The sequence below is a fragment of the Trachemys scripta genome, chromosome 8, assembly GCF_013100865.1.
Source record: "Trachemys scripta elegans isolate TJP31775 chromosome 8, CAS_Tse_1.0, whole genome shotgun sequence".
NCBI classification, from domain to species: Eukaryota; Metazoa; Chordata; order Testudines; family Emydidae; genus Trachemys; species Trachemys scripta.
The window spans coordinates 14,234,733-14,306,821 of NC_048305.1; the positions used below are offsets into that span (position 1 = coordinate 14,234,733).

General features: G+C 43.7%; 1 protein-coding gene across 3 annotated transcripts; it reads right to left on the reverse strand.

Moving 5' to 3' along the window:
* Positions 1-719: 719 nt before the first annotated feature.
* P4HA2 (prolyl 4-hydroxylase subunit alpha 2) lies at positions 720-57,518 on the reverse strand. 3 transcript variants are annotated; one of them, XM_034778893.1, is made up of 17 exons: positions 57,394-57,518; positions 57,079-57,135; positions 43,438-43,537; positions 40,937-41,033; positions 37,902-38,053; positions 35,725-35,862; positions 31,315-31,554; positions 27,939-28,138; positions 25,058-25,234; positions 20,728-20,798; positions 16,613-16,712; positions 14,699-14,752; positions 7,763-7,822; positions 7,628-7,693; positions 3,590-3,658; positions 2,592-2,688; positions 720-1,212 (listed from the first exon to the last, which is right to left on the reverse strand). In XM_034778893.1, exons 3-17 carry the CDS (start codon positions 43,517-43,519, stop codon positions 1,142-1,144), a joined length of 1,674 nt encoding a protein of 557 aa, XP_034634784.1. In that variant the 5' UTR covers positions 43,520-43,537; positions 57,079-57,135; positions 57,394-57,518; the 3' UTR covers positions 720-1,141. The 3 variants fall into 3 exon arrangements, with proteins under 3 accessions (XP_034634784.1, XP_034634782.1, XP_034634783.1); XM_034778891.1 differs by lacking the exon at positions 7,763-7,822; XM_034778892.1 differs by lacking the exon at positions 7,628-7,693.
* Between the last annotated feature and the right edge of the window lie 14,571 nt (positions 57,519-72,089).

Here is a 72,089-nt window from a genome sequence, read left to right on the forward strand (position 1 = left end):
CACAAGAACACATGCCCCAATCTATCCAGATGCTTAAGCACATGCTTAAACTTTGCTAGTGAGTTGTCCCGTGGACTTCAAGCTAAGCATTTGCTTAAATGCTTTATTAGATATGGGGCTTCCTGTAGCAAAAAGGCACAGTACTATGCAGTGGAAATGTCTACTTTCAGGATGAAAAAGTCACAAAAATTCAAAGGCTTCACACAAAAATAATGAAAATGTTTAAAATCGTAACTAGAGACTGTCATCAATCTACCTATGTATTTTTCAAAGATTTTAGGTCTCCCATATACAATTATTTCCTAAAGATAATGGAAGCATAGGAGTTTATTGTGTTGTACGTTTTTTTGTATTTCTTATTTTAAAAATGAAAGTGACAAGTCTATGTTAACTGGAGTAAGCTCGGGCCCAAATCCGGAGGTTCTTACTCAAGCAACGCATCCACTGACGTCAATTCAGACAAAGGCAAAATCCAGGCCAAGTCACACCACGATAAGCATGTTGTAAGATTTCAATACAGTTACGCCAATTGACACGATGGGCTCAGTCTGGTTTCACTAGGAGGTGTGGGGGCTCAGCACCTTGTGTGATCGAGTTCTGAAGTTCGAGTCCAAATCTGATCATAAACATTTCTAAATAAAGCAAATGGCCCAGACTCACAGATAAGCTATGATACAGCATTAGACATGAGCTCACAGTAGAGGACATTTTTTTTTTTTTTTGAAACAGCATTTATTTGTTAAAACTTGCAATCCATAGAAATACAATAAATTTAACATGTACACAAAACTTTGGTTCAATGAAATATTTAACATCTAAAACATCTGAGGAATGAAAGGCACAAGACCAGGCGCTCAAATGCAGTGAATCACCAAAAGTGCTGTTTGCACTGCTATGACAGAAGAAAGAAATTGGAAGGGTGTGGTGAGAAGGTGAAACTGGGGGAGGGATGGGGAAAATAACAGTTACCAAGTACTGCCAAGTCATTAGAGCCTTTTGTTTCTTTCACTTATAGATGTGACATTCTTTTTAAAAAGTGCCAGAGCTCTTTCATAATAGAAGATGGATCATTTCTTAGAAATGAACTGAAAGAGAAAGAGAAGGAAAGGGACAAAAGGAAGAGCTGGGAGCAGGCTGGATTTCAGTCAACCTCTGTTGATCCACAAGGTCTTAAGAACTCATTTCCTCTTTCGTGGAACCATTTGTTTGAAACTGTGGAACAAAGAGATAAATTAGTTAGAACTGTACATGGAGCCTGCATGGAGCCTTCAAAGTTTGGTTTCTAGGGGTGAAATTTTGTTTGGATTAACAAAATAAGGTGGTTGAACTGGATGGTGTGTTCCTCCTTCTCCCACACAAGAGCTAAAGAGACTCAGGGGAGGGGGTGCAAGGTACCTTTCCAATTCCGGGGCCAGTCTTAACTTACAGCAATGGTGGCAACATTCCCCTTTGCATTATTCTGCCAATTTGGGATCACCCCGCAGTGTGGGGTGCTCTGGTAATTCTCCCTCTGCAATGCCCTTTATGCTGGAGTGGGAGAATGGGTGGTGTAGACCTCTGTGCGGCCTGGTGTATTCCCATAAATATTCTCAGCTAATGAATCCACCTTCTATATTCTAGAACAAAGCAGCCGCATAGAGGATTGAGGATGTGGACTTTTGTTCACAGCTGTGGAGGTGAACATCTGAGGCCCAAAGGTAGAATTCACTTTCCATTGGCCTGACAATGTCAGAATCTATTTACTTCCAGAACCTATTGTAAAACTGTCTATTTTGAATAGGTGATGATGAAAAAGATATTCTAGTGCAAGGTTAGAATTAGCTGGGGGACACACACATGCCAACTGCTTTACTTAGGGTGATCTGAAAGTAACCAGTTCCTAAGTACACTGCAGAAAAAGCTCTTCTCTTTGGGTTCCATTTGATCTTCTCTTAATTGCGTTATTTCTCGTAAGTGCTCTGGAAGTGTCAGTGCAGTAGAAGTTGCTCAGATACTATTTAGTCAAAACTACATTGTCACTTTCCAGGCCACCAGTTCAGCTAACGAGTCCACCTTCTATATTCCAGGCAGAGTATGTCACCTGGGGATATGACCACAAAGGGACCTCTGTAATTACTTAGGTCCCTATCCTGCAAACGCTTATACATGTGTTTAACTTTTAAGCAGGTAAGTAGTCACACCGACCTCAGTGGGACGACTTGCACATTTAAAGTTAGGTCCATCTATATGTTTTCGTAGGATCAGTGCCTTGAACCCTAATCATCCTTGATTTTCACGGCATCTGTATCTAGAGATGTACCATATTGAATCAGCAGCCTTATAAGTGTTTTCAACATGAAAAAAAAAGGACATTCACAACATTGACCAGAGAATGCAATAACTGGGTGTCATGTGTGATTTTTATTTGATGCAACACTGGAGGAGTGATGTATATTTATGACTCAAAATGGCAAAAGTGAAAATGGCAATGCCAAAACTACAGAATCCTTTTTGAAGGAAGTTCAAATAATATTCTCTTTTCACTGAAAGGGGAATTTATTAGTCAGCTTGCAATTTTTGTTACTAAAGGCGAGTAAAGGACAATGACTTACCCCATTTGCACCCTACTAATACTGGGCAAGCTGCATGCCTTGTTCGATAATCACCCTCACCACTTCTGAAAAGATTGTACCAAAACACTGCTGTCCCCTGAAAACGGAAGTCTGGATTAAACAAAGTTCAACGCAACTATTCAGAATGTGTATATGTGAGAGTGGGTATGAGAGAGAGGAAGTAAAAACACCAAGTACCTGGCTCTTAGTAACTTCACGCTTGTGGCTCACTGCTGACAGTATATCAAAATTAAATAATTTAAACTCCAAGCATTCATTTATCTCACCTTTCTCTTTTGAGCTTCACATCTGTTAAATAAAAAGCCTCCCATTCCATCCCTGCCATAGTGCACTCTGGGTTTATGGGACTGTCTATATCTTTATTTAAATTGATCCAAGGTTTCCCTGTTTTATTCCTATGACAGGATGTCAGGAGCTACAACTCTGCATAGGAGAGCCACAGCTGCTGTGCTAATTCACTTGGGCAGCTCAAGTCTTAGCTCAAACGCATGCATATAAATTGTTTGGGACTCTTTTTCAGTCAGAAGGACAGGGACCAGGGAGTCCCGAAAGGAGAAAACCTAAGTACTGCCACGCAAAAGGGGAAGCTCAAGATGACGTTGCTTTTTGTTCTTATTTAAGATAACAAAGGAAAACCCTAAGGAACGGGCAGATGATGTGTTTAATATCTAGTATGGGTGTACTGTGTCTGGAGCAGGGAGTAATCTTACCTCCATGCAATTCCTTTCCTATTAAAAGCTGCCTTTTGTAGAAATTGTTCAGATTGTGTACAGATTGACATTCTACAGCCACCCAGAACCAGGTTTCATTGCTTTCTGTAATGGCAATATGTAGGCCCATAATCTAGTGCAGCCCTAAGTAAATCACTACTATCACTCGTACCATATAAATGTATGAAAGCAACAATGTTTTCACTAACTTTTGTGTGCATGTGGGGAAAGAGGAGAGGGAGTATATACAAATAAAGCAATTGTTACCTTTTGGGGCCAAATTGCAGCCCCAAAATCTGGGAAAACTGTAGCACCTCCAGCTTCTACATCACTCATCTGGGAAAATAAGTTAACGAAGTCACCATAAAACAAACATTTTATGATGCAATGTCAGAGCATGCAAATCACAACCACTGAACCATTATAAAAGTCCCCAAAGCACCAGTGGTAACACAAAGTTATAACTCATATACTGTATAAACAGACAATTAATGACATGGAGGATGCTGAATTTGAAGTGTGAACAGAACACACAAAACTTGTGTGACAATCAGGGTCCAGACGCCCCAAAGGGAGAAGAGGGAGTCTGAACCCCAAAGAATAAGCAGTTGTTGTATACGTTATTGTGTATAAAAATATGCCAATTAAGGCTGATGGGCATTATGAGATATGTATACAGGCTATGGTTATGAATCTATGTATTCATGTATGTACAATAACATGCTCCTGACTATGGATATGATTTTGTTACGGTAAAATTAAGCAAAATTCACAGAATAGTCTTGGTAGAAAGGACAAAGTCAGCATATGGTCACGGCAGAGCTGAAGCCAAAGTCTGGGGCTGACAGCCTGAGCCCCACCATCCGGGGCTGAAGCCGAAGCTAAAGCCACAAGTCATGGAGCTGTGTTAAAATCACAGAATCAGTGACCTCCCTGACCAAATCATATCCTTGCTCATGACTAGTACTACAATTTCATGTATACCTCCCAAGCTAGTTGTTTACACAAAACTAACTTCAAGTACCCATCCATTGTCCAGCCAGGCAAAGAGAAGGGTGGACCATTAGAGTTAATGGGAAAACACTGAAACAACTTGAAATTGAAAAGAAAACCCCCTGTCTTGCCAAACTGAAAAAGGAGGGAATTTCCCTCACCATAAATGAACACAGTCTGAGGACAGATCTACACTTAAAACGCTACAGCTTGCTCCACGGTAGCACTTTAATGAAGATACTCTATCCCAATGGGAGAGAGCTCTCCTGTCGGCGTAGTTAATCCACCTCCCCGAGAAGCGGTAGCTATGTTGGTGGGAGAGGTTCTCCAACATGGTGCCATCTACACAGGGGTTAGGTCGATATAACTACGTTGCTCAGGACTGTGGCTTTTTCACATCCCTGAGCAATGTAGTTCTCCCGGTCCCGGTATAGGTCTGTAGTGTAGACCAGATCTGAGAGAAAGAACCCCTACCCCCGCAAACCGTTAAAAGGAAAAGGGTTTGAAGTGAAAGGATCCAGAACTGAGGGACAGTCTTGAAGTCATGGGGCTGTTTGTGAACAGTGGATTCCCCCCTTAGAGGGGGGCATGCTAGGAAACTGAGCAAAGGCAATAGGCAGTTGTATTAGAAAAGGGATTTTTATCTGATGTATAAATGTAAAGACCTGAGGCTGGGTCTTTATGTTTATTTTCTGTGTAACTTGTATGTGTTTGTCTTCCTTACTATTTCATCTTTGAATCTGTGGTTTCTCTATTAAATAAACCTTTTATTTTTACCCCCCAAACAGGTTGTGCAAACTGTGTGGAGTGTGTCCCCCAAAGTTAGCTGATAACGGGGGAACAGGTTTCACTCCTTCAGGGGTGACGAACCACAGGGGAAGAGTCTTAGCCCTGGTCTATACTGGGGGAAGGAGGGGTCGACCTAAGATACGCAACTTCAGCTATGCGAATAGCTATTCGCGTAGCTGAAGTTGCGTATCTTAGGTGGACCTACCTGGCCGTGAGGACGGCAGCGAGTCGACCACTGCTGCTCCCCCGTCAACTCCGCTTCCACCTCTTGCGAGCTGGAGTTCCAGAGTTGACGGGGAGTGCGTTCGGGGATCGATTTATCCGCATCCAGACAAGATGCGATAAATCTATCCCCGATAGAGCGATCTCTACCGGCCAATCCAGTGAGTAGCGAAGACCTGCCCTTAGTGTCTGGTAGTTAAGAATTTGGAGTGGATGGATTTGGGGACTCAGAATGGGAAGGGTTGCTGAGAGTAAGTAGGCTGGTGGTAGGCAGGGTGAGACCTTTAAGCATGCTGTTGGTGTCAGGGCTTTGAGCTACAGAAGCATAGCAGTAAGACACCTGAAGTTATAAGGCAGGAAAGTGAGAGAACACCTTACTGGTCTGGGAGATCCTCAGAACGTCTCAGCTTGGTCCATTCTTTAAGGCACTCAAAGCAGCCAAAGATTTTTGTTCACTTTACATGCATATGTTATATAGAGAGATAAGGTGGGTGAGGTAGTATCTTTTATTGGACCAACTGCTGTTGGTGAGAGAGAGAAGTTTTCGAGCCACACAGAGCTCTTCCTCAGATCTGGGAAAGGTACTGTGAGCATCACAGTTAAACCCAAGGTGGAACAGATAGTTTAGCATAAGTTGAACAGCACAAGAGTGGCCTGTTAACACCTCTGCAATTATAGGACAAAAAAGGGCATTAGTGCGTTTCAGGTTGTTGTAATAAGCCATAAACTCAGTGTCTCTGTTCAGTCCATCTGTTCAGGCTCATCTTTTGAAAGGTTGTGCAGGTTTCCTTTGTGGACGAAGACTGATAGGTCAGAAATGTCTCTATGTATTTCCACTGATTTCAATGGGCTTTAGATCAGGCCCCCGGTGAAGAGGTATAAAACCGGGTTTGACTTCAAAGAGAGCAGAATCAACAGCCAAACCACTACTGCCATCAATGGGAGCAGGATTGGATCTTGTGTTTTGTAAATATTACCGCCCCAAATACCATCACACTTTCTCATTTTGATTTGATTTGGTCATTATGATTACTTTGGTGTCCAGCTTGGTACCTACAATAAAAGGGCACAGGATGCCATTGGCATTAAGGGCCAATTCCCTCTCTCCCCAATCTAGAAAGCATAGTGCATGCAGCTTGGCAAATTAAAAACCTACATTTCAGCAACAAAACAATCTTTTATAATAGGCACCTTGGACATACTGACATGCTGTACATGTCATATACTAAGGGAAATTTGCTGTTGTACATGTAGAACTGACAATGTATTTCATTATTATTATTTTTAATCTCAGTCAAGGCTGTTCAGAAAATGTGAAAAGCCCAATATGAGCTACAGCCACTGAAATTTCATCCTAACAGACCCATTTGGGACCACGGTTTCAGACAACTGTTTCATTGTTTCAGTCAAGTTGTTTCTGGTTGTTTTTATAAGCTGCACTTGACATTTGAAATACCAGCTCATTCAAAACATTTTGCAAATGGGGTGACACCTACCCTGCATCACCCACAAACTATATTATATAACAGGACTGAAGACCCAAACTATTGAGATAGTTATCAGATAACCTCTATGTCACTGTCAGAATAAAACAGCCACGAAAACATAGTCAGGGTAATATACAGCTTGGAATCTGCTTGCAGAACTCTCATTAATTTCAGTGGGGATGATTCAGGGAAATCTAGTGTATATGGCCCTTAGGTTCCATGCTGGAAATGCCCCATACTAACATTACTTTATTTTCAGTACTTGCATTTGTAGCAGAGTTTCTTAACTGAAGTAGCGTTTTGTTAGTCATGTCTCCATTTGCAAAGGTAATAACTACACTACAGTATACTAGCTTTGAGCGGAGAGTTACAAGGAGGAAACTGCCAGAAAATCCACAACATCAAGTGCTATCAGACACCGGTGAAAAAGATGGAAGTCCCCTTGACAAACATCTGATGCCTAGGATGCTGAGTGAAAGGTTATGTTTGAAATCACTCAGCCTCTTTCAAAGTTTCACTTTGAAACTTCTGAGTCAAATTCTCCTCTCGCACTCGTGCAAATCCAGTGAAGTCAATGGATTTGTTCCAGTGTAAACAAGAGAAACATTTAGTCTCTATTCAAATTATGTTTTCCACATTGGGGTTAAACGATACTGAACAGTGATAGCAACAGATGGTGTGAGAACAAGGAAATACCCATTTTCAGATGCTATAGCTTTTTAGTGAGTCTGTACTACAGCTTGTGCAACTGGTTATTTGTAAAAGTGATGCTTCGGAAAGCATCACTCGACACGTACAGGATTATCATACTTACATAGTTTAAAAAAGTGGCCACACGATTTCCAGTCCCTAAACGCTTGAAAGCATCAGGTTCATCTTTCTATAAAATTAAATGAGAATCAACTGCAAACTTCAAGAGCACAAACAACAAGGACGCAGAGGTACTTACATAGTTAAGAAACGTTGCTAGCCTATTTCCTTCCGTTTTGAGTGTGCTGTCAAAGGGTCGCTGTAATAGATAACAACTTTAACCCAAGTTCCAAACAGGCTCACACTAATGTTACATGCGTGTAACTCTCTGCAGAAACAATTCCAGTAGTTTGACACAAAATGTGGACACTTTATATGGAGTCGCATATAAAGGCATTACGTCTTGCAGCCAAACTACGTTTTGAAAAAGCATGCAATGTGCACATTGAGAAAGTATACGTAGAATTGAATCAATGAAGTTCTTCAGCAATCAGAAGCGTCTGAATGGAAATATTAGGGCATAGAGCGCAAACATTCTGCAAATAAATATTATAACCCTTATGAAATTTTCAGTGTGAATGGCAGCTGTATTGGTTTTACTGGGCCTGATCCAAAGCCTACTGAAGTCAATGGAAAGATCCCCATTCACTTCGGCAGGCTTTGTATCAGACCCCTGGTCTCCTAAATGTCTGATGTAGCAGCAACAGCACAGGTCTAACCAACTGTTCCCATATATAAGATACTCTGCTCCGGGAAAAGGAGCAGAGTATTTTTAGCTAACTGTGACAGGTTGTAACAGCAATAATGACACCAGCCAGACACTGCCAACTGTCTGGGATTAATGAACGGAACAAGAATCCCAATTTATCATTAATCCCCAGAAAATGCTTGAGGCCTCACTCATTATTGTTTAGGATCACATACTGAAGTCAGTTTAGGAGTGGCATCCATCACCTCCCATCGCACGATGCAAGTGACAATGTATTTTAACGTCTCAAGTGCCAAAAGCAATAAGGAACTTCAGCCAGGAGATGTTAAGATGCATTGTTACGAAGGAACAACAAGAAAGTCCTGAAGATTAGACAGGTAATGGAGGAAATCAGGATTAAAAAAAAAAAGCCACTCAAAAATATAAATTATTTCAAATCAATTTGGGATGCAAGAATACATGTCTGTCCTGAAATGGGTTCACAAAAGGCACTGTGATTTAAAACATACACAATCAAATTGAAACCAACAATGTTTAAAATTTGGACCATCACAGGCTTCCAGCATTTCTGCCAAACGCAGCCTATGTGAAGATTTTGGAGTTTTGGTTCCTAAAAACAGGTCTGAAAGTTTTGAGTGATTGACATTAGTGCTCAAAGTGGGACATACTTTTTTTTTAAAAAATAATAAAAATCACTGTACAAAGTTCTGTGAGGAAACAAAGAGCTGCAAACTTGCGTGGAGATTGCAAAATATGGAAATCTGCAATGCACGTAGGGCGGAGAGGACCAGTCCAAACCCATACTGAGTCTAATTGTTGCCTTGCCTTAACTTTGGCAGCAATTACTAGCTAAATTCCAAGTGCAGCTCTTTCCTAAGGCCTGGTCTACACTAGGCGTTTATGTCGAAGTTAGCGCCGTTACATCGAATTAACCCTGCACCCGTCCACACCGCGAAGGTATTTAGTTCGACATAGAGGTCTCTTTAATTCGACTTCTGTACTCCTCCCCGACGAGGGGAGTAGCGCTAAATTCGACATGGCCATGTCGAATTAGGCTAGGTGTGGATGGAAATCGACGTTAATAGCTCCGGGAGCTATCCCACAGTGCACCACTCTGTTGACGCTCTGGACAGCAGTACGAGCTCGGATGCTCTGACCAGCCACACAGGAAAAGCCCCGGGAAAATTTGAATTTGAATTCCTTTTCCTGTCTGGCCAGTTTGAATCTCATTTCCTGTCTGGACATCGTGGCGAGCTCAGCAGCACTGGCAACGATGCAGAGCTCTCCAGCACTGATGGCAGTGCAAGCTCAGAATAGAAAGAGGGCCCCAGCATGGACTGATCGGGAAGTCTTGGATCTCATCGCTGTGTGGGGCGATGAGTCCGTGCTTTCCGAGCTGCGATCCAAAAGACGGAATGCAAAGATCTATGAGAAGATCTCTAAAGACATGGCAGAGAGAGGATACAGCCGGGATGTAACGCAGTGCCGCGTGAAAATCAAGGAGCTGAGGCAAGGCTACCAGAAGACCAAAGAGGCAAACGGACGCTCCGGATCCCATCCCCAGACATCCCGTTTCTACGAGGCACTGCATTCCATCCTCGGTGCGGCCGCCACCACTACCCCACCACTGACTGTGGACTCTGAGGATGGGATAGTGTCCACGGCCGGATCCTCGGACATGTTAGCGGACGGGGAAGATGAGGAAGGAGATGAGGAGGACGAGGCAGTCGACAGCGCTCACAACGCTGATTTCCCCGACAGCCAGGATCTCTTCATCACCCTTACAGAGATCCCCTACCAACCCTCCCCAGCCGTTACCCCGGACACAGAATCTGGTGAAGGATCATCCAGTAAGTGTTGTAAACATCTAAACATTTATTTGTAACAGAACATGATTATTAACAATGTAAAAAATGGGTTTCTCATGATTACTTTGAATAACTTAACGGTTCAGTCATGGGCAGTGCAAGTATTTCAAAAAAATCTAGCAATGTCCGGTTTTGCATGATTGTCCTGCCCAAGCCGCTCTACTGTGTAGTCCCTGCTACTGCAGCTACAGTAAGATGCGGTCTATATGTCCGGGGATGGAGCAGAAATCCTCCTGGGACATCTCAAGGAAGCTCTCCTGCAGGTAATTTGAAATCCGCTGCATTAGGTTCTTGGGGAGAGCGGCCTTATTGGGTCCTCCGTAGTAGGACACGTTGCCGCGCCACGAGACTAGCAAGTACTCCGGAATCATTGCTTGGCACAGCATGGCGGCATACGGCCCTGGTCTTTGGAGGCTTTCCCGGAGCATTCTCTGTCTGTCGCTCTCAGAGATCCTCATGAGGGTGATGTCGCTCATGAAGACCTGCTTTGAATGAGGTAGGGGAATGTTATTAGTGTTGGCTGGTTTGCAGCCACGCGGTGGAGGCGGGAAAGGGTCAGCCGAAAGGGATCGTTCCCGGGGACAGCCGCGAGGGTGTGGGACAGGAGCAAACTTCCTGCTTGCCGGATTGCTGGCAGCAGGGACCGACATTGATTTCAATGTGAAATGAGGCCATTGCTAATATTAAAGTTTTAAGCTGCCACGAATCTACGGCTTACCATGTCTGCCTGCAACAGAAATTCCGTTGTCCTGACAGGGTTCTCAAAAGTGCTCTGCAAAACCACAGACAGTGAATGCGAAGGCCGAGAATTCGACCTTGTGCTGAGTGCGCATGTGATAGGTGCTGTGCATGGTCCTGTTCACAGAGAAAGACTATGTTCTTTGTTCACAACTACATTTATCTTTCTGAGGAATTCACTCCCTTTTTCCCATTCCCACAGCCCCATCTGCGACTGTCTCACAACCTAGCCTGTCATCACACTCCCAGAGGCTAGGGAGGATTAGGCATAAGAAGAAGAGGACACGGGAGGACATGTTCTCCGAGCTTATAGCCTGCTCCAGAGCACAGGCAGCACAGCAGACCCAGTGGCGGGAGAACTTGTCCCAAATGCACCAAGCCAACATGGATCGGGAGGAGAGGTGGCGTCAGGAAGACCAGCAGGCGACTCAAACCCTGCTTGGACTACTGAGGGAGCAAACGGACACGCTCCGGCGCCTTGTGGATGTTCTGCAGGAACGGAGGCAGGAGGACAGAGCCCCGCTGCAGTCCATCTCTAACCGCCCTCCCCCGCCACCAAGTCCCATACTCCCTTCACCCAAAGTGCACAGAAGGAGAGGCGGCAGAGTCCCTGCTAACTCTCACTGCACCCCTGCAGAGAGCTCGAGCAGCAGAAGGCTCTCAGTCCCCAAAGTTTGACAAGTTCTTTCCTTCCCGCCTGACACAAGCCCCCGTCCAAGTTTCACTTCCCAGTCCCCTGTGTAGTTGTTAATAAAAAATATGTTTCTGTTAACTACTGTTTCCATCATGTTCTTTTGGAGGAGGGGGGGAAAGGGGGTTGGTAATTGGACAGGACAGTCACCTTTGGCAGGGTACATAGTCGGGGGCAGGCACAGCAGCAGGGCACATACATAGTGCAGTGATGCAGTGACTACTTACCCTGGTTAGTCTGGGAGGTTCTTTTCATGTTATGTGGTGGGAGGTGGGTTGCTCTGTGACTTTGTGGCACGGGAGGGCAGTTAGAGATCTGAAGCGGCGGTCCTTAGGCAGGATCACAGAGCCACACAGCAGGGGATCTGTAAGCGTCCCCCCCCGCCACAAAGTCACATAGTACCCCCATACACACAGTCCCTATCAGGAGGGGTGACAGGCTCCGTTGAAAGAACCATCCCACCGCACCGGAGCCTGTCAGTCCTTCAGTTTAGAAGCTGCATTCGCGCGACTACACTACACCCGCTCCGCACCACAGTCTGCGTCCCAGTTTTAAAAAATTCCCGCGAAAACAGTATTACAGAAAACGGTGTGCTTTAACAAAGTAGAACTATTTTTATTTTGAAACGTGTGTTGGAAGTGGGGTGAAGGCTTCTCTGTACACAAAATTAGAAAGTCACAGGTTACCCTGCTCACTCAGGAACTTTGCTTTCAAAGCCTCCCGGATGCACAGCGCTTCCCGCTGGTCTCTTCTAATCGCCCGGCTGTCTGGCTGTGAGTAATCAGCAGCCAGGCTAATTTCCTCAACCTCCCACCCCGCCATAAAGGTCTCCCCCTTGCTCTCACAGAGATTGTGGAGCACACAGCAAGCTGCTATAACAATGGGGATATTGGTTTCGCTGAGATCACAGCGAGTCATCAAGCTTCTCCATCTCCCCTTGAGACGTCCAAAAGCACACTCCACCACCATTCTGCACTTGCTCAGCCGGTAGTTGAAGAGTTCTTTTTCAGTGTCCAGGGCACCTGTATAGGGCTTCATGAGCCAGGGCATTAGCGGGTAGGCTGGGTCCCCGAGGATGACTATAGGCATCTGCACATCCCCAACAGTTATTTTGTGGTCCGGGAAGTAAATACCTTGCTGCAGCCGTCTAAACAGACCAGAGTTCCTGAAAACACGAGCGTCATGAACCTTGCCCGGCCATCCCACGTAGATGTTGGTAAAACGTCCCCTGTGGTCCACCAGTGCTTGCAGCACCATGGAAAAGTAGCCCTTTCTGTTAATGTACTGGCTGGCCTGGTGGTCCGGTGCCAGGATAGGGATGTGAGTTCCATCTATGGCCCCACCGCAGTTTGGGAATCCCATCGCTGCGAAGCCATCTATGATCGCCTCCACGTTTCCCAGGGTCACTACCTTTGGCAGCAGTACATCAACGATTGCCTTGGCTACTTGCATCACAACAACCCCCACGGTAGATTTGCCCACCCCAAACTGGCTCGCGACTGACCGGTAGCTGTCAGGCGTTGCAAGCTTCCAGAGGGCTATGGCCACTCGCTTATGGACAGTCAGGGCTGGTCGCATCCGGGTGTCATTGCGCTTCAGGGCAGGGGACAGCAACTCACAAAGTTCAAGGAAAGTTCCCTTCCGCATGCGGAAGTTTCGCAGCCACTGTGATTCATCCCAGACCTGCAGCACTATGCGGTCCCACCACTCAGTGCTTGTTTCCCGTGCCCAGAATCGCCGTTCCACGGCATCAACATGACCCATTGCCACCGTGATGTCCTCGGCGCTGGGTCCCCTGCTTTCTGAGAGGTCTGTGCTACTCTCACACTTCAGGCCATCACCGCGTTGACGTAGCCTCCTCGCCTGACTTTTCTGCATCTGCCTCAGGGCAACCTGTATGATAAGCTGCGAGGCGTTGAGAGCGGCCACAACTGCAGCGATGGTTGCAGCGGGCTCCATGCTCACAGTGCTGTGGCGTCCGCGCTGTCAATGACTTGAAAAGTGCGCGAAATGATTTCCCGCCGGCGCTTTCAGGGAGGGAGGGAGGGCGGGAGTGAGTGATGGATGGATGACGACAGTTACCCAAAAGCACCCTCGACACATTTTTTTACCCAGAAGGCATTGGTGGCTCGACCCAGAATTCCAATGGGCAGCGGGGACTGCGGGAACTGTGGGATAGCTGCCCACAGTGCACCGCTTCCAATGTCGACGCTTTCCCCGTTAGTGTGGACTCACAAAGTCGAATTACTGTCCTTAGTGTGGACACACACGTTCGACTTTGCAATATCGATTCCAAATATTCGATTTAAGTAAAATCGAACTACTCTCGTAGTGTAGACAAGGCCTTAGTGCCTAATCCAAGAGTAAAGATTATGCTGGCCAATTTGATGGATAATTTGCGTTCTTTATTGAGATTCTATCAACCTCCTTTAGTTCAAAGTCTTTGAAGAGAATATAAATGTATTTATTTGCATCAAGAGATTACACAGACTCCAAGTTAACAGGAAAGTGATGTTCAGTAAAGCTAACAAGCCAAAACTTGTTTATGAGCAGTAAAAGTTTGGTAATGAACATGAGCCGTCAGTGTTAAAGTTTTGTTTTAATGCTGACGAACGCCCCGATCCTGTATTCAGAAACATTACTGTGGAACTATGTGCTCATAAAATCAGTGGGATTCTGATGGGTGCAGGGAGTCCATGCTAGTGGGTCCAAATACAGGACCAAAATCTGAATTCGGATTTAACCGTAACACACTAACAAAACATTGGTTTAAACCAAGCAGTTATAAATGGAATACATCCAAAAAGGACAGTGACCCATAGCTCCCCAGTAGGGTTGGCATGGTCATTGACTGTGTTTAGGTGGCACTCGTGGACTCCTACTGTCTCTTTCTGCCTGGTACTCAGAGACCCAATCCTGCAAGTTTCCAAATACCTCCTGCAAGCTGTTAAATACCCAAGCGAACAGGAGCAGAGGTCACTGGCCACCTTGCATGGTCAGGCCCTAGGTTAATATTAAAATCATTTTTCATGAAAACAAACATTATATCATCTCTCAAAATGAACCTTATTTTAAAGTACTATTTGCATTTAGCATTAATGTAGAATGAATTTGACACTGTGATCTTACCCTTGAGAAATCAAAATGTGGTTCATACTGTCCTCCCATTCCATAATTAGCAACCTAGGTTGTGGGGGGAAACAAACACATTTAATTGCAAATTAGATAGTTGGGAGGACAAATATTTTCTTCTTGAAGGCAAAGATCCAAACCATATCCACATGTAGAGGACGTGGCTCTTGACAGGACTGCATTGCACTCTGATGTTGTCACATGTTATGTTTAATCCACCCTTTTTCTATCCCAAAATAAACACATGAATACATAAATAAATACAAAGTGTAAGAGGGAAAAATGTTTATTACATTGAAGGGATATCTAATTAATTGAATGTGGTCACTATAACCGTCTTCTCTTGCTGGATAATTCAGAAACTATTTTAAAATATTAAGCAGAAACTATTTAAAAAAAATAATAAAGCTGGAAGTGCTGGTCCTGTGGCAATGTTCTGTTAGAATGTTTGACTATTATAGCAAGAGGCTAACAAATGAAAGAATAGAAACAATGATTTTTCACATGCTTGTCCACCACCTCTTTCCACTTCAATATAACACATATACTGGCCAGGGTGTATTACGTGCTCCTCTATGTGCCTGATCCACAGAGGTTGAGAGTCTGTTAAAGCTCCATCTAGAGAGCCTGGCTTTAGAAGGTGCATGGCCAGTTTCATTCATGGACCTGTAGAGGGACAGGGAGTACCAAAGGTGGATTTAAACCGCCCTTTGCCTCCTGACATGATTTAGTGCAGCCTCAGGGCTGTTCTATACTCTACCCAGCTGCCACAGCCACTAAGCGGCTATCTGGCACCTGAGAATAGCCAGAGAGCAGCAGTGCTCCAGCCATGTTCTGACACTCCTCCAAAACTGCAGTCTACAAGGGGGAGGTAGAGCTGTTCTGGCAGCTCTGTGCCACTTATGGAACCCCTTACTGCAGGGCCATTCCCTAGGCACAAGATGCAGACAATTCACATTCCCTCTGTATCATCAGAATAGTACAAAAGGGCTGGAGCAGGGCTCACAGTCTTCATAGCCTTCTCTAGAGGGTCCTAAAGGCAACAGCAATAAGGACGTTATTTTCCTCCCAACCAGGAATCTTCACTTAAAGACTTTTTATTTTGGCCAAATCTTGGATCCCTGCCCAAAGCCCAAGTACAGAGAACTCTTTAAATCAGTGGTTTCCAAACTAGGGGAGCAGCTTGTTCAGGGTAAGCCCCTGGCAGGCCGTGCCAGTTTGTTTACCTGCCGCATCCGCAGGTTCGGCTGATCGCTGCTCCCAGTGGCTGTGGTTTGCCGTTCTCGGCCAGTGGGAGCTGCAGGAAGCGGTGCGAGCCGAGGCGGGTCTGGAGCGGCGAACCGCGGCCACTGGGAGCTGCGATTGGCCGAACTTGCGGACACGGCAGGTAAGCAAACCGGCCCGGCCCGCCAGGGCCTTACTCTGAACAAGCTGCGCCCCTAGTTTGGGAACCACTGCTTTCAATGGACCTACATCGCTGCTGAACTAAGAAAAAGAATCCTCCCCTTGGGGTGGGGCTGCTGCACCTCCCTCTAAATGGCAGTACTGGCTAATGGATTACCAGTGATGCAGATTCTCTGGCTCCACGTCTTATTCCTTGGCTGCCCTCTGTCCTTCCACGTTTGCTATCCACAGGGAGAACAAACTGCCCCATTGCACGGCTCTGTAGCAGGAAGTGGAATGCCTACACTGACACTCTCATGGGGTCCCTGCCCACCTACACCATGGGAATGTGCTCTGAATTGCTTAGGCCTTCTGATAGCTGTTGAGTGAGATGGTTGGGAAAATATCCCCTTCCTATACTCACTTCCATGTAAGGCCAAATCCTGACCCACCCGACTGGCTGGCGCGCGTGGAAGCTGCTTACAGAACATTGCGATGTTAACCCAGGTAAGAAATATCAGAACCAACCTGCAATAGTTCAGCTGTTTTTACTGTTAATCCCGTGATATGCTGCATTCGGTGATTCACTCTGGCAACAACAGGGTCATCGTGTTCCTCCAACCATGAACTGGGTACGGAGGCGAGGGGAAAAGAGCAAAAAATAAATGAGAAATCCAATGTTAGACTCACAACAGCCCTACTTCATTATTTTACCTCACCCACCTTGTCTTTCTAATATCCTGGGACCAACGCGGCTCCCACTACACTGCATACTCCTTCACTCTGCCAGACACAGCTTTACCACATGTGACTCTATACCAGAACCTTTGGTGGTTTCTGCAAGGTTTTGCCACCTGCGAAGTACTTCAAATTTAGTTTCGTTCACAGACAGCAGAAGCAGGTGTGAAAGCTTTGGTTTTGGTTTTTGCACAGATATAGTAAAAATTTTACTAATAAAAACTGCAAAAAGTGGGTGCTCTTTCTCGAAACTAGAAGGTGAGAATACAGTAAAGAGCTTCCACGCCTAACAAAGGGCCATCAACATTCTTATTCACACACGTAAGCCAAAACTTTCTCATTTTCTCTGAGGTTAGTTCCCCAATTTGAGACATTTTAGGCTTCATTGTCTGAGGTGCTGGCCACTTGCTGACACTATTTATTTGTTGAAAAGTGTGACAGAGCATATATGCAAAGAACAGTCAAAGGCAGTAACTTCTGAAAAGCTGGAGCAACGCCAGCTTATGTGGCTTAAGCAAATCAGTGGCAAAAGTGCTCCCTATATAAAATCTTGATAGGTGAAAAAGCTGAGCGATTTGCAGCTTTTCAAGAGCTAGAGTGATTTCAAAGATTCTGATCGGTTTTTATGGTGCATCCAGAACCACCGTGGCAGTTATGGAGTTAGCTGTAATGAGGAACCAGCTACAGATCTTGTGATCATCTAAAAAAAACAACAACCCACAAACTTGGGAGAATGCAGTTTTGCAGGCTTGTGATGCTGACGAAGTTGGTTTGTTTTGAAAAATGTTACTCTCATATACACTGAAGAGACTGCAACCATAGGGTACAGACGGTAAAGACAAGCACATGTATTTTTTGGGCCAGTGCAACCCATCACCATCAGCTGAAGCTGTACTGACCTGGCTGCTATGCAAACCTTTGTTGTGTTAAGCACATAAACATGTCTGCTGTTCCTGAAATGTGCAGTTATTCTGCCAACCTCTAGATAACAGGAACCCATTCTACTCAATAGTTTAAAAAAAAAAAAAAAAAGTGCCTTCTGTTAAAACCTGTCCTGCAACCACAGACTGCCCTGTCCATCAGATATCCCTGCCCAAGATAACACAAGATGGAGACATCACCGTGATTCCCTCCTCCCCTTATCAAATCACTATATTCTGTTTTTAGCACGACTCAGTTTGTGATCTCGGCCTTTAAGCAAAACTTCCAGGGAACATTTCCACCTTGAGATTTAGCACTGGAAATCTAGGTGCATGTTTCTGGTTGTCTAGGTGCAAAATCTGATTGATTTTTGGATTTCAAAAAAGACTTTCCCTCAGAAGATGCTGTGTGACAGTGTTGCAGGATGCTGGATACTCTCTATATAGGTCTGATTTTCCTGAACAAGAAAAATGAAAACACAGCCAGCAAAGGAGGTGGAAAACATCATGCAAGGAAGTAGGGTAGAGGTAATAATCAGAAGACTAGGAGGTTGAAAATGTGCATGCTGCAGTTGAAACGTAGCACAACCAGCCTTTAAGCCTGAGGAAACCCACAGTCCTGGCCCTCCTGATATTGGGGGAAGGGAACGGGAAATAACAAACGTCCTTTTCCTTGAGAAGATGAACTTAACATGTGAACTGATGCAATAGAGAGAAGCAACTGGACTCGCTGGACCTGACATAAAGCCCACTGAAGTCAATGGAAATCTTGCCTTGAAATGCTGGAAGATTTTCCTGCCCTTCCCCATCACGTTTACAATCTACTGGCTTACTCCGGCAGCAACCAGCCTTAGTGTAGCACAGATTAGTGCCTAATACTCATCCAGAAACTGAGCAAATGCTCTGCAGGAACTTGACGAGGGAGGAACAGGACTGATTAACCTTAAAAAGGAAATATAATATGCATAGGTGTGCACACAGGGTGTGCCCAGGCCGGAGCGCCGGGCCGAGCACAGCAAGTTGTCGGCCTCTCCCGCTCCCCTGGAGCCATGCCGCCGCGCGCAGCACTCTAGGTGCTGGGGCTGCGTGCTCCCGCGGGGCAGTGTTTGGCTCTGCGCGGAGGCAGATACGCTCCCCACTCATCCGGAGCCATGCCGCCACGCGTGCAGCATTCTGAGGGGCGGGGCAGCCCACTCCCACTGGGCAGCATGTCTGGCTCTGCGCAGAGCCAAACATGTTGCTAGAAGCCTCATGTTAAGGGGGCTGGGGGGGGGGGTTGGATAAGGGGTGGGGGCAGTCAGGGAACAGGGAGGATTGGATAGGGGAGTGGGATCCCGGGGGGGAAGGGTTAAGGACGGGGGGGTCTCTGGAGGGGGCAGTCAGGGAGCAGGGGGGGTTGGATGGGGCATGGGAATCCTGGGGTCTGTCAGGGGGCAGGAGGTGGATAGGGGTCAGGGCAGTCAGGGGACAGGGAGCAAGGAGGGTCCTGGGGGAGCAGCTAGGGTGGGGGGTCTCTGGAGGGGGTGGTCAGGGGACAAGGAGCTGGGGGGCAGGGTTGGATGAGTCAGGAGTTCTGGGCGGGGGGCCTGTCAGGAGGCACGGGTGTGGAGAGGGGGCCCAAAAATCGTGACTGTCCCTATAAAATCAGGACATCTGGTCACCCTAAGTGTAGACCCTCAAACTTGATACAGGAGAGTGAAGGCAATGGAGGGATTTAAAAGGGTGTTGACGTGGTTACATTGTATAGTCTCCAAACCTCTCTATTCACCATTAGAAGTTTTTCTAAAAAGATATGCTCTCGTTCAGGGGTTCTCAAACTTCATTGCACCGCGACCCCCTTCTGACAATAAAAATTACTACACGACCCCAGAAGTGGGGACTGAAGCCTGAGCCTGCCCAAGCCCCTCTGCCCTAGGTGGGGGGCAAAGCCAAAGCCCCAGTGCCTTTGGCGGGAAGGGGGGTTAAAGCCCAAGCGCTTCAGCCCCAGGCAGGGGACCTATAAGTTGAGCCCTGCCATCCACGTTTGAAGTCCTTGGGCTTTGGCTTCAGCCCTGGGCGGTGGAGCTCGGGCTTTGCCTTCGGCTTCGGCCCTGGGCCCCAGCAAGTCTAAGCCAGCCCTGGTGACCCCATTAAAATGGGGTCACCATCCACAGTTTGAGAACCGCTGCTCTAGTTCAACTACAGGTATTGGACTTAAAGAAGTAATTAATTCAGGGAAGTTCTATAGCCTGGCTTATGCAAAAGATCAGATCAGATGACCACATGGACCCTTTTGATCTTAAAAATATATTAATCTATGAAAGTTTAACCTTTCTAGAGGCATAACTGTTATAACAATTTTCAATGTCAGCAAGGTGTTGTGAGACTTTATGTGCAAAGTATTATAATACGGCTCGATATTCCAAACTGTATATTTTGAGTTTTGTTTGAAAACCATTTGGTACAGGTCTTCTTGTCGCCAAAAGGAAAGGGACAAAAATATTTGTGTTTTTAGATCAGTAAAGCTGGACAGATGCTCCACACACAAAAATCCTGCATATTAAATTTCTATTATATTATTCTAAATTGTACATTAACATAAGGATTCATAAATCCTTAAGTTCAGAATTAAAGTAAAGTATCTTTAGAGTTAATATTAGTGTTATTGCTATTTAAAGTAACAGAGACTCTTGTCTATATGAGTCTCGTAAAGCACCAGAATTTGCACACATTCAACCTCCAGAATACAAAAACAAAAAGCATTAATTAAAGGCCATAAAACTCACTGCCTAATCTTAGATGTAGTATAAAACACAGTACATGCAATTAAAGCGATCTAATCAGATAGATAGCATTCTTCATTCTACATTGTCAATTAAAGCAGGCAGACAAGGGAAGAATGTTAAGAAGAGCATATGGACTAGTGACAGCTACAGAACTGCCTTCAGGGTGAGTGGAGTTCGAAGACAAAACAGTAGGATGCAAGCTCTTTCACAGTCATCTTACCTTTTTGATACCCTGTAGTTGGCCACTGTGAGGACACCTGTTTTGGGGTCACGTACTGTGGCTCGTGCCAACTGTGTCAAAAGAAATGCCAGGGACAAAATGATCAAAGAATAAATAGTTAAAAAAAAAAAAACTGTTTCAAAATTCTACCAATTGTCTATTTCCCTCCCCAACTGCCAGACTCCGAATTCCTGGATTAGATATATTTCTGGGTGAAATTCTTAGCTCCAATCTGGAGCTTATTCTGATTTCACACTAGAACAGTCTATGATGCAAAGTGTCTGGGATAGAGCGGTCATCCTCCTGATTAGAATCTGGCTAAGGGGCTGCATAAACCATGGTATCCATTAAAGCTATAATTTGACGTTGCTTGACGAATAGGTTTGGAAAGTCCTGTTGTCTGGAGTATGGCTTGGGTCAATATCAGCAAGAAGAAAGAACAGAAAATTAATGACCCATGAAGTTTGCATCCTTACTGACAGAGAAGAAAGAAAGTTAACTCTTGGATAGTCTATGGATTCAGCCGGACTATTGGAAAGGTGGGCTGGGATAGATCCCAAGAATTGCATTCAGTATTCTCAAGGAGCAGGTGAGAAAAACAATGACTTTGTTATGAAGTAGGTTAGGCATTACAGTGCAGGCAGCTGAGGAATTCACAAGATCCGGCTCACTGACATCACAAGGGAGCATGCTCATCAGAGCAAGGAAGTCCTCAACCTGTGTCCTTGATGGATATTGCCTCGCTGGAAGTGCACAGGCTCATTTCCAGCTCTTATTTCGCTTAGTGTTGGGTTTACTAGGCACAAGTGCTGGGAACAAGAGTTCCCAGCTGGGGATGTATCTGCTGTTGGATCAGGTGAGAATGTTCCGCACTGTGGCCTAGCAGAATGAACACTGAACTCCTGAGTTCTAATCACAGCTCTAACATGGTCTTATTGTGTGACCTTGGGCAAGTCACTTCACTTCACTGTGCCTCAGTTTCTCCATCTGTAAGATGCATCATTTTTGCCTACACTACAGGGATGCTGTTGGGATGAACAAGTTACATCATTTTGAAGATGAAGAGTGCCAAACCCACTTACTTACATGTCACCCCCCCATTCAATCACAATCTTTCTACACGTTTGTATCTTTTTCCAATCCATAATCACATTTTCCTTCATATTTCCCCAAATGCGTCATTCTCCTGTTTCCCTTCCAATCTGCTTGTTAGGTTTCTTGTCTCTACCCGCAGTTCTTGGCACAATTTTCCCCATAATTCTGACTAATTTGGTATTTTGTTCCAGAATCCTGCTCCATAATTCACAGCAGGGAAGTCAGGCTGACAATGTTTTTCTTTATTTGGACAATGAAGTGTTGCTTTCTGTAATATAATTTAGCTTGCCAAACTCCTCATTACCCTCCATTTCCTTTGGGTTCCCCATATGGTTTCTTTCTATGGTCACCAGTTGACCTGAACAAGAAGAGAAGCCTGGCTACAAACTTATTAATTGGTATCTCATTTGTGTGGTGCTAGAATACTCCATTTCTCTGTAAAAGCTTGTCTTCTTGACTTTAAACTGTTTATTCAGCTCACAGTAGACCTGACAACAACATATAATTAATAATAGCGGATTAAAAACAAAACAAAAACACCCCAGATTTCATTCCTAAACCAATACACAAACAATGTGTGCAATATATGATTTCTGGGCTTTAAAGAATCTTTATTAAAATTCTGCTCTACTATAAATTTCATTCTTTCCTACTTAACAGCACAACAGCTTTTCTTTTCAAGCAGAAGTCTCAGTTCACTTTCAGTTTTCTCTCTCTCCAGCCCCACCACAGGCTGCTTCTTCAGTATTTCAACGGCACAGCTTTTCCTAGAACCCAGCCTGACTGTGCATTATAAATCTGAGTTCAGTAAGGCTCTATACATTCCTCTCTATGATGCACCTTTGTCTAATCTGATACATCTGTATTATGAAGAAGCCCTTATGAAAATTTAAGATTACATTCTATATGCTTCCATGCTACACCTGTCCCAGTGCAATCCTGGCCTGTACAATTAACAGTTTTATTGATGCTTCCAGTGGTTCACAGCTGAGCGTTAGGAACAGATTCATTTAGTTTAGAAGGCAATTTTAACATTTGACTAAAAAATGACTGTATTTTGCAAATTGAGCGTGAAAAACACCTCGTCACTCTGAACAGCTATCCCGTCTCAAACACGCATGTTGCTTTTCTTCAAAGACAAAGTCTTGGAACATTTAAACCTGCAGATAATGTTTGGAACTGGGAGGAGAGATTTCTTGAGGAGATATTCTAGAATATTAGGGATAGGGATAACATGGGAGCTCCCAACCTTTCCAAATCCAAGACAGTAACACACTACCTCACAGAGCTCTGCCTGTAAAACTTTAATGATTACTGAATAAAGTTTCCTGGCTGAAATTACAATAATTTTATTTAGGAATTATCCCATCATAATGTTATATTTTCCACCCTACTGGGCATAACACCATGGGTTTCAAAGTAAGTCCAGCAGTTAGGTTTGAGACAAATATTGAAAAATTAAGTTTGTGAACAACTATGCGGGAATATTTATAAACTCATCTAATATGATTACATTTACGTACACACACTGGGCCTGATCCTGATCTCACATATACTGGTGAGGAATGGGGAGTAGTTTCACTGAAGTTAATGGAGCTACACTGATGTAAAATTGGTGAGAGAGACCTAGAAGTGATTTCATAAATGAAATCCTGAACAGCGCAAACACTAAGTTAAGTCAATTGTTAATTATTGTCTTATTATATTTATAGCCCATTTGCTTTGCCAGACTAGAAAAAACTTCCAGTGGTAGAGGCTAGTTTGAATTTTCGTTTTATCTGAAGCTTTTGAAGTCTCAAGGACAGTTTTACAGCATGTCGTCATGGTGAAGCATCAGGAAAAAGATTTAAGTTAATGGAGGTGCGAGTCTTCAAAGAGAAATAACATTTTCTGCCATGGCACTTGGCTGATACACACAGAAATCTAGCTTCAGAAACTTACTAAATATAATTCATGTTCCTAAAAGGTATCGATTTCTCACTCCATTTCCAATTATATCTTAAAATATTTCATTCAGAAATACATGCAGAAAGGTTATCCTGACTGGTATTTTAATTGCATAGTTTACAGCAATAGCTAGAAGAAACGATTAACATGAATAATTCATTATATAACAATCAATATAAATGCTTTTAATTTTAGTGTCTTGCCAGACTTTGCAAAGCAGAATGAATCAAGCTTAACATCTATAATTGGTCTTGAACTGCCATTATTTTCCCTTTTGCAGTTTAGCAAGTAAAGGAAGACAATTGCAGCACCGGAAGGCTAAAGAAACGTTAGGTTCATATTAGCTGTACAACACAGTATATCATCGTTTATGATATATGGTGTCACTACAACTTAAAAGTGTCTGGATAAAAAGGCACCACACCAAGACTTGAGCCCATAATCAACGCTGGCACTGCATTTGATATGCACCTAAGGGCAGAGAAGGGGGTGCTGAAGAACCAAGCCCTCTTCTTCCCAGCTGTCCAAGTAGAAGTTAGAGATCCTAAAGCACCTTTGGAAATGAAGGAGGTCAAGCCCTCACCTTGACCAATACTCCTCTTTCATAACAGGTTCCAGCATTCAGGACTGTAAGCTGTTGTTGAGCACACAAAAGCATGCTCTATTTGTTATATTTTATGCAATGCAATAATTCTGTACCAATAACTTCAGAAGAACACTGCAGCTCCATTCATCAATGGAAACAGCCTAGATCAGACTGAGATCCTGGTTAACATACTTTGTTTTAGGGTGGAAAACATTGCTTTTACAACCAAAAAACAAACAAACCATCAAATAAACCCAATAAAAATATACCTCCAAAGAAACAAAAGAGGAAGCGTTTAACAACCGAAGCAACGTTATCATATATGTTTGATATGCCCTAGAGTAAAATCTTCAAAAGCATCATATTCAAAAAGTGATTTAGGGGCCTAAGTCTCCATTGAAAATTAATGGGACTTAAGGCTCTTTATGAGTCCCTTTTGAAAACGAAACTTAGGCCCCCGCAACACTGAGCAAAGCAACGCCTAAAAACCTTTACAAATCTGGGCCTTAGGCTCCTAAATCACTTAGGTTGCTTTTGAAAGTTTTACCCTTAAGTTCATCGCACATAGTTTAGCTGCACTGTATAGTCCAGGATGTGAAATTAGACATTTTGAATCCACTTGCTCAGTTTTCCTTGTTAGAGATAAAGGGCTGAAACAGCAAACACTGGTGAGATGGAAACAGTAGAAGAGGGGACACCTACTTTTGGTTTAGCCAGCTCCTTAATTTTCTCTATTTCTTCATCAGACATGACATCATAGTATCGGACAATATGGGGGCTGTCCCATTCATCTTCTTCCTTAAAGGGAGCTATGAGCAGATGGGGATTTCTGTTTCCATTGTGGTACCTGCAGAACAGCCTCTTCTGTCGCCGAGGTGTCTGAAATATAAGTCCCCAAACACACACACACATATTTGTTTTCTTTAAATGTTTAAGACCAAAACCAAAGTGTCCTCTATACTGTGTAACCGAAGATATTGGGAAACTGAAGGTCCACACTATCTGGCTTAGAAAATGTAAAGGCCCAGATTGTTATTTTACAATCTTCTGTGAGTAAAGAGTAGCGAATAGTCTTTTCTCCCCTATGTTACCAAGTAACAGCTGTGACATTCTACCCTCTATAAATCATAATAAATTACTGGTTATGGAAACCAAATGACAAAGCAAGTAGCCAACTGGCTAGAATTCTGTATTTTATATGTAAGGCTTTGCAGCAAGACTGCTGAAACAAAGAAAAGAAAGGTTTCAGAGTAGCAGCCGTGTTAGTCTGTATCCGCAAAAAGAACAGGAGTACTTGTGGCACCTTAGAGACTAACAAATTTATTTGAGCATAAGCTTTCGTGGGCTACAGCCCACTTCATCGGATGCATAGAATGGAACATACAGTAGGAGATATATATACATACAGAGAACATGAAAAGGTGGGAGTTACCTTACCAAATCTAAGAGGCTAATTAAATAAGATGAGTTGTTATCAGCAGGAGAAAAAAAACTTTTGTAGTGATAATCAAGATAGCCCATTTCAGACTGTTTGACAAGAAGGTGGGAGGATACTTAACTTGGGAAAACAGATTCAATGTGTGTAATGGCTCAGCCATTCCCAGTCTCTATTTAAGCCTAAGTTGATGGTATCTAGTTTGCATATTAATTCAAGTTCAGCAGTTTCCCGTTGAAGTCTGTTTTTGAAGCTTTTCTGTTGCAAAATTGCCACCTTTAAGTCTGTTACTGAGTGACCAGAGAGGTTGAAGTGTTCTCCTACTGGTCTTCGAATGTTATGATTCCTGATGTCAGATTTGTGTCCATTTATTCTTTTGCGTTAGAGACTGTCCGGTTTGGCCAATGTACATGGCAGAGGGGCATTGCTGGCACATGATGGCATATATCACATTGGTAGATGTGTGGGTGAATGAACCCCTGATGGCGTGGCTGATGTGATTAGGTCCTATGATGGTGTCACTTGAATAGATATGTGGATAGAATTGGCATCGGGTTTTGTTGCAAGGATAGGTTCCTGGGTTTGTGTTTTTGTTCTGTGGTGTGTGGTTGCTGGTGAGTATTTGCTTCAGGTTGGGGGGTTGTCTGTAAGCAAGGACAGGTCTGTTTCCCAAGGTTTGTGAGAGTGAGGGATCATCTTTCAGGATAGGTTGTAGATCTTTGATGATGCGCTGGAGAGATTTAGTTGGGGGCTGAAGGTGACAGCTAGTGGTGTTCTGTTATTAACTTCTCCAGCGCATCATCAAAAGCCCACGAAAGCTTATGCTCAAATAAATTTGTTAGTCTCTAAGGTGCCACAAGTACTCCTGTTCTTTTTAAAGAAAAGAAAAGTCTAGAAGACCCCAAAGCAGTGTCCAACCTAGGAATTACAGCCACGTTGGAAGACAGGTATCAGAGACTACTCCTCTTCTGCCCTCTATAATGGCGATTAAAATGCTTGCCCCATAGAAACAACTGATTTCAACAATAGTTAAAGCATGATAGACTCTTGATAGAAAAAAAGCTTCTAGCACACCCAGCTACAATGAGTGTTCAGAATGGCTGACCGGACACACTGGAAGGACAATCGTTTGCAACACCCTGTGAATGAGCAGTGGAGAGCACTTTTTTCTATGTAGGTTTATATTATGACTTCTGAATGCTTAGTTGTTAAACAGCTGGAAGTTCCAGTGTGGACTTAATTAAGAAACACGCTCTCAACTCTTCCAAGTGCAATATCTAAATGACTCCACATTAGGAAGAACCTAAGCCCTGCATCAGTGAGCCTACTTATACATACAGAAACCCAGCTCAGTCAGAAAGGGCTGTCACTACCTAAGGGGGACAAGAAACCACAGCCTACAGGCTTCCTATGTACAGCAGAAGCAGAGTCATCAAAACTATGTTCCTTTCACCATCTACCGGCAGAGAAAAGTAAACATCTGGGCTAGTCTATGGGAGAATGATGGGGATAGGGAAAGAGGAGAATTTTTTAAAAATTGATACTATGCAGATTGCTTAAATAATAGTAATTTAAAAAAGAATAATGACTTCCATTTACTCAGGGGCCGACACGAGATGGAACAGCTAGTAAGTTAATGGATTCTGTTTCTATATAAAGGCCACCATTAACAGGTCAACATTCACCAGCCGATACCACTTAGGGATAATCACAGAGTTCCCACTATTCTGAATCCCAAATGCAGAGTTAGAGAAACTCCAATAATATCATGGTAAAGAGATTCCAGTGAGTCACCTAAATTCTACCACAACCACTATGGGTGATTCAATTTACCGACTACATCTTTCCCCTCCCAGGCAGACATTTTCTATTCCTTTATTAATTTTCCCCCAGAATATTTCTGAATAGAAAGGGATGATTTTTGAAAACAGACCCCTTGCTGATGGCACAGTTACATACTTGCTGGGGCAGTGGCATCTGGCAGGGAGCATGTGTCCTGGAAAGTAGCTTTGGAAGGGAACACTACAAATCAAACTGCAAACTTTATTATAAGCCATAGGAACTACCAGAACACAGCCCTTGGCAGTCTATACAGCAACATGTACTGTAGGAAGAACGTCCCAAGTCAGCACTTTGTACTTCTCTCACCATTTTCACACCTTCGCCTCTGCAGAGAGCCTCATAGGTATCACGCTCTGGCAGGTAGTCAGCAGGTCTCTCATAAACCCCACCTTGTATTGCCGATTCTCTTATAGTTGATGTCTTATTTAATAGCTTTGCCACTCTCTCTTTCTCCAGCAACTTCTCAAAATATCGCAGGTTGCTGCCTGCCCTCTCGTGAGCAGAATCTTGGTTGGGGGGAATGAAAAGAAAAAAAAAAATGGAATTCATTCGTCCTAACTCAGTAACCTAGTCAGAGAAAGCCTTGAGCCCATCAACACTGCACCAGCAATCCTGCCTGTGCCAGCCTCCCCCAGATATAGATTGGTTTAGACCAGAGGCACAAACATACGCAATGGGTTCCCCTCTCTGAAATCCATGAGAACTGAAAGCCAGATCGGCTGCATAAATCGGAGGGAGAGCTCAAGGTGTTTCTTCACCTCTTTTGTCCTCTTGCAGAGGTGGCTGTAATCCTTTTAATTTTATTTGTATGTTTTTATATAAAATATAAACACAACAAAAACAAAATATATGTAAGTATACGCACAAGATGGAAGTAGCATATAAATAAAAGAATTCATCGTTCTTTACTTGCAGAACCTGAAGAACCACCCCCCCCTGCAAAACCCTGAACCCATAAGAAGTCATTCCAGGCATCAATTATTAAAGTAACTAAATAGACAAATAAGTGAGACTATGACCTATAAATATCAGGCACTAATATCAACTAAACTGCAAAAGGATGCAAAAGTTTCACATGTGACAAAGCCACCTCATATTTTTTTCCCAACCATTTCTATTAAACAGACTAATTTTTTCCATTAATGCAATAGTAGAGAGCTCACTAAGCCAGTCTGTGTATGAGGGAGGAATTGCAGATTACCATTTTCTTAAAATCACTCTTTTGCCCATTAGTTACTGTAATCCATTTCTTAATGTTAACTGGCAATACCAACTCATCCAGCACCCCTAAAATGCACAAGCTTGGAGCAGGAAAGATAGTGACAAAGTTTTTGAGAGAGCACTGAACGTGGTGTTGCAGACCACATGCATTGTTTGACAGGTACAGGATATAGTTGACATGTGGCTGTTTGAATCTCCAATATGTGCTGTACATTGCAATCCAGCTTTAAACTAATGTTCTGGAGTCCAGTTGTACCTGTTTAATATCTTGTTCTGGACGAATCACAAGGAAGAAGAACCTGAAGTATCTTTCACGTTAAGCCAGATATCCTCCTAGGTTTCTGTTGAAATGGTAGGCTAAATTCTTTTTCCCATTTCAATTTGAGACTGAGATTAAGAAGGTACTGCAAAGTATTAAGCCACCTAAAAGTGATTCCTACAAAGTGACTTTTGCTTACATATTTCTGAACATGTTCTTCTAAAGGTGAGAGAGTTGAAACAGACTAATTGTCCACTATCCTGACATGAATCCTTGAGCACAGCCACTGAAAGAAGGAACTGTGAGAATTGGCTGTTATCCTGTTGGAGAACACAGTCCCCACCAGCACCCACACAGGCACTGCAAGTTTCAAAGAGAGTGGAAATGTCTGGGATAAGGTCCGAGCCCTGACCTTCACTCCCACTTTGCTCCAGCCAGGCCAAGTTGGCAATATGCTGCATCCTCTCCACAGACAACAGAGTTCCCTCTGAGGTGGGTGCATGCTGAAGGTACGAGGAGGAGGTCTGGCTGAGTTAGTCCAGTTACTGCACAGCCCCTTTCCCCCGCCCCTCCCATGCTCCATGTGCAAGGCACAATCTTGCCTTGAGTGAAGGCTAAAGATGGATCAGAGCTGCAAAGTTCAAATCTGGACAAGAATATCTCCAGAAGTTTGCGGATGGTCAACAATGGGGTTTTGGTAAGAGACAATCTCTAGCAAAAATTTCAGGACTGTGCCATGTAGTAGGTTTATTAAAGGAGTTATCTTGCAATACTAACAGCATTAGACCTCTTCCATCTTGTGAGGATTTAGGTTAAATCAATTTTGATGCGTCTACAGGCATCATCAATAGATTTTAACTGTCCGAACCAAGAAAGAAATAATTCCCTGGTCCTCATTAATAGCTTAAGGCAGTTTTGAGACAGAGATGAAGAACAATTCCCCCTCTGCCCAGTTTTTATTTTATAATGTAAATAATTCTGAGCTTTCCTGGGAGCACTTATTTATAGAGTTCTGCTTGGATACAAACATGGTCTGCAGATGCGGATATCCACGGTTGCAGATATTCGTGGATATCAAGCGGATATCCAAAATTTGCAGGGCTCTAGATATAAAATTTGGATCTGCATCTGCAGATATCCGTTCATTTGTAGGGTTCTACTTATTTAACCACACTGGATAGCATCAAAGAGTGCAAGTAAGCATTGGCCAAGCCTCCTTATACTGATAACACCACTGAGCCTCTCTGAGCAGCCACTGCCAAATCTGTCCCATTGTGTGATGGGGATAAGGATGATTTATTTGTGCTTTGCAGACGTTGCCCAAGCCCTGGCACAGAAAATGGTATTTATATTTAACAGTAATACACATTCACATTTATATAGGGATTTTATCCCCAAGATCTTTCCAAAGTTAAGCTGGGGATTGGGGGGGGAGGTGTAAGTAAAGATCACTTTACCCCTATTGTGGTGCAGCCAACATTGGGGTAAAAGACAACTGTTTACCAGTGTATAGCCACATAACACAGCTGATTAGGGCATGACCTGGAGAAGAATATATACCTTGCAATTCAGATTGACTAGGTCACACAACCAGGTACAATCATTCCTTCCCATATGACTTAACCTGTAGCTCACTCTCTTACTAAGAAGGAAGAAATGAAAGTTGATCTGCTATGAGCTAAAGACAGTGGTTTTTAAAAGCCTAATTAACCAAGTTCATTTAAGAATTTGAAAAATCCAGTCCCTTGAAAACCTGTGGGCAAAAGCCTTTTCTTTTGGCATAAAGAAGCATTAAAAACAATGAAGGAACCTCGTAACGAAGCAGAGAATTTGGTAAGATTTAGTAGAGAAAACAGCATCCTGAGAGAGTCAGCTGAATATGGAGAGAAAGGACTCAGACAATACAAACTTCCACCACTAACAACAAAAAGCCTCTTTCCATGAGGGTCAGTACACACAATTGATGCTGCACCACGTCAGACGTGTGTTTGCTTTTGGGGTCAGCTTTGAGTGAACTGAAGAGGGCTTTCTATACAAACAGGCTGTAGTACCCAATATCAATGTTATTGTGTGTCACAGGGTAGGACATTTCTCCGTAAATCTTATTGTGCTGACTGGAGCATGGGTGTTCTTGGCACTGCCACCTACGGTACATCCCATTCCTCCCTGGCTTTAGAAAAATGAATCATTTGTACTTCTCACCGAGAGAAATCAGGCGCCTGGTGAGCTCCACGGCCCTGTGTAAGTCACCGAGCTGGAAGACAGCATAGCTGAGATAGTCCAGGATCTCCACTTTGGTGATGGTTGCATCTTCCCCTTCATCGTGCTGCTTCAATGTCTGCTGCATCCACAGCACTGTATGATAGTAATCTCCTTCATTGTAAGCAGTCTTCCCCATGCCAAAGCAGTCGTCCACTGTCAAAGAAGACCTGTATTTTGTTCCTAAATGTATCAATAAAACAAACTATAAGTGCTCTTTGCAAATCTTGAGTGAAAATATTTTTGGCTGGGCGATATTTATAAATACTGATCTCGTTTGAAAAGGTTTTTAAAAGGGGACACCCTGCCAAGATTTCAGATCCTCTACCACGCTCCAAAATCCATTTACCTTCAAGAGTTAAGAGCCATACCCTGACATAGCTCCATGTGATTATTTCTAGTGGAAGTCAATGGGAGTTTTGTATAAAAATAGAATTGTGGGCTCTAGCCTACATTCCCTCTATGATACTTACCTGACTCCCAAATAGCATATCTGAGCACCTCATAATCATTAATGTGTTTCTCCTCACCACACCCCTGTAAGGTAGGGAAGTGCTATTATTCCCATTTCACAGATGGGAAACTGCAGCACAGAGAGACTATGAGCTTGTCTATACTTACTGGGGTTCAACACGCAGCGATCGATGCATCAGTGGTCGATTTAGCAGGTCTAGTGAAGACCCGCTAAATCAACCGCCGTTTGCTCTCCCATCGATTCCTGTACTCCACCTGAACAAGAAACGAAAGGGGAGTCGATGGGAGAGTGTCTCCAGTTGACATTGCGTAGTGTGGACCCCGCGGTAAGTAGATCCAAGAACGTCGACTTCAGCCATGTTATTCACGTAGCTGAAGTTGCATAACTTAGATCGATCTCCCCCCCACCCCGTAGCATAGACAAGACCTAAGGGTACTACTACACAGCAAGCAGCAGTGAGACTCAGAGCTGAGAGACTTGGGTTGGTCTAAAAAGCACTAAAAACAGCTGTGTAGATGTTTGGGCCTGGGCTGGAGCTTGGGCTCTGAACCCCAGGATGAGGGGTGGGCTCCAGGGTCTGCGCTCCAGCCCCAGTTGCAATGTCTACACGTTTATTTTTAGTGCCACAGCACAAGCCTGCAGACCTGGGCTCTGAGACTTGCTGTCGTGGGTTTTAAAACACAGTGTAGACATACCCTAGGTCAGTGGTTCTCAAACTAGGGCCACCGCTTGTTCAGGGAAAGTCCTTGGCAGGCCAGGCCTGTTTGTTTACCTGCCACGTCCACAGGGTCAGCTGACCGCCGCTCCCACTGGCTGCGGTTCGCCACTCCCACTGGCTGCGGTTCGCCGCTCCAGGCCAATGGGGGCTGCAGGAAGGGCGGCCAGCACATCCCCTGGCCCGGCCCGGCCCGCCACGGGCTTTCCCTGAACAAGCGGCGGCCCTACTTTGAGAACCACTGCCCTAGGTGACCTGCTCGTTGTCACACAGAAAGTCTGTAGCAGAGCACGGAATTTAACCCAGGTTTTCCAAGTCCCAGCCTAACACCCTGCCCACCAAGCCATCCTTCCTCACATTGTGAGCTCTCCGGGGTATGGGCTATCTCTGTGTATTTCCTTGCACAGTGACTACAATATCAATGAGAACCTAACCCCTGTTTCTGCTCCTTACCTACTACAATAATAATTATGGCATGATGGGGCTCTAATTACTGTAATTAGTATTTTCTTTTGAAAGTAAAGCAAGCGTTTGTGCCCGTACAAATCTATTTCTACTAGTCACTGAAGACATTAGTTAAAAGACATAACACACAAGCCATCTTGTCTGACCTACGTATGCGCAAATCTGACACCACGAGAAGGGTCGCTCACATTCTCAGCCCCACATGTGTGTAGTCGGCACAAGAAGGCATATTTATGCTACTGCTGTAATATACTATGCTCTCAAAATGAACTGGAAAAGATTACTTGGTTTTGGTGGAGATGCCTGCTCTGGGAATGCATACAGAAACTAGGGACAGTAGCTACACTTGCACTCCTAGGCTTAGTGAAAATAATTTCTTTGCAAAATGTTATGGATGTGACTGGATGGAGGCCTGAGGCTTTCATGGCAACAAAATTCATGACCTTCCACCAGGATTTCTCAATCACTTTCACAGTATAGATCTTATCTTAATTGTGGGAGTGTCATCTCCTCCCACTGTCAAGCACATAACATCCCTATGGCAGTAGCTGCTTACAGGGAAAGGTAATATTAGGAAATTATATAGGATAATTTTAGCTGCTCTTAATTTGATTTAGCAGCTGGATGCAAGAAGGAGCAAGTGCTCAGACATTTAGGAAACCTCCATTTTGAACTGTGTGATGGCCTTAAAGGCCCTCTCCGTTTCTCTCTCAGCAAGCCTTTTAAGTTCCACCGGTCCAGCTTCAGCAGGGCTGACCATAGAAGTCTTTCAACAAACAGAGCTCTCAAACAAAAGAGCCTTGACAGCAAAAGTCCTTCCACCCTGTGTCTCCTGGGTGGTGGGGTTCCATTCCCCTTGCACTGCCTGGAAAGGAGATGCTGGGTCATCCCTTGTCCTCCTGGGGCTCAACAGTGCACTGGCAAACAGACTGCCTCTATTTCTTCCCTCTGCCCAGTGAGAACAGGGACCCTTTTGTTTCTGCCCAGGGTGTCAGGTTGCCAGTTTGGTGACTGACTGAGGGGATGAAGGGGGAGCCTACGCTCACCGTATACCACAAGGCTCCCAGTCCTGGGTCTATAAAGAAACAGTAACCTAGTTTTGCCCCAGATACTAACTACTCCTTCTCAGGGCCATTTCCTGTCTCCCAATACCTGCTCTCTGCCATTTCCAGGCCCTTGTTTGCTTCAGAATTCCTGGAATGGGGTAGCCCGGTCTTAAAGGGCTAGTACTCACAAACTTGTCTTTTTTTTTTTTTTAAATAGAATATCATGGTTGGAGGGGACCTCACAAGGTCATCTAGTCCAACCCCCTGCTCAAAGCAGGCTCAATCCCCAGACAGATTTTTGCCCCAATCCCTAAGTGACCCCCTCAAGGATTGAACTCACAACCCTGGGTTTAGCAGGCCAATGCTCAAACCACTGAGCTATCCCTCCCCCAAATGCACATGTCTGTGTTCACAGATGTTAAGGCCAGCTACATATTAAGGTCTGCAGCGGATTAGACCCAATTTCAACTTGCAACCAGTAGTACACAATGCTCTTGTCTACACTAGTAGACACTTTCCATTGCTCTTCTAAGCTTCTGTGTATAATTTGCACTTCTGTCTCCAGGGCCCCCAGAAAACTTAAACTTGGGACATTTGACACTGTGCAGAAGGAAGAACAGGAGTACTTGTGGCACTGAGCTATCTTGATTATCAGTTCAGAAGTTTTTTTCTCTTACTTAATTGGCCTCTCAGAGTTGGTAAGACAACTCCCACCTGTTCATGCTCTCTGTATGTGTGTATATATTTCTCCTCAATATATGTTTCACTCTATATGCATCCGAAGAAGTGGGTTGTAGCCCACGAAAGCTTATGCTCTAATAAATTTGTTAGTCTCTAAAGTGCCACAAGTACTCCTGTTCTTTTTGAGGATACAGACTAACACGGCTGCTACCCTGAAACCTGTGCAGAAGGAGACATACTTTAAAACACTATACTATCTGATGTGTTAATATAGAAATTATATTAGATGAAAGGAGGGATTATCAATAGTGCTCAGAATTGGCCAGACTGTGCTCCCACTGCAGTCAACAGCAAAAGTCACAGCAGAGCAGAGCTAGGCTAATGCTGAGCACAACTGAAAAGGTTAGAATTAATAACTAAAGATCTTTAAAAAGTGGAAAGGCAGTAAGAAGCCCTGATTCCCAAAGTTTTCATTTTATTCTCAGAGCCTGACACTCAATGACTGACTGATAATAATAAGAACTATAAACAGAAAAGATAGGAGACTGTTTAGCCATTTTCTGGAGGGATTCCTGTCATGTCTGCTGATGAGCTGCTCAATGAAAACTCCATTTAAACTACTTTATTATTTGTTTAGTTTGTTCAGAATGCGCTAACTGGTGCAGAATTTTATTATTGGAGACAAATACAACACAAGGTTTCATAACACTTCCCATCCTTTTCTGAATAGGGGACAAGCTAATGAGGAAAATTTTCAAGAGCAGTAAATAACTTAAGAGCCTAAATCCCACTGACTTTCAATGAGATTCAGGCTTGCAAGTACTTCTAAGGGATGTTTGAAAAAGGACTTCTCAGTTGCTTTTGAAATTTTTGCCCAGTCTCCTGGAACGCTGCCATCATGAACATGTCAATAAAATCACTTCTTTAATACAAGCTGAATCTTCAAGCAGAGGAGACTGCTGTACCATTACCTGGTAGTTTTCCCTTAGACATGGTCTCAGGGTCCAGTCTGTATGTGTCCTGTAGACGCATTAGAGCCTTAGCAGCGCCTGTCTCATCTTCCTCAGTTGGGAAGAACTGGCGTTGAACTGTGAGGTTTGCGATAAAACCTTTAAAAGAAGTTAAAATAGAAACAGTTAATATGACTCCACAACTCAATTGCATATAATCAATACCAGACTGGTCCAGGATTGGGAACATGTGTTTTGTTTTGCAACACATCCTCAATGGGAATCAAACAGTGGAGATTTAAACATAAACAACCCTCTTGTCAGACTCTTCAGTTATATGCATATCTTGGTTTAAAGGTAAAGCTTATGAGCTCAAATCAGAGGCATTAACAGAAGATGCTCAGTTCTTGTGTGATCCGCCATTAACCAAGTAGGGCGATGGATATTATAGCCTCAACCTAATAATTTTCATTTTCCCTTATGCCTTTTCCTAACATCCCTCCCGCTCCCACAATATCCTCCCTCATGTCTTCTTTGGCAACACTCCACCAAGGCAGACGTAGGATCTCAACATTCTCTGCTGAATCTTTGCAGGCCTCCAAACTTTGTGAACTTCAAGCATGTGCCAATCCATAGGAGCTCTGTGAGATGTGAAGACCTCAGATGACCCAAGAGAGGCTCCCAGACCTTCCCAGATCCCATTGATGACATTTCAAAGGGGCTGTTTGGGGAGAGACTGAGTACTTATCTCACTTTAGTTTGGTACGTGGGCTGAGGTTCAGGCCTGATTATGTATTTCAAACTGCTTCAACCCATCTCTAACAAAGAGTGAAAATGTCAGAAAGTAAAGAAACTTAGGTCAAGTTAAGTGTTCATTTGGGGTCATCTTAATAGCAAAAAATGAAACAGAGAGGGCTGGACCAACATCATACAAGGTGATAAGAGCAGAGCCACAGTGCATTCATTTTAAAGGGATACTCTCAATAGTCTTTCTGTTCTTCTTTCAACACAGTAACTAACAAAACAGGTTGCATAAAGGAAGAACTTCAAGTGCATTATGCAAAATAATTTAAGTGTTGAGCTATCCAAAATTATATGAAAGGTTGTAAAATAAATAAATAAATAAATACATAAAAAATAACGGAAGAAAACGAAAGTTCTGACTTCTATTTTAAGTGTTATGTCAATCACAATAGTATTGGTTTTACAAAATATTAGAGAGAAATCTTCCAGAGCAAAATTAAAGACAGGGGTAAGTGCTCAGTGGAATCAGTGATCTAGTTGTTAGAAAAGTTCACAATTTTATTTCTTCCAGGACAGCTATAAAACTCTTGGCTGAACAGACAGACTTCAAAGCATCTAAACTTTTAGCATAAGCAGAATGGAAAGAGAAAACATGCAGTGGAGTTCAAAGAAAAATACTTCCTCCTTTTCTTCTTTCACTTTCAGAAAGTTCAATAAAAATAAACTGACATTAAAAATGTTTAAGTTTAAGGAAGCAAGATTAAGACAGGCTCTCTGTGAAGAATATGCAGTAAGAGGCAGGGTTAGCTAAGGAAAGTTTTAGAAGGATAAACTCATGAATAATAGAGGAATATATAGACATTAACTCTATAATGTTTGCCAGCTGTTTATGTTGGAGCAGATCAGAAGCCCCTGGAGATCCAGTCTGGGCAGCAGAGTTTGACTCTTAAGTCTTTCTATCTTCTGATCCAAAGGCCAAGACAGACCAAAGACTAGAGGCACTATTGCTGGGGAGGGAAAGAAGAATAAAAACAGATTGGGAAGACTGAGTGGAATAAGATCTCTCTTATAAAGCCAAAGTCTCAAGACAAAAAACACTTTAAATAAAAATTGTCCTAATAGTTGGACCTTTTGGTGTATCATATTCTTCTTCCCTCTGCTTGATGTTCTAAAACAGCATGAAGGGCTTCTGCCATAATCAAACTAATGGCACTGCTTCTGGGACAGATCAGGGTATTGCCCAAAGGAAAATGTCTAATGGTGGCTGGGGAGTGGTGAATGGTAGCCAGTAAACAAGAAGTTATTTCTTAGTTTATAAGTTTCGCACAACTCAGGCAACAGTATTTGAAATCACAACAATTAAGTTTGCAGATTTCCAGTATATGAGCAAGGGAAGGAAAAAGCAGACTTGCAGCAAAGTTACAGAAACTATTTTCTTCCCTTTAACACCTTACCACTTGTTGAGTCCTGAAGAACTAGATTCTCTAATTCCAACCAATCAGTATTTAAACGCTTCACCAATTTATATGCATTTACTGGGTGTGCAAGATAACCTTCTGGGTCGGAAGCTGATTTCATGGTCAGTGCATCCATTTTTTCAGCCCAGCTGGAAAAAGAATAGCATGTCTCAATCTGAGATCATTTTATGATGATTATGCATGTCTTCCTTATTATCATCACATCTAAAAACAAATTGCTCCTTCTGCTATATATAGCCAGCTGTCTTTGCTATATATAGCCAGCCACTTACTTTTAACTCTATAAGGGTGAATCATGGCACAATTGATTTTTTTAACTGAAATAAAATATAAATATTTCCTACCTTTAAGGCCACTGGGCACAAATCTTATTTGCATTAATGTCTCAGCCAACAATTTATATCATGTTGAATTTTGAAAAAGATACATAGTGCAAGATGAACTACACTGTAATTCTTAAAAGGTCGCTCTCATTTACATCTCATTAACACCACAAAATCTGTTTGCTTTTCCAAAAGCTGTTTAGGCTCTTATGGGAGTCATCCGTGCACACCGATGGGAAGACAGACCTCTTAATTTTTCAAGTTATTAGGATTCTTTTCTTCTAATAGGTTAATGAACATAGTTCCATCATACGCTCATGCAGAAGTCAATTGGCAAATTCAAAAATGATAGTGATGAATCCTAATATTCTTTTGAGTGTCATATATGGGACTAAAATAAGAGTTCATCTATGGTACTTCACTAATGACACAGTCGTGCCCTCATGCCTCTCTTTATTTGATCTCTTAGCTGAACCATTGCACACGTACCAGAGCTTCACATTTCTCTCTCCAATATGCAGTGGGAATTGAGCAGGCTATCGAGGCAAAACTAACAAGTGGACAATAAAAGAGCTTTGCTCGAAGCAAGATCCTTGAGCACAGTCCATAAGCTTCCACTTGCAAGCTTGCAGTTTCATAATCACTGGGTCATGAATGTAATAAGGTTCCAACTGAAGTAGGGATAATTTAGTATAAACTTTTGCAATTATCCCCAAGTTGCTCATGTATTTTCTGTGTATTATAATGTTCCAGCTCAAAATGGAATCCAAAGCTACTAATTCTTCAGAGATACTTTAAAGAGATCCTGTCAGATTAAAACCCACATACTCGTCAAAGCAGATTACTTTACCCCGGCTCCTAGTAACATTCTTTAGATTTTTCATATTCTTTCAATTTTAGTAATTTAATTTTCTCTATTTACGTTGTTTGGGGGTTTTTTGCTGTACAAAAAAAGGGGGGCCAAATTTTCATACTCTTAATCACGTTGAGTAGTATCTTACTTCATAAACAGCCCCAGTGAAACCAATGAGACCAACCGAATAGTAAAGTAACACTTTAAGTGAGTAAAGGTGGCAGAATCTGGCCCTTATTTTATCACAATATGGCAGTTTCATTTTTGCCTATAATTCGTATCTAATGAGCTCTGGTTTCTTGTTCTCGTATATTAGTAGAATGCTGCAACATTTAGGGTGCAAACACTGTGGGTTTTTTTTTTTTTTTAAATTCACTATTTCTATTGAAATTAAATTTCAGCTGAAATTTTAAAACATACACAAAAGACATTTCTGCTGACATTCATGCAAAAGCTGTTGTAACAAAAACCTACATCTGAAATCTAAACGGACCTGCCCATCTCCCTTTAAAGGAAAATATATTGACTGGATTTCAAAACGGGTAAGGGATGTAGATTACTTTTCCCCTAATGGCCAGATTTTCAAGAGAGCTCAATAGCCATTAGAGCACTTAAATGAAGTGGCAAGATTTTCATAAATTCTCAGCACCCAGAAGTTCCCATTGAGAATAAGCTCCGAGCACTTTAGAAAATCTGGCCCCAATTATAGGTGAATAGCACTTCTAAAATCTAGCCCTGAAAAAATGGCTTTAAATCTTGTACAGAACTATCTGAGTGTTGTTCCTCTATCTGTGATGCTGTAATCCCTATTCACAAAACACATGCCAACACTCAATGCTCTGGGTGAACTTAACTTTTTTCTTTTTTAAATAGATGAATAGTAACAAATTCATACAATCTGCTTTCAGGGACATTTAAACAGGGATGATCGGCAGGAACATCTCAGCTGTCATGTACAAGGAGACAAGTGGCTTCTGAGGCAGCCAGGGGCCAGAATATATAAGAATTTATAGATCAGAAGCTACCTTGATCTGCATTGGAAGTAAATATAAGGTCAGTGCAGCATGGAACACATGGGGTGCAAAGTGCTCATTGTGGGCCTGCTAAACAGCAGCCTGCCATGTTCTGCCTTAAGGTTACTGCTTCTGAGTGGTCTACAAGGGTAGCTCAACCATAACATGTTGACACAGTCCAGCTGAGAGGGGCATAAATAACTAGGGCAAAGTCTTCTTGGGCCTGGTCCCCACTCAGTCCCCACTTCGGACTAAGGTATGCAAATTCAGCTACGTTAATAACGTAGCTGAATTCGAAGTACCTTAGTCCGAACTTACCGCGGGTCAAGACGTGGCAGGGAGGCTCCCCCGTCGATGCCGCGTACTCCTCTCGCCGAGCTGGAGTACCGGCGTCGACGGCGAGCACTTCCGGGATCGATCCGGGATCGATTTATCGCGTCTTAACCAGAGGCGATAAATCGATCCCAGAACATCGATTGCCTGCCGCCGGACCCTCCGGTAAGTGAAGACGTACCCTTGCAAGAGGAAAAGTTCCAACATCTCAACTCATGGCAAATGCACTCCTGGCCATTGCCAGTACTTGAGAGTATAACAAAGGTCCAAAAGAACACCTAAAGCGGGGAGCTCTCTCACCCCTGCTTTTGCTGGAATAAGCCTCAGCCTGCTTGCTCTTATTCATCCCTCTGCCTTGGTCAGGCACTGGGGAAAGCAGGGGCAGTACTATCCAGGCCAGCAAAAGAGAGATGGAGAAAAGACGATATTGTACAGTCAACGTATAAAATATGGAGAAGTGCAGATTTGTTATGCAATCCTTCCCCTTACCTTTTAATCTTAGAGAGTTTAGATTCTTCTGCTTGAATATATTCCTTTAAAGACTGCACCAGATCTTTCTCTGCATAAATCAGGTCTGTCATCTGACCTACAATGGAAGGAGAAACTTTATTACACAAGTAAAACAAGGGACTACCCTTTCCCACGGGCACAGAGGGGAAACATGCCAGACACTCTACAGCTAGTAGAACTGCTTGAAGAATCAACATATTGCAGGCTCAAGCAATTTACTACCTTGAGGCTAAAACGAGAAAAGCCTAGAGACTGGGAAACAGAACTCCTGTTAAAACCAGGTGTCCAAATCCTCTAGGTGGCTTTGAAACTGTCAGTCTTAGTGTCTTCTGGAGGAACTTTGCTGTGACCCCTTCATTGCCTTTGAATGATTTTAATATTAGTTACTTGCACCTGTGTGCAGTCAAAAGAGATTTGGCATAATTACAGCTAGAAGCAACACAGTTAGTGGTCAAAATAATTGCCATGGCATCTGCTCTGCATGTGGACACAGATTAGGTCCTAGTGCGAGTTTATTAGTCAATGCCACATGCACTCGTTAGAATTGCAGTTCCTTGGTATGTGGCTTGCAAATGGTAACTGTGGAAACAACAAATATAAAAGACTTACAGTCTGACGCTCTCAGTCTAACTGACGTGCAGACAGTCTCCTAATGGAGACTGCTAGTATACAAATCTTACTTCATTTTGCGTTTTACACATGAGAAGCCCTTGATTTTTTGGCACCCAAAGCTGAACACACACATAGATGATTTGATTGGACTGACAAACATAGCTGCAGATTTCTTTTCAGCATTACTAAGTAATTATGACTGATGCATAATTAAGCAGCAGTCCTAGGTAAAATCCAGAAATGAGTTCTGTTCAGCCTGGGTCAGACTGGCAAAGGGGGAAATATAAGGCAAGGAGAAGGTCATTCACAACAACTGCATATCAAAAGTTAGCTTTAACTGCCAAGAAAAAAAAAAGACTACCAAACAATCAGTTTCTATCTATTTTCATCACAGATATTTAAATGCAGCTTAGAGCAATCTGTTTTGTATGAGACTCAATAGGTTTTCTTCTGACTGAGGAATTTCACAAAATAAAGCAGAAGTCTAATCAAGGCATGATGTCCACCCAGTGTAACTCCAGTGATTTAAATGGGGCATAAATCTTTTTGAAGCCATTAAAATCAATATTGAATATTGAGCACTATTCACAGTACAGCATTATAGATACAGAAGCATAAGTCCCACTGAAAGTTAATAGGACCTTGTCCTTCTCAATCTCTGAGGTGCTTTTGAACAATCTACCTGCATAAGCAACAGTGATCTGAGGTCTGTATACTGAGACAGTGCTATTAAACAGAAGAAACTAATGAAGCCTGGGCTAGAATCATTAGTCTGATTGTTTTCAAAGTTTCCAGCTATTCTATGTGACATTTTTGATTAATTTATTGTACAATTTATAGGAGGACTTGAAAAGACTTGTTTTAAAGTAGGGGGCCGGGGGGGAGGGGAAATCACATGATTTTATTTTTGCCCTCTTTTTGCACCCAGCATGTGCAGAAACTGACATCTGTTGCAGAACAGCTTAAAGTAATTCTCATTGCAGAATGTTGTTTGTTTGTTTTTTAAAATCGGTCACACTGAAGAGAGGGAAGCAGAAACAATTCAGCCATAGTATACGAATTCCACTTTAATCATACAAGTAAAATTCATTCTGTAACTTTTCATCTGTGTGCAGTTCAAATGAGGGAATACAGATTTATTAGAAGCAATTATCAATCCTGTCTGTGGTTCATCTTCATCTGTCCATAAATGGAACTTTTCAAAAACAATCTATTTAAGTTGGGCAATGTGTAGGCCCAGTCATTGTGTCCAAGGTCAGAGAGAAACAGTCATAATGATATTGGCAAGAAATGCTAGTGAATTTACCCTGAAGCTTTGTTACATGTTGTTAAATTTCATGTGAAGTAGTGTGAAAAGGATACAAGTCATCACTCTTTGTGTATTCAAAACTACCATATTAGGCTCCCAAATTCTAAGAAGTTCTTACACGTAAAAAGATTTTTTTTTTTTTTTTTTTTTATTAAAAAGGTTTCCTAGCTACTCAGTGATTTAGCATTAAACCTTCCGGGGTAAGGTTTAAGTGCCATCCTCAATCCAGAATAGGTACGCAATGCCAATTAACAGCAAAGAATGAGTCATCTTTTCCCTTTGCATGGTTTATTCAAAACTGAGGCCCTGTCTGTAGGAGAGAAATCTGCACCAGTTTGCTCATCACTGGTGAGGCTTAAAGGGAGTAAGTGGCCCCGGCATAAAACCTGCTCTACACTATTGCATTAGGCTTGCAATGGTGTAACATTCTCTAAAGTAAACCCTGTCTGATGGGGTTACAGTTTGAGGCTTACCAAAAGAGAACCTTCTTTGTGTGCACTAACGAATTTTATACACTGTGCTCCAACATCAGGTTATTTTGTAGCGACTCTTTCCTTACCGATAGAGGTGAAAAATTCAGCTTGCGTGTGCCATGTGCAGCTAATGCAAGTCAAGAGCAGTGATAGTATCCAGGACTTCATCTTCAATCAGGCTTGGATCTGCAGGATATTAGGAGAGGGAAAAAATCAATACCCTGTGTACAAATAACTCTCAGATACCCTAATGAGGATGAGTCAAAAATCCCTAATTATAATAGAAACAGGATCTAGGTGAGTGGTGGGCAACCTGCGGCCTGTCAGGGTAATCCACTGGTGGGCCGTGAGAACATATTTACATTGACCGTCCACAGGCACAGCCGCCCGCAGCTCCCAATGGCCGTGGTTCACCGTTCCCAGCCAATGGGAGCTGCGGGAAGTGGTGCCCAGCACATCTCTGAGGTCCGCGCCGCTTCCCACACCTCCCATTCCTTAAAAATCCCTTCCTCAAATGTAGAGGCTCTGTTATTCAAAAATACAGCCAACAGGATGATAGCTGGCACCCCCCTCATGATCACTGCTGGCAACTCTACAGTAGCACTGTTCTGCACTGCCCCATGCAAGGCCTGGTTTGGTCTATATAGTGACAGAGATAAGGCAGGACACAGAAGAGATGCACCTGTCTGAAGGGAAATGAGATCAAGTGTCACACAGATTCCAGACCTGGAGGAAGCTTTTATTTTTTTAAACAAGAACAGGATTAAAAGGGTGGGGGGTTAGCAATAGGAGAGGTGCATTTCAAGGAGAATGGTATCCTGGGAAGAAGTGTCGCTCTCACCCCTATTCCAGTGCATGGGGGCTCAAGACCGCAAAAGCATCATTTAAAAAAAAAAAAAAAAAAAAAAAAAAAAAAGTACTAGTGAAGTATTTAAAATCAGAATGTTTTATTTTTATGCACCTGAAGCTAATTTTAGCTCGGATGAAAGCAAAAGCACATTTTTTTGACTTCAGTGATGTAGTCTAATGGCCTCTGCACGAGATTAAGGATCTGATATTTCTCCCACTAAAGTAAATGGTAAAACTCCCTTTGATTTCAGTGTATGATTTGAGCATTGGCTTTGCCTTTGATTCACTGGTGAACTTCTTAACCTCTGCATGTCTGTTTTTCCCACTCACGTAAAGCATGCACCTCGCAGGCTTGTGGAGAGAATTAGCTCTGCCCCACTTCACCTACCCCTCTACTACGAGCCTGTCTTCTTGCCCCAGCCGCATGGCCGCTTTCCAGCCTCTCCCCACCCAACAATCAGGAGCTCGCTCCCATGCAGAGTTGGGCTGAAGGTTGGTAGGGGGGAAGGCTGGCTGCATAGGGTGTGCCACCACTTAAAGTTGGAAACAGGGCAGGACTCACTGCAGGCAAAAGCCCAACCTTCCCTTACACTCTTCCAGGGAGTGCATGACAGAGGATATGGGAGGGGACCAGGACGCAACCAAAGCAGGCCAAAAGGCCAATGGCAGCAGGCAAGTGAGTTAGGAGGACCGAGTACCCTGCAGGAGGGCACTCTAGGAGCTGCAGTTAAATTGGTGTTGAATCCTGGCCACTGAACACCGTGGAAGTCTGTACTATGTGCAAGCTGGAAGTCATCCTGCAGGAAGGTCTTTCTGTGAACTGACTGTTGTCAGAGTGTTGCTGATGCCTATCCCAGACAGCACGCTCATTGCAAAGACTCTGAGGCTCAACAAACCTCAACATTACCTTAAAAAAGGGGGTTACTTTAGACTCATCATAAGCTATGGACTATCCTGTTTGCGACTGTTCCTTTTTGGGCCCCATCTGATATGAAATAATTTGCAAATACAACCTGCTTTGAAAATACAATACCCCTTCAACGATATAGAAAAACAATGACTAAGACAAAGAGTCACTTAAGTTTGCACACTTACTGCAAAAACCCAGGACAAAGTGCCTCTGCACTGCTCTCAGGCTAAGAAACGAGCAAACAGCAAAGTACGATGATTCAATGCCAAATGGTTGAGTTAATACCACAGTAATACCATGCAGAGAACCAATTAAATGCCAGCTCCGTTTTCTGCTGTTTATATTATTATATTCATAAACTATTGTTCAGTTTTTAAAACAAACCTCAACCCCATCCCCTTTGCAAATCCATTGGAAGAATTGGAAATATTTACTGCAATATGTATATCGGGTGCATACATGTGCAAGTGTGAGAACATCGTCTCAATTGCGTCATGCTGAATATTTTTTCAATGCCATGTGTTTTAGAGCCGTTATGTTTCAGACACATGTTTTACTGCAAAGCTAATACACAGGTAATCTGAGCACTAAGCAAAGCTGAATGAGTAGTGCCATGAAGAGGTCTGCCAATACTAAGGCCACAATAAGTGAACTAGCAGAACAGAAGAGTGAGTCAAGAGCACTCAGAAGATACATGCACTTGGATATATTAAACCCTGGCTGTCCAGCTGCATAGCTTGTTCTCGTTTCCCAGAGCGTTTTTCTGGATTCATCATGCACAGTTTGGCCAAGTGACTATGAACGAATTTTCCACTTAAAACAGCATAACCCTCCATTCCCTACTCCCAACATTCTCTTGTTGTTCAGGACATCTGCCAAGAACAATAAAATTTACCAAATCTAGCAGCTTTGCCATCACAGGCAGAGAAAGAATCAGTAAACAGGAACAGTCACTCAATAAACACAGAAATCAATTCTTGCTTGAACAAGAGAAAGATACCTGTCTGTAGGGGGTTAAATATTGTTTACAGGCATTCTTTGCACAGCTGCTACATCTCAAACACCAGAGCCAACACCTCCTCACTGCAGCCTGAAAACAATTCTTGCAAATATGTTTTTGGAGAGAAGACTGTACACCCACACACATGACAGCTCAAACATCTTAGGGATTCAGAAACCCTGTAACCGAGACCAAGACTTGGAAATAAAACTAACCTGTTCATTCAAGCCGAGAGAGAAACACAAAACTCTGGTTTTCAAGAAATGCTTAGAATTCAGCAATAAGGAGAAAGCTATTTAGGGCAACTATTTCCCATATATACCCTTTCTCTTAGGCTGGCTTTGTATCAAAATTATCTTTGAAAGCAGAAAATGTCACATTCGTTGAGGCAACATTTAGGATTTTCTTTTATTTGCTTAAACCTTCTAACCTTCATCTGTAACAGACTTGGGAAAGACTTCAAAAGCATGCTCTTATTGGCCCCAGTTCATCCATAGGCCTGTGCAAAGCCCAGTGCAATACGAAGAGGAGAGGCATCTTGTATCTCCTCTGTGCTGGGGCTACTGAATGACAGTTTGATCCTGGGTGCGGTTTAGGGCAATTGTACCCAAGCTGCCATGGGTCTTGTGGCAGCTGGGAAAATGGCCAAGCTGTCATGGCAAGTGTTGCTGGCAGAGGGACTCTGGGAGGCATGTTCACCCAACAACTGATGCCTATTCCCCTACCTCATTTGAGGTACGGTTCTGCTCTCACACTGGTGAGAATCAGAAGTAACTCCATTGAAGTCAATGGAGCTGCACCACCGTAACACCAGTGTAAGGGCAATCAGAGTCAGGCCTTAGTATCTTGAATTTTTCCTTCCACCCTGGATAACTGCACTCAACAGTCAAACCTAAAGGATGTTGCGCAAACACTTGGCTTCTCTGTAACTGCTAAATCTCAGTGAATCACTGCTCCTGCCGAGAAGAATGCTCTGTGGTACTTCTGAAACTGCTGGCAGAAAGAAAGAGGCTTTCATATACAGTCAGGAGTAGGAAGGCCACAGAGGAGGCAGGAATAGAATTCTCTACCCAAGTTACAGAATTGAATTCTCCCCATAATGTTACTTTGAAATGCTACTGAAATTAGGGATGTAAATATCATTTAAAAAGTTAACCATTTAAATGATTAAAATTATATCATTTAACCAATTAGCTGATTAAAGGGAGAGGGGCTAGCACTACTCCAGCCGGCGTGACCCGGGGCTGCTCCAACCAGCGCAGCGGGGGCTGGGGTTGACTGGCCCGGGGCAGTTGGAGGTTAACGGTTAGGGTGGGTTAATGGTAAGACTAATGCTTACCAGTTAACTGGTTAACTGTTTAATATTTTACATCCCTAATTGAAATGTGGATCTGACCTGCAAAGGGCACGTCACTTTGGTGTCCAGGAGGGCTATGCACACTGAATTCTTCCTGACTTTCAGGGCCAATAACCACAAGCGGCTCAATCCAACTCCCATTCATCCCAATGGAAGGACTCCCATTGCTCAGCTGGGCTCAAGAAAATCACATGGCTGCTAAGTATTCTGCTCCTTTGGGTCCTGTGCCTGCCTGCAACTCAAACATACTCTCCCCCCTTCTCAGGCAGTAGAACCAGACAGGGAAGCCACAACTCAATCACCAGAGACCCTTGCCCTCGTAAGGAAGCAGCAGCTCAGAGCACAAATATCCCTCGCTCTTCCTTGGAGCACTGCAACACTTTCAGCTACCGAGTTAAAACAGTTTAAGTAGCTTTAGGATGAATTTCACAAGTGCATTTGAAGTAAGACACACAGGAGAAAGTTAATAAAAAAAAATGATTTTTTCCCCTTGATACATCAGCAATCTTTCATTTCGTTGTTACAATGATTCATCTTCAGATGGTTTGCATTATACTCTGTATTTACTTTACTTTTTGAAACCGCATTATAAAACAAGCTGCAACGGGATCCTTATGGTGCCGCTAGTATCCTGGACTTTCAAATTAATTATCTTTTGGCTGATGATTCAGGCTCCTTGGTGTCAATTTTCTCTTTCCAGTCAGAGAGAATGTCGTGCACAGATGAACAAGATGTAAGTCGGAGAAAATCTCCCCCTTCCCTGAGAAGTTAGCACCATCTTAGTGCTTAGCCAAATGTTAATTCCTTCAACCAGCCTCAGAATTTACGTGGCTTTCACATGGAGGCCAACCAATTTATCAGATTACATGAAGATATATTGAAATTGGGTCATAATGAGGTCAGTTTATGTAAAATTTAAAATCACAATCTCACTTCATGCCACAAACCAAAAGGTAACACCAGAATAACAACTTCTGCGGTTTGAAATGCTCCCCATAGTCACACAGGCCAGAAGATTCTTTGACTCTTAATGTGAGCAGAGAGTAGAAAGTAATACACCCGGCATATATCAAGTGTTGCTCCCTGACTCTGTTCATGAGCAAGACTCTTTAAAAAGACCATACATTTTCTCATCTTATCTGCTGAAACCTATAGAAACACAAATGTCCACATGCACTCCGTATATGTCCTCCCTTTATATATATTTAAAACACATTTGGTTTTACCTGTGGCTCAATTTTCAGCACCAATTTTGGGCACCCAGAACCGCACCACCTGAAATTATTGGGAGTAGGTGTGTGAAGCCATTCTGAAAACCAGGCCCCAGAACTTTATTCCTTCGTGGCAGAAAACTTTTTTCAGTTACCTCCTTTGTCTCAGGAACATGACTGTCCTACTTAAATCATGGCACAAGAATCAGGAGGTGGGCCTTCGAGAATTCAAAAGCCGGCTACCAACAGATTTGGGAGGCCAGGGTTCAATTCCCTGCTCCACCATAGACTTCCTGTGTGACTTTGGGCAAGTCACTTAATCTCTGTGCCTCAGTTTGCCATCTGTGAAATAGAGATAATAGCACTTCCCTCCCTCACAGAGAGTTGGGAAGATACATACTGAAGATTGTGAGGCTCTCAGATAGTATGGCAATGGAGGCAGTCTAAGTACCTAAAATAGATAGAAGAGCCAGACAGATGTGGGCAAGAGAGTACTACATATGTAACAAATCTATGGCCAATAAGGAACTTTACATCTGTCAGGAACTGTGCATCAACACCACTCATCAGGAATAGAACTCAGATTCTCCTGCTTCAAAAACCACAGATGTCTAGAAGAGAATCTGTGTTAGCTCTTAGCAGTACAGGGCCTAAGTCACAGAGTTGAGTAGTTCCAATTGTATCCAGCAGAGGGCTACAGTGCATATACATCCCAACTAAGTAACGGCACATTCTTGGTTAAAGTAGTTTTCATAATAAAATCACGTCACGTACACAACATATGATCTATTCATTTCTTCCACATTTATTTTAGAGCACAGATTTTTTTCTGTAATGATATAAAATTAACTATGCTACAAAAGAGATTGCAGTTCTCTTGCTGTTAGTTAGGTCCCAATCTTGCACTCCTAGCGTACGCAATGTACAAAGGTAGAGGGCACTGCAAGATAGATTGTTTCTTGTTATATGGTATCCTAAGCATGGCTTTGGAGCTGTGCTCTGGCTCCGCTCCAGCTCCAGGCAAAAACCAGCAGCTCCACTGCTCTGGAGCGCCGTGCTCTGCTCCAAAGCCCTGATCCTAAGTCCCATTAATACCCCGGATCAGCGGGCAGCGATCGATCTATCGGGGATCGATTTATCGCATGTAGTGTAGATGTGATAAATCGATCCCCGATCGCTCTCCCGTCGACTGCTGAACTCCACGAGGGAGCCGCGGCCATCGATCCAGTGCCGCGAGGACACGAAGTAAGTAATTTTAATTTGATCTAAGATACGTCGACTTCAGCTTCGCTATTCTCGTAGCTGAAGTTGCGTATCTTAGATCGATCCCTCCCCCTCCCCGCCCCCAAGTGTAGACCAGGCCTTACTTTACTCACCCAACTGCAGTAAGCCAGCACTGAACAGCAAGTAAAGGTTGAAGTTTGGGCTCTATTCTGTACTTACTCAACAGACTTGAAATTTACCTCAAAACCAAAGCCAAAATAAATGTTACTTCCAACATGTATCTAAATTTAAACTATCATGGTGCACTCTAACCAGCCTGACAAACAAAGAACTAACTGTTTCAAAGGCATACATGGCTACAGACTGCCTGCTGGTATTTACTTCAGAGGCGTGGCCCAAATACAAAGCCATGAAGAGAGGTCAACACTTGTACAAATAGCAATTTAAGGTTGAACTGTTGTCTGAGCCAACTCTGCACACTTTCCCCACATGCCATTTCTGCATCCGATGCATCAGCATTCTCGCTTACAGGAGCAGAAAGGACAAACAGTGAAGTACTAAATTAGGGTCACCATCCATCCGTATTTCCCCAGACACGTCCGGCTTTTGAGTCTATAAATAGCTGTCTGGGAGGAACTGGTAACAAGGTTAAAACATCCGGGGTTTTTTTCTCCCTCGCCTCCCTCCCATGCAGAGTGCGGCTGCTGATTGGGCGGCTGGGCCGATTAAGCCGCTCCCATTGGCCTCCAGCAGCCAGTGCCCTCCCCTGCTCCCCCCTCCCTCTGTCTGCAGCCCTGTGTAACACACAAACCGACCCACCGGGCAGCGTGTTTTGCCTACACGTGGAGCCAGAATGGTAAGGGGAGTCCGGGGCAGTAAGGGAGCGAGGGAGTGTTGGATGGGTCCCCGGCCTCCACCTGCCACCCCCCCTCCATGCGTTCCCCCCCCCCCCATGGACCTCCCCCCCTTCCTGCCTCTCCCTTGCCTGCTTGTACTGCCAGAGCCAGCAGCAACTGCTGTCTGCTGCCCCCGGGTCCTAGCGTTCCCCATCCACTAATGGGAAGACAGGCTGCCCTTACCCCGCCCTTCCACCCTAGCCCCGAGCCTCTCCAATGCCCCAAACCCCTCAGCCCGAGCCCTCATCCCCCCGCACCCTAATCCTCTGCTCCATCCCTGAGCCTCCTCCTGCATCATGAACCCCTCATCCCCAGCCAGAGCCCTCATCCCCCCACACCCTAATCCTTTGCTCAATCCCTGAGCCCCCTCCTGCATCATGAACCCCTCATCCTCAGACCCACAGCCCTCACCCCTGCATCCCCTCCTGCCCTCAAACTCCCTCCCAAAGCCTGCACCCCCTCCCTTTGCACCGCCTCCCACCCCCAAACTCCATCCCAGAGCCTGCACCCCTCACGCCCTCCTGCACACCCACCCCCTGCCCCAGCCCGGAGCCTGCACCCAGCACCCAAACTCTATCCCAGAGCCTGCACCCTGCACCCCTCCTGCACCCTAATCCCCAGCCCAGACCCTGCACCCCAGACCTTCTCCCCCCACCTAACCCCCCTCCCAGAGCCTTAGGCGGAGGGGGGGTTCTGGGCACCACCAAAATTTCTACAACCCTGCCACCCATGCGAGTGGATAAGGGTCGGGGCAGTCAGGGGACAAGAAGCAGGGGGGGTTGGGAAGTGGGAGGGAGTGGATGGGGGTGGGGCGGGGCTAGGGCGGGACTTCCTCCCCCCAGTGTCCTCTTTTTTGATTGTGGAAATATTGTAACCCTAACTAAACCCACCATGTAATTTCATTTTTCCTCCATCAACAGACAATAGATTTTCTCTGCTTCGAAAGCAGATGCCATCAAATGCCAACCTGCTGTCAATCTGGGTGGATTCGGCTACAAGACTAATGATTTTTAAACGGATAATACAGACAAAATATAAATGTCCCGCACACAGCCAAATGCCAAGGGCTGTGCTGAATAGTAGTTAGGATTTTAGGATGTTGGGAGGTGAGTATACTATGCTTAGAAAGCTCAAAAAGCAAAGCCATCACAAAATACTCCACTTAGCAGGATTTTAATGAGGTCAGCTGAAAAGCATTTGCAAACTAGAGCAAATCATATTAAGCATCTTCTTTAAGTTACAACTTTGCTATCATATGCACTAATTGCCAATAGATTAGATAGCACAGAAGCCCTCATTATTATTATGATCTCTATCCAGGGGGTGGTCCCTAAGGCTATAAGGTGAGCCTAGGACAAATTCATTACCGCTGTAATTCAGATGTATTCAAGAGACCTACACTTGCCTGGGCCAACTGTAAATTTGCCCACAGCAATGGAAACGGAGTCTGGATTTATCACACCGCAGTGCAGAACTCTAGCCACCAGACTGTACTTTAGAACCCTCTATTGAGGCAGTTCATAGCATGAGATCATTCAGCTGCATGCAGGCAGCTCTCGTTAACAAAAATGGGGTCTTGTTGGCTCTTGATGTCATCTGCCTCTGCACCGATGATCCTTCCCCCACCCAACCCCTAGATAACCATTTTCTGGCTGACACGTCCTTTGCATCCAAGGCATCACACTCGTCTCCACATGCCTGCATCACCAGCTTCCTTGCCAAAGCCTCTAATGTGCATCTGCAAATAATTAAAAACTACATGCCCAACAACCAATAAAGTAACTTGCTTGCCTTTGTTTTTCAAAACAGACCGAAGAAAAATGCTGTTTGTTTGCATGCACTGATATTGACAGTGTCTTTATTCAAATTTGCATGGGCTTCCTTCAGTGTAAAACAGATCTTGTGATATCCCTAGTTATGTAACCTTAAGAAATAGCAACATCTGGATTAACTTCTGATCGCTCCTTTAAATCACAGGTGAAAAAATATTTAATTCTTGGCAGTAAAAAAAAGAGAGAGAGAAGTCACACCAATCTTAGGAGCAGGAGTCCTGCCCATCATTTCCCCTTTGATAACAGCAAGCTCATCTCATATTCAACACAATCATCTGTAGAGTGTTAAATGCCCCCAAACAAACTGTACCATAAGCGGAGAGGTTGTTGACCAAACTACATGTTGTTAACCCCTGTTGCAGCTTGCCAAGTCTTTTCAATCCTGAAGTGTAACTGAGTTCCTGCACATAGCCCATAATTTTAATGGATCAAAATATCTCAGATAAACTTACAAATTCTCTGGGAACGTTCAAAATAAAAGCTCATTTGAAAATGCATTAAGTGTTCAGTAAAGGTTAATTTAAAACATATCAGGAAGCATTTATTTTTCTTTCTACGTTATCAAGAGGACAAAGCAAAATAAAGAAACAGACACCTTTAGGACAGCACAGAGTCAGAGTCTGAGTCTATTCCGGCATGGCAGCATCCTACTTCCCCACAAATATAAAATCCTATACACAGAACCAGTCACAGAAAATAAAACCTATCTACATGTTTATATTTTACTCCTTAGAAATCTGCCATCATGAACAGTGTGGCAAATATAAATGTACCAGTTGTCTTATGTAAACAAGTCTAGAAATGGAAAATTCTTTGGACTAATAGCCCATATATTACCCTTGACTATTAACTCCTTTAATATTTGTGGGAAATAAAGGCCCAAATATTCAATGATGCATGAATTTGAGTCAGGGCTGCAGCAAAATAAAGTTAAAGAAGTTAAGGAGTAAGCAAAAGGCCAGACCTTCATCCATTAAACTTCAGTGCTATGCTGATTTACAGCAGTCCAAGACTTCTGCCTGTCAAGTACTAGCTATGGCCAGCAGTCACCGTGTACACAAGAGGGATTGTTTCCTGGGTTGCACAATGTCACACAGCTGCAGGAATTGGTGCCTGTGGGGTCCTTTTCAGCTTACTTCTATCCTCCCAGTGCATCTATAAAGTGAAGCTATCAGGAGTTTTATTATGGGAAACGCTTTGCGTCAAAGTCTATTTGGAGTACTGAACCTTCAGGTCTGATAATGTGGGGGATTAACTGACAACGATATGAAACCCAAGTAAAAGGTGTCCTGAACTGACGGACTCGCCACTGCATACAGAAATCCAAATATTCAGGCTATCTGATTTGCCTCTTACTGATACCATTGCTCACAGCAGCAGCTGGGGGAGCACATCATTGTTTCTAGGCCTGGACGGCAGACAGCTTTTCATCTTCCACTGCTCAAACATTTTCTACACACTATTCCAAACAGAAGATAGCCTACTACTGCAACCAGAGTTAGCAGAGTTACCCCTTTAACTCACGTTGCAGAGATCTTTGCCGTGGTTCAGTGTTCAGAATGGGTGTGATACTCCTCTCTGCCCTCCCCCCTTTGGAATGTGGGGGTATTTGGGTGGACAGTTCCCCCTATGGCCAGATGCTGAGCTGGCAACTAACTTCCATTTGGAGGGTGACACCTTCCATTTGGAGGGTGCACTTTAAACCATCTCAGCACCCGCAGTTATACAATTTAGGTGTAGACCCTCCTAGCATATTTCAATAATACAGGACTACAAGTAAACTATTCCAGGGGCTCCCTCCACCCAATTACTAACATATATAATAAACATTTTTCAGCTGCTGGGTTATCTTTATCAACTCCTACCAGAGTGCTCTCAAACGCTCTCAGGCCTGGGAAACGAATGGGCCTCACAATCCCGGAGGTTGATAAAGGAGGACCGTTTCAGAGCAGGTTCCAAAACTGAGGGGCCCTCACAGAGAAGGCTCTGCCAACTGCCCCTGCTTTCTTACACAGACAAGAGAGTGAGCTGGACCCTTGGGCTGGCTTCCAAACCAGGGAGAAAGAGAAGTGAAGAAGAAACTAATGGCAGATGTCACAAACAGGAGGGCTCAGAAGGGATAGAAAAGGAGAGTGAAAGAGAGAGAGAACAGAGCAGGGAGAGGTAAGGAGAAGAGAATAAAACCATTGAAGGCAAAAATAAATAGGGAGAGGACAAATCTGATGTCTTGTCTACACTTATTTTTGTTCAAGCCAGATTTATTTCTATTTAACTTATAACTAGGAACTGGTTTAGGCGAAACCAAAATAAGAGTTCCCACACAGGGGCTTGCACCAGTTTAACTAAGCTAGTGCACACTTGTATGTGGACATAACCTAAGAAAGAAAGGACGTCTCGGATTGGCACTGCCTGCCACTTTGTGTCAATGATACTTGTGCAAAGTGCTACTCTTCTGATCTGGAAATGTCTCCCACTGTTTTTGCACAGGTGTAAGCGGTGACACAGAGTGCCAAACATGGGAGAATCAGGCCCCGCACTTTATGGTGGTGGGGGTGTTTTACAGGACATTTGTTTTGAATGACATTTTGAATATGTGATTTAATAGTAGTTTGTCTGTTTCTAGCTAACCTGAAAATCATCCTGGCTTAGGGCATATGGGGGTGACAGACTTTAAAGACCAGAAGGTACTATTATGACCATCCTATATAATACTGCTCAGACATTAACCCACCAGTTCCTTAGTGAGACGAACAGCTGGTAGATGAACTAGAGTATACCTTTCAGAAAGACAGGCAGTCATGATTTAAAGACTCCAAGTGATGGAGAATTTACCACATCCTTTATGAAGCTGTTTCAATGATTAATAACTCACTGGAAAAATATGTAATTTTTTAAAATTCCAGACATTGCTTCATGCTATCCCTTCATGTTATCCCCTTCGCTAGACTGAATGTCAGACAACAGGACTCTTCAACACACTGAGGGATTTACAGGTCACCCTAATTTTTTTTTTTTTTTTTTTACAGAAAGTTGGCAGCAATGCAGCTGGCTCCCCATCTTTTTTCTTTGGACACCAGTTTCTACCCCATCCATAAGAAATCCTTCAAGGAAGCAACTGCAGGCCACTGCCCCCTGGGCCCAGACATGAGACTGGCTCCAAACTGCCTGTTGTAGGACAGGCTCTGGAAAATTCCATCCATCAACCCCAGAGAAAACTCCTAACCTAAGGCATAAGGACGGGGATGGAGAATAATACACAAATGTGATCACAGAATCATAGAACTGGAAAGGACTTCAAGAGGTCATCTAGTCCAGTCCCCTGCACTTGTAGCAGTATTATCTTGACCATTCCTAGATCAGGCCATTATGAAATGTATATATACAAAGTGCAACCTCATCTGGAATATGGCATGCAGTAGTGGGCACCCCATCTCAAAAAGGTATTACAGAGAGAAGGGATGCAAGTAAAAGCAATAATAACTCTTCTATGAAGAGAAATTGAAGAGATTTGGATTGTTACCTTTTAGAAAGACAATAGATAAGAGGGGACATGATCTAAGTATACAAAATAATGAATGGTCTAGAGAAGGGAGACTGGGACCTCTTGTTCATCTAGCTGCTACCTCACAAGAGCCAGGGGACTGCCAATGAAATTAAAAGGTATCAATTTGGAATTTGCTAAGAGGAAATACTTCTTCACTTAACCCATAATTAGACTGTGGAATTCACTGCCACAGGACGTCACCGAAGCCATGAACTTACTAACAATCAAAGAGGGCCTGGACAGCTACAAGGATAACAAGAATAGCCAGAAATACACAAAATTTAGGAAGGAATACAAAACTGCAGGCTTCAAGGCTTAACCTCAATCTCTAATTATTAGGGGCTACTTCTTTTGAAGCATGTGGTTCTGGCCACTGTCAGAGACAGGATAATGGACTAGATGGACCCTGGTCTAAGCCGGTGTAATAATTCCTATGTCCCAACACGCCTCAAGCGCAGTGCAGACGTGCTGACTGCTCGCTGGTGTGTCGGTCCCATCCACAGGAGCTGGCACAAGTCTCCTTTCCTGAATTTTCCCTAGGAGGAGGAAAGGAACCAGGCCTAATTGGGGAAGGCGGGGGGGGGGTTCAGACGGGGGGAGTACAAGGATACAAGGAGACACTTCTCTTCTACCCTCCTCACCCTGACACCTCCATGGGGCAGGTACCCTGAGAGGGGTCTCTGGTTTTCAACTCCCACCCCAGCCTGCCCCTGGGGGTCCTGCCCAGGGAGTTCCACTCTTCCCACTCCGCCCCATAACACTCCCCCCACACACACACACATCCCCCTTCCTAGGCAAGGGTCAACACCCAGCGAGCTGGGCGACAGGGCCAGGGGTCTCCACCCTTCAAGTCCTCCACCCCTCTTGGTCTCCCCACTCCCTCCCACGGTGCGAACGGATTTACCTGCTGGAGGCTGCTAGCGGGGGTGTCTCCTCTCGGGTCACTGCGCGGCCAATGCCCCTACAAACACAAAGCAGAGAGGAGTTTGCACGGGGCAGCCCCGTCCCCGGGCGAGGCCGGATTGTCCCCCCGCGGCTCCCTAGGGGCTCCCCCCCTTGCGCCGCTTTCCCACCGGCTCTCGCCGGTGGCTCCACGTTCCTCCTGCTACGCCGGGAGGCCGGCCCGCCCCGCAGCGCAGCGGCCCCGCACCCCGAAAGTTAGCAACAGCCCCGGCCTCCCCTTCTGCCTGGAGCCCGGTGCCTAGCGCCCCCGGCTCACCAGCCACACGCCGCCCGCGCCCTGCCTTCCAGAACAGCCGCGGCACCTCCGGCGGCAGCCCCCGCTCCGCCTCCTGCCCAGGCACTGGCTGCTCCCCTCCGCTCCCTGCACAGCCTCCAGACGGGACCGTAATGCTTGGAATAGCTGCAGCCCCGCAACCGCGAGGAGACGCGAGCCGGCTGGCGGGGGAGGAGTTCTTGTCCTACCTTCAGGGGACATGGAGAACAATTGCTCACCATGGTCTTAGTAACACCCTTTAACATATTTGAAGGCTATTATCAGGTCCCCCTTCCCTTTTCTTTTCACAAAACTGGGTTTTCTCTTCCAAACTTCAAGTATCAGAGGGGTAGCCGTGTTAGTCTGAATCTGAAAAAAGCAACAGAGGGTCCTGTGGCACCTTTAAGACTAACAGAAGTATTGGGAGCATAAGCTTTCCTGGGTAAGAACCTCACTTCTTCAGATGCAAGACTTCAGATGCAAGAAGTGAGGTTCTTACCCACGAAAGCTTATGTTCCCAATACTTCTGTTAGTCTTAAAGGTGCCACAGGACCCTCTGTTCCTCTTCCAAACTTGTTTTTTTTTTTTTTTAACCTTTCCTCATAGATCATATTTTCTGATCAGTTTATCTTTTTTGTTGCTCTGCTTTGATCTTTCTCCAATTTGTCCACATCTGAGTTGTTATCTTGGCCTTATTGTGACAGACATTGCAACCCCATGCACTATCTGTGAGGACCATTATATTAAAACTTATGAATGATTTATCATAGACTTTAAGGTCAGAAGGGACCATTATGATCATCTAGTCTGACCTCCTGCACAATGCAGGCCACAGAATCTCACCCACCCACTCCTGTGACAAACCTGTGTCTGAGCCATTGAAGTCCTCAAATCATGGTTTAAAGACTTCAAGATGCAGAGAATCTTCTAGCTAATGACCCATGCCCCCAGGGCCGGCTTTAGGCCGATTCCTCCGATTCCCTGGAATCGGGCCCCACGGGTAAGAGGGCCCTGCGCCTTAGGCTCACCTGGTGGTGGTCTGCTCTGGCGGCATTTCGGCTGCGGGGGCGGGGGGGGCGCTCCAGGGTCTTCGGCAGCATTTTGGCGGGGAGGGGGGCGCACTGGGGTCTTCGGCGGCATTTCGGCGGTGGAGGGTCCTTCAGAGCCGCGGAAGATGCGGAGCGGACCCCCTGCCGCCAAAGTGCCACCGAATACCCGGACCGCAGAATCGGGCCCCGCAGGTCCTAAAGCCGGCCCTGCATGCCCCACGCTGCAGAGGAAGGCGAAAAACCCCCAGGGCCTCTGCCAATCTGCCGTGGAGGAAAATTCCTTCCCGACCCCAAATATGGCGATCAGCTAAACCCTGAGCATGTGGGCAAGACTCACCAGCCAGACACCCAGGAAAGAATTCTCTGTAGTAACTCAGATCCCACCCCATCTAACATCCCATCACAAGCCATTGGGCATATTTACCGCTAATAGTCAAAGATCAATTAATTGCCAAAATTAAGCTATCCCATCATACCATCCCCTCCATAAACTTATCAAGCTTAGTCTTGAAGCCAGATATGTCTTTTGCCCCCACTACTCCCCTTGGAAGGCTGTTCCAGAACTTCACTCCTCTGATGGTTAGAAACCTTCGTCTAATTTCAAGTCTAAACTTCTTGATGGACAGTTTATATCCATTTGTTCTTGTGTCCACATTGGTACTGAGCTTAAATAATTCCTCTCCCTCCCTGGTATTTATCCCTCTGATATATTTATAGAGGGCAATCGTATCTCCCCTCAGCCTTCTTTTGGTTAGGCTAAACAAGCCAAGCTGTTTGAGTCTCCTTTCATAAGACAGGTTTTCCATTCTCAGATCATCCTAGTAGCCCTTCTCTGAATGTATGTATGTATGATTGTGTTCTGCTTCTGGGGAAGGGTGACTACAGCTGCTCCAGCAATTAAAAATTGTGTGTGTAGGGGATGATTAAGGCAAGTCAAAGAAACTGTAAACCACCCTGAAGAGGTACCACTACTTGGGGTGGTTCACATAGACTGGTTCAAACTAGGTGTTACTGAGACCAACAGACAAAAAAAGGGATTTTGGTATGAAATACTGAGTTTAAGCAGACTGATGGTGGTTTTCGTTTTGATTCAGCAAACTGGCAGAACTGCAGATCTGAGGAGGATCCCAACTCTTGGTGAAGAGTTGGAAAGACCGACACCTACCAGAGCCCTATGTTGGTGTTAGAAGTGACTTCTGGTAAGCTTTTAGCAAGCATGAGGGAACTTTTTTTAAAAATGTTTTCTCTATAATGCTTTTGCCCTATGAATAAGTGTGCTTCGAAATAGCTGTGTGGTAATGTGTAACTGCTGATAATATACTGTTCATAGTCTTCAGAGAGAAAGCAATGCACAGGAGCTGACCTATAACTGGCTTGCAGGGGATATTCCATTGTAAGGCAGGGGACTATGCAGCCTTAAAACACCCAATCAGAAAGAAGTGGGACAAGGGTCCCTACCCAGAGACAAGTCTCACAAGACCTGACTGAACACTCTGGGAGTAGACTTCAGAGGGGAAATACAAGTGCAGTTCCCCTGAAAGCGTGACAATGATATTTTATTTCATTTTTTCTAAAGGCCCTAATTCAGCAGAGTATTAAACATGTGCTTAACTCCAAGCACTTGAGCAGTTACATTGATTTCAATGGGACTACTCACATGCTTATAATTAAGCCTATGGTTAAGAGTTTGATGGATTGGGGCCTTAATGTCTGAATATATTATAATAATAATTAAGAACTGGAGAGTCACACTATTAAACTTTGTAATGTTAATAGAAAAAAAAATGGGTCAGTTGTGAAGCTTTGATCCAAGTTCCTAAACTTCAGATCCAAACCCAAGCCCTCTTCACAAGAGTATTGGGATTTGGAGTTCCGAACTGGCCCATCATAAAAGTAAACCTGAGCAGTGAAGTTGAAATCTGGACCTAGATCTGATCTTCCTCCTGTTTGTGAGTGGTTTGGATTCTGTGTCCTAGTTTTGAATCCACCGCTAGTTAAAAGTGAACTGTAAAGAGAAAATGGAATTGTAGGCAAGCATGAGATTTCTGGTACTTGTGATGCCCAAGAGAGCCAATGTCTCCGTGTAAACCCAGAAGAGAGAGCAGATTCAAATGGAGAAGGGAAAATAATTTTAGAAGGTAAATTAGGTCTGATTCCTGACATAATTATTGGGTGCTGCTATTATCACAAAAGCTCTACAAGCTCATATCAAAGGATTTGGCTTGCAAATATCTCTGTTCTTCAAATTGATCTAATACACCAGTACAATCCAGAGCTTCCCTAGCAAGACTGCTGCCAGGGGTATAATTGCTGTGGTGGTTTTTGTTGTAGGAACAATGTCCAGTGGGAACTAGACTGAACTCATCAGTACATTTCAGAATGCTCACTACATAGCTGGGTAGGTGGTCTCCAGCCACCTACACCCCACACAGCCTAGGCCCAGCACGACCACAACCTTCAAATGTGTTTACCCAGAGCCAGTTTGGCCCTCTTTAGCTTGGGGTTTCCCCTCGCCCATGCCCCCTACATCCTCACAGTCTATTCACTTTGGATGTAAAGCCATGGTTAGTCAGCATTTAAGCCATTACTTTCTCTAAGAGCTGAGCTGTCCATCAAAACACGTCACAGAGATAACTCTGTTGCCAACTCCACAGACAGAAGTATTTTTGGATCGCCTCTGTTAAGCTTTTGCCTGGAAGCTTAACAGAAGAAATATTAAAACCATCCAATAATACATAATATTATCCTAATATCATTATCATGGTATTTATCATAAAACAATACCATAGGTGACTGAAGGCTAAAGAGATGGGGGGGGGGAATGCTGGTCCCATTCAAGTCAATAGCAAAACTCCTACTGATTTCAATAGAACCAGGATTACACCAGTTTATAATTTACATCCATAAAGTGTCTCCTGTGCAAAATGTATTTCTGTGTTTAACTGCATGTCTATGGCTCTTCTCTTGTTTCTTGTGAATGGAAGGGGGAAAAAAAAAAAAAAAAAAAAAAAATCACACACACACACACACATCTGAGAAGATCATCAGAAACTGAAGCCAAAAAGCAAAGCATGCCCAACATAATCTTTGTGCAGTTCAGAGGCTCAGACAAAAACCTGGCCAGATTCTTTACAACAAATACTGTAGCTAAAAGATTGTACTGCACTGCATCTGGGAAGACGAGGTCTGTTGAGGTGACGTCTAATTAATATTAATCCTTTAGGGTCTTGTAGGTGGATTTACAAGGGGGAGATCTGGCCACGCTACAGGGAATAGGATTCATTTCTCGATGAATGGAATAACTGGGAAATTTCCAGAGGTGAGGGTGGGTGCTGATGGAGCATTAAAAATTAATCTCCTGCTCTAAGCACACAGCCAGTCTGGATGCTCTGGCTCTAGCTTTGTGCTCAGCCACAGGTGTTTTTCAGAAGCCCGACATCACTGGAGGCTATGGCACCCAGCGGCTATTGTAGCCCCTTCTTGCCAAATGCCTGCATCCCTCTGCTGCTCCGATCCTTGAGTGCTCCTCAGGAAGCCGTACAGAGTCTATCTGATGACCACTGAGCAATAGGAAGAACTCACAGACACCCAGGAAACATAAGACATCAAATGAAAAGTGTTCTTGGCTGGGTAAGGCCAAACCTTCATTTCATTCTCATTCCAGCTGTGGTGAGGCACCAGAGGAAGTGTTTTCACCCCTCAGCTCAGAGAGAGCCGAGAAGCGATGCACCCTGGATAACAACCTACTGCAGCATACACACACCCTTACATGAAATATTACCTATAAAACCAGAAGGGCCCATCAGGAAAGTTCATTTTCCTGGGGCAGACCTGAGGACTGAAAACCACTCTGGCCAGCACAGGAGGTTCAGCTCTGTGATCTGTAAATGGGGGAACACAGGGGATGCTGTCTGTGTCACAGGCAGTGGGTGAGAACACTCCACTCTAGTTACAGAGGCACAGGAAAGCAACACAACGAGCAGGGAGGCCACCTGCAGGGAGCTCTGCTCAACACTCCCACTACAACTGCAAATACCATTGTAGAGTCAATGCACATCATGTCTATGCAGTCTGTGCTTCCTATTTCTGTCAGCTCCAGGAGCCCTCAGAGTCATATGTATCCCATTAGGTATTCCTGTCATGGAAGGGAAATGGGCTCTTTCCTTGAGGTCCTACATTATTGCTAACAGCTTGTTTCAGTCCATGTCCAGAGAGATATATTGAGCCCTCTCTGCTGTGCTGAGGAAGCCCTCAAGGCAATAGGAGGCAGTAGATTGGCTTATTCAAATGCTGTCCCCTTTGGTCCTCTGAAAGGACACAGCAGCTAATATAACCATGGCAGTAGGGACTTTGCCTGACACAATTCCTGTCGGACAGGTCCCTCTTCAGCTCCTCACAGAGATGAGTGATGGATTCCAGGCCAAGTCTCTGCCTTTGGATTTCCTGTACCTCTGTGAGATCAAGGAAGTTCCTGCTTGGTTCCGAGATCCTGTTTGGATGGCGTGTCTTCTCCATCTCTGAACAAGGGCCAGACTTTCTCTCCGGCTCCTCCGATGCCTCATTGTATACCACTCTATGGTCTGATATTGTGCTGCAGCAAGTGGCTGCATAGCTCCTCTATGAATTGCCAAACCCAAGATGCATCCTACTGCCCCCATCCCTCCCACCTACACTTACCCCAGGACCTCCTTTGGCTGTGCCCTGTCTCACAAGCCTCTTAACAACTACTTGGTCTTTGCTACATCTCCTGGGTGTTTGCATTATTAGTAAATTAGTCCAGAGTCATGTTCTCAGATGTGGTGTGCAGCACAACCATTGATTGGCTAATGCCTGAATGGCTTAATTTGTGCCTCCTTAATTGGTCATGTATTTGCTATGACCACAATATGTTAAGCCAGGAGCAGCTGGCTGAGCAGGGGGTGGGGGTGGGGGGAGGAATCTCTGAGTGTTTTTGAAAACAATGATTGATCATATATCCCACTAATCACATCAAGGCTCTGCCCTCTTGGAGCATCTGGGCTACTCTGAGAACTTGGCTGGAAGTAAACAGGTGCTCTGAAAATCACTCGGCCATGCACGGAGCCCATGTGGGAGCAGGCAAGAAGCCACTTGGGCCTACACAGGCTTTGGAAAATTTTGGCTTCAGGGCCCAATCCTGCAAGGTGCTGAGCCAATCGGTGTTGAAGGTGCTGAGTCCCTCACAGGAGGTGTTCAGCATCTCACAAGATTGGGCCCTCTGAAGACACTAAAAAAAGCCAAGTGCAATAAAGTAAAATGGAAGGAGGGATTGCATTAGTTAAATTCTGAAGCTGACTAGTGGAATAAGAAGGTATCTGACAATGATCAGATGGGAAAGGTCTAGTAACTTCTGCTGCCTCTGGGACAGGTTTAAGAAACTAAATATGGGATTAATAGGAAAAACAGTAAAACAAGCCAAGAGAAAAATTTTGATGGCTCATATTCCTATTTACTGTAATTATGGTACAAGGAGGTTCCTGCAGCTCTCTGAACCGTGCCCAACTGCACGTTTACAAGGCCAGCTAAACTCCTGGAAATGTAGAAACCTCCAGAAATTGCCAGTGTAGTTTATTTAAAGTGTCTAAAATGCACCCTTTCAGACACAGGGCTGTCTGCCTGCCCTATATGAGAGGAAAGAGCTATTCTTTCTCCATGCTTATAAGTTATTTAAAGGATTATTTCATGTATTTTAAATATGGTTTTGAAATCTGATAACTCCTACAGGCTGATCTTTTCTAAAGCAGAGCTTTACAGGATCCTTTTGTAAATGTTATGGCCTGTTGTGACCCAGTAAATAGGAAACAAAAATGACCCAGAGTTACACAGGCTGTGCGATAGCACCTCCCCGCCCAGGATCACAAACAGTGTATTTAGACCCACAATATCTCTGTAAGGTAGGGGAGTAGTGTAACCCCCATTTTATAGATGGGGAAACTGAGGCACAGAGCCGTGAAGTGATTTTTGACGGGCCACATGGGAAATCTGTGGCAGAGCCAAGAACAGAACACAGCGTTCTCAACTCCCATAACTGTGTCACAGACCACCCTTCTTCCCTGTTTGAACCATATCTCAACACAGATCTCATGCATGACTGTGCAGTTAATATAAGACATGCCCTATGTGTCATTCGTCACAGACTCCAAAATAAATCAACTCCAGAAATAGGTAAAACCTGTGAGTCTGATTATTCCTTTTAGGTGCAGGGAATGATATAGTTAAGAGATGTTGGCTAGATGGCATTACGAGAGCCTTTTAAAAAACTGTGTTTTATTTACATTGCCAACTGATGGAGGAAAAGAAACCCCAAGCCTTGGCAGATACATTTTGAACCAGACTTTTCTCAGGAGATAAATGGGGAACTCTTCTCTCCAACATGAAGGGTAATGTGCAGTCATTGGTACTGTATATGGACAACATTCTTTAAGGCTGGAATCCAGAGGCACTTTTGTATTCAAGGGACTGTACTGTAGGTTTTTTTCATACTAATGGGACTATCACAATTAAGCAACACTGCTGGGATCTGTTATGTTACTGCTGACTAGCCACAGCTCTGACTATTAAGTCTACATTCCTATTCATAACGCATCATCCTAAGCTGCTCTGCCAAGTCCATTTTTTGTGTGCAAGATATTTCACAGCAGCCTCAAATGGAAAACCAGCCAAACAGAAATGTGCTCAGTTTAAAGGCTCCAATTCCTGATTCAGAGCCCTTCCTAAATCCAGCAGATTGTGGATAGCACATCTATACTGACAGAGGAAGGGTCACACTATCACCTCTGGACCAGCCCTGGATGAATGAAGAAAGCTTCAGTGACAGTTTGCTCATGAAAGTTTGCTTTCTCCAGCAACACAGTATTTAACCCTTCAGCTTTTTCTTGAGCACGCCTATGTCTTTTCATTTTTGCTTCAGCTCAGTTACAATCCTTGAGCAGAATTCCAGCCAGCGATACCCTAGACTAACTTTCGCTTTTAATATTCCACCCCCCAAATCAGTACCTGCCACTGGTAGATATCTTTTCAGCATCCCCATTTCAGTATTTTGGATACAAAACCAGGGATCATTCTCCGAAAGCAATCCAAGTTTTAAAGTGTGAGCCTTGATCCACCACCTGACCAGTTCTACCGGCAGCACAGAAAAATGAGGAAGCAAATTCCTTTGGAGACTTATTAACTTTTAGAATTCCAAGAGCACTTTCTGGTTTGTCACTGGGTTTAAAGAATATTTGTCTGAGTTAGACAGTAGTTTTTAATTCTTTACTGGGTAGTAGAAGACTGTGTGCACTGTATACTCAGCATAAATAAACAGTGAATGGCTGGGCGAATTTATACAGGGATCTATTAAGTAAGGTAGTGAATGCATTTCAGTTGAGCTGCTAGAAGGGGACATATTTTATATGGCCATATCTGAATTTCATATCTTAATTTATACTTGCCTTTACACTATGTACTTGTTGGGATTATTTCCAGGGAAATATTTTTTCTTGGTCTGCCTGTCATAGGATATACAAGCCAAATTCATTCCTGGTGTAATAAAGTGGAAGTAACAGCTTCCAAGTCTAAGTCTGTCCCATCTTATAATAACTGGTTATGCAAGATGTGGTGAAAACAAATCAATCAACTTCTCCTTTTCAAAGCAAACTGAAAAAATTTAAAGCGGAGTGGAGGTGGATTCCATTCCTTAATTACGCAGCAGAACATCCTCAAGAAGAGAGAGAGAAAGAGACAGCCACACTTTTTAACCTGAAATGGCAAGAAGTTTTGTTCAATATTTTGAAAAGAGTAAAGAATTTATTAGTTTTATATGACACAGGAACAGAGGATTATTTATCAGTTCTATGGTTGTTTCCTAACATACATGCTGGGGATTATGATATGGGAGATGCTATTTCATTTCTCAGGCTCTGGGCTTTGTTAAATGATGTTCTGAGTTTTATTTCAGCTCTTTTTGGAAGATATAGAGCTGATGCATGATGACAAAAGAAAAACTAAACATTCACAATTAATGCACTTAAGGAATATGTGTGTTAGTAGCGCTGCACAACATTTTTCTGATTTTTGATAAAATTTCGGAGTAAAAACAAATTGAGAAAAACAGGGACAACATTTATGTAAAAATTGCCCCATTTTTGACCACCAAAAGAGCTGGTTGAAATAAATAAGGAAATAAATCACTTTTTAATACTTCACATTTTTAAAAACCTTCAAAAGTTGTGAAGATTTCCCCCACCCCCACCCCCACCCCATCAGCTCAATCTGGTTTGTATTAGATGTATGGCTAGGACTTCAGTAAAACTACATTATGGAAAAGCTGGGGCAAACTGTCATAACCTTATTGACATCAATGAAGCTATACTGAATTACACTAGCAGAGGATCTTGATTATACATTTAGCTGTACAGTAAGTGTCCCCGTTGAGTTCAGTGTGCTTGGCTCAGACTCTAATACTTTGGTCTGGCATGTTAGCCTTATAAAAGTGTTGAGGATCCATGAATTCAATTAATTGTTCTGGACAAAGCCAATGTTCACTTTCAGCTTCTTTGTGAATGTAGCAAGTGGTGCAGTATTAGTAACAGCGCTAGAGTTTTTCCCTTTATTGCTCAGGTTGCCAAAGAATGCCGAGATCCAAAGGTAGCCTGTGGAATACGGCCATAGCTGCTTAGTTCAAGACAGAAAACTTCATGTTGGGACCTGTAGCGTCTACAGCTGCACCTCCATGCTGCTGTTGAGGTGGTTACAACAGCACTCTCCTCCATTTTAGGAAAATTAGATGCAGCCTGGCAAGTTCCCAAGGTGGCATTTGCCTGGGCAAAGTTTGGCTGCTCCTCTGTTATCATGACAGTGCTGCCTGTTTATTATATAGTATCAAAAATTCCTTGGCATGGAGGCCCCTCAAGGTAGGCTTTGCCTGTCCTGTTCTGAATCAAGGTCAGCACAAATGGGACCCGATGCTGTGAGCTGGCTCTCCCCATGACCACTGGGCACGCCAATGTCACCAGCCTCAGAAAGGCATCTAGCTGCATTTCCTTCCATGCGGCATACAAGCAGTACAAGCGACACAGCGTTGTGCCTATACTTTCCCCACACTCTCTGCCCTGGCTTCTGGTCAGCACAACCAACCAACCCACCCTTCCTCTGTCCTCATGAGAGTAGCCTCCCCCCTTTTTAAGGTGTAGAATTAAATAGGTTTCATAATTAGCTCCTCATTGGTATTGCCTCCCTGAACTGCCTCTGAACCCCAGCTGTGAATGAACCCCTAAGTCTCCAGGCTGCTGGCTGGCTCAGCAGTGCCTCCTTCTTGTGGAAGGGATTCAGGATGCTCCTCCAGTGGATATATATCAAATACCCCCATCCGTCCTGTTAGTGCACTTTGACTGGAAGAAAACTGCATATTAGTCTTTTCCAGCCCCCATGAACCATTCCCCCCACTCCTCTCACCAAACAATGGGGGCAAGCCCTGTAATTAATTTTTAAAACAGAGGTCATAATTAAAGTGCTCTTTCTTCTGATACCAATAATGGTCTTTGCGTAACATTAGTATAGCATTTTGTATCTCAAATTGCTGCTTCTCAACCTGAGCTGTAAAATTTAGGGCCAGATCCAAAATATCCTAAAGTTCAAGGTGTGTTTGGCTCCAGGGTTTTGGCGTGGCCCTTTTTAGAAAGAGGGGTCAGGGTCAGGTCAGACATGTCACCTAGTCTGGTGTGATTGGAGAGAGGTTTAGAGTAAGGTCCATCACCGCTTTATTCCTCCCGCCATCTTCAGAGGTGATAAATGGTAGTTAGATATACAGTATAATGGGGATGGGGAAAGTAAATTCTGGCCAGAACAGTGTAAACTCCTACTTTTAATAGGAATGCTATGTAATGGTTACTGTCCATGCTGAGCAGACAGGTCTTTGCTTGTTAAGGTCCCATACAAAAGACACTCTTCTCCTCGCAATAAATTGCATTCATCTTAGTTTATCTGAAACAGAAGATGTTAGATCTGAATATTCTAGTATTGCCAGCTGGGTGTTTAAACCCCTATGCCATCCTCTCCACTAGAGAGACTTAAGCCAGCTCCCTGAATTTAATAGAATAGAAATCCCATGGAAAATTGGGATGTAATAGTTTGCATCATAGCCACAAGAGGGTGTACTGAGATCATCTAATGTTTGGTGTGATGACAAGTTCATCCTTAATAGGCCATTTAAAGTACTCACTTCTGTTCATTGGAGAAGAGGAGCACAAGTAGGGTGACCAGATGTCCCAATTTTATAGGGACAGTCCCTATTTTTTGGGTCTTTTTCTTATGTAGGCTCCTATTACCCCCTATCCCCTGTACCAATTTTTCACATTTGCTGTCTGGTCACCTTAAGCACAAGAGATGTTGTCTTATGATTACATAGCAATGAATGATGGTGCAGTACCCGCTGTTGAAAATGATCTCACAAATCAGCTGTAACAGGCATGTCACAAGCTCCACTGAAAGCCCGCATCTCTTTCAAAACATAGACACACTTTCAGCGAGGCCCTGTGCAAGTGAAAATGCCGTATGCTGCTAAATACACATTGGTAGCATGCTCTCTCTTTTTAAATGTTTATTAGAACTCTCTCTCTGTCAGACAGTGCTTGAAGTTGAGATTTCACAAAACTTCATGCAGAAAATCCCAACTTCAGTACTATAAAGGGGGATGGTTTTGGTTTACTGGCCCGCTGACTGCACAAACATCGTATTTGTTCAGTTTACAGATAAAAAGATGGCTTTTCTAAATGTCAACAGTGCACACTCTGTCTAGGATCTGAAAATCAATTTGGATTTTTATTTTATTTTTTTGTCTCGGGCATTACTTCCAGTAAAAAAAAGACTAACTAGAACTTAGTTAACAGTTCTATTCAGAACACAGGAGCTGGAAATGAATCTATCTTCCTCTCCAATAGCTGTGTTGGCTCAGCACAACTAGTTGGGGTGAAATTATTATTGTCAGTATAGAGAAGAGACAGGGAGCAGAACTGTTGAGTAAAAAGGTGCCATTATTAGGTTGCATTAAATCTAAAACATAATTCAGATTTATTTGTATTTTGCTCACACTGTGTGTCACCATAGCTATGTAGTATATTTCACAGAGGATAATATTAACATGGTACCAGACTATTCATGGAAATTAGCATTTAAGAACTTTTTATTTAGCTACAGTATATTACCACTAATACTAGAATCAGAGTAATAATGGATTGCTGATAAGGCATCCAGGATGGAAAAAATGCATGACAGTTAAAAGGTAGACTTAATGGCTCCTATGGAGCCTATGGAGCCATTATGGCTAATCTCAGAAATAATGTTCATTCCTAAAATTAGTAAGAATACTCAAATCCGTATTTATCCTGTGAATCATAAAAGTCATGAACATTTACAGTTTAAACTTAAGTCGATTTTTTAAAATATAAAATGTGACAAAACACAGGTTGCTGACTGGCTCAGAATACAAAGTTAGTGGGACAAATTATGCTCTCGATTACTCCAGTGTAGGTAAGTCCAGGTTAACTCTACTGAGCTCAGTGTAATTATCTTGGATTTTACACCAGGTAACAAAGGGAAATCTGTCCGTTTTACTTCTAGATTGTCAGTTCAAGCACAAAGAACAGGAGTACTTGTGGCACCTTAGAGACTAACAAATTTATTAGAGCATAAGCTTTCGTGGACTACAGCCCACTTCTTCGGATGCATATAGAATGGAACATATATTGAGAAGATATATATACACACACATACAGAGAGCATGAACAGGTGGGAGTTGTCTTACCAACTCTGAGAGGCCAATTAAGTAAGAGAAAAAAAACTTCTGAAGTGATAATCAAGCTAGCCCAGTATAGACAGGTTGATAAGAAGTGTGAGAATACTTACAAGGGGAGATAGATTCAATGTTTGTAATGGCTCAGCCATTCCCAGTCCTTATTCAATCCTTTGTTGATTGTGTCTAGTTTGCATATCAATTCTAGCTCAGCAGTCTCTCGTTGGAGTCTGTTTTTGAAGTTTTTCTGTTGTAATATAGCCACCCGCAGGTCTGTCACTGAATGACCAGACAGGTTAAAGTGTTCTCCCACTGGTTTTTGAGTATTATGATTCCTGATGTCAGATTTGTGTCCATTAATTCTCTTGCATAGAGACAGTCCGGTTTGGCCAATGTACATGGCAGAGGGGCATTGCTGGCACATGATGGCATATATATCACATTGGTAGATGTGCAGGTGAACGAGCCCCTGATGGTATGGCTGATGTGATTAGGTCCTATGATGATGTCACTTGAATAGATATGTGGACAGAGTTGGCATCGGGGTTTGTTACAAGGATAGGTTCCTGGGTTAGTGGTTTTGTTCAGTGATGTGTGGTTGCTGGTGAGTATTTGCTTTAGGTTGGGGGGTTGTCTGTAAGTGAGGACAGGTCTGTCTCCCAAGATCTGTGAGAGTAAAGGATCATCTTTCAGGATAGGTTGTAGATCTCTGATGATGCGCTGGAGAGGTTTTAGTTGGGGGCTAAAGGTGACAGCTAGTGGTGTTCTGTTATTTTCTTTGTTGGGCCTGTCTTGTAGGAGGTGACTTCTGGGTACTCGTCTGGCTCTGTCAATCTGTTTTTTCACTTCAGCAGGTGGGTATTGTAGTTTTAAGAATGCTTGATAGAGATCTTTTTGCGGATACAGACTAACACGGCTTCTACTCTGAAACAGTTCAAGCACAGTTCAGGTTGGCTGCAAATGAAAGTTAGAATCTGATGGCCTCTGAAATGTTGGTGATTAGAAGCAAAATGTCTCCATTACAAGAACCACCACCAAAGTTAGTGCTTTGTTACAATCCTAGCAGAAAGGCCAAAAAATGAATGGGTAGGAAGAATGAGCTACCCCTTTGCACTTCGGCCCGGACCTCACGCAGAAATGGCACTGATTTAACTACATCAGTTTCTAAACTGATGTACTTAAATTGATACATCCACTGTATGTAGGCACTCGGAATCAGCAATTTAGTTTTAACACCGAATTAAACTAAATTGATATTATCCACTCCTAATCCAATATATATATCCCCCCCCAATTTAACAACATTGATTTAAACACTGATTTAACTATATCAGTGCCATTTCTGTGTGTAGACTGGGCCCTAAAGGAGCTCCCTCAAGGGAAGTGTGGAGGTGCATTGACCATGAAGATTGGCTATTACAGCCTTTGCTGAACTGTGAGCACTTTGAACTGTGAAAGGATACATCTGCTCTATGGCCAGATCCTGGCTCCTGTTGTGTCTTTTGCTCAGCCTCAATAATACGAAGAAACTACATGGGCCCAGTTGGTTTTCACAAAAGCCTGTGTGCAGTTAGTAAACACAGTATCTCCATAACCAGCTCCCGCTGATTTCGAAACGCAGAACACACTAAGCACCACTAGAGGGCTCACAATCCCCATACAAAACTAATGTATGGGGTTCTGAGGGGAGGTGAGAAAGATAAGCAAGAGCTGAGGTGATGGAATCATCTTCAAAAACCCAGGGTGGGGAGGAGTTAAGCACCTGTGCAGTCTAGGCACAGCCGCAATTCCACACATACACAGGGTGAATTCACATAGCTCACTGACCCACCGGTCAAGGCCGCCCCACCAGCGGTCCCACA

Coding starts and splice junctions, on each gene's coding strand:
- P4HA2 (XM_034778893.1), bottom strand. CDS start 43,519: ATGAAGTCCTGGATACTATCACTGCTCTTGACTTGCATTAGCTGCACA. Junction 31,555..35,724: donor GTCTAAGGGAAAACTACCAG/GTAATGGTACAG, acceptor TGATACATTTAG/GAACAAAATACAGGTCTTCT. Junction 7,823..14,698: donor CACATTTTGATTTCTCAAGG/GTAAGATCACAG, acceptor TATCTATTACAG/CGACCCTTTGACAGCACACT.